Raw genomic sequence first — 72,089 nt, forward strand, 5'->3', positions numbered from 1 at the left:
AGTGCCCCGATGTCATTGATTTAAAAGTTTTAATAATTCATCAAGGCAGGGCGTGGTGGTGCACGCTTGTAATCCCTGCGCCTGGGAGGCGGAGACAGGAGAATTGCACTGGTTCGAAGCCAGCCGCACTGGCTTAAGAGACCCTATTTCCAAATAAAATTATAAAAATAGGTCTGGGAGTGTAGCCCAGAGGTAGAAGGGCTTCCGGGAACGCCAGTACCACCAAAAATAAATTAATAAATAAATTAATTAATTAATAATATATAAATAAAAATTATGCATGCTTTCAACCAACACACTATATCTCAAGCACTGATAAAAATAAAATCTATCATCTCTCATATTCACTAGAATACACTAAAAAAACTCTACTTTTAAAATTTGCCTTTTAATATTTTTGTGCTGTGATAGTTTGCTTCCAAAGAATTGGAGCAATTACCAAGAAACCATTGTATGTTTCAATGAAGCAAAATTTTATAGACATTTCAAGATGGGAATTTCTTTTCATAGTCAAAAGCATAATTACCATTTCATTAAACCACAATTCCTTTCCCTTTAGAAGCATTTTTTAGTTGGCAAACTGCTTTCATTCATGAATTTGGTGCCTTATCAAGATACCATGAGATATTTATGGCAATAATTATTATTTTTATAATTCATATAAACAAATTTGATCTTAGAAATTTCTTTTGTCAGCTTTCAGCAATGATACATGAATTACTTTTCTAATTTCTTATAACTGATTCACATCACTTAACATAAAGACATCACAACAGGCTACAAGATGACCTCTATTACTTCAGTCTTCTGATTTGCTGCAGTCTTTTTGTAGAAAGAGATAATACTTTTACAAGTAGACTCTGGCCACAATAATTCTACATAGCCAGTATGCAATTTCTCAACATATTTTAAATTCAAGCATTTATTTAATTCACAAGTCCACAGACCCTCTGAGAGTTTGAATGAACTAGGTATACATGGTGGTTTCCTGAGTCTCAGGTGGGCTCACTCAAGGGTGTGTTTATTGCCACCTTGAGTCTGCTGATCTTGGCCTGGCTCAGCTTGTGGTGGCTCTTTCTCCCTTGTATCTCATCTTCCTCTTAGAATCAGTGAGTTTTCAAATGTGCATTTTTCTCATGGTGAGAGCAAAAGTGAAATAAGAGCAAGTGTAAACATAGAAGATCTCTTGGTGCCTTGGCCTAGAATCGTTGCTGTAGAGCCCAGAGAAAGTACAGGCTGGCAGTGAAGACATGACCCTGCTCACCTTGTACAGTCACAGATGAATATTTTGTTATATATGTATGACTAGCTAATGGCAACATACATGTGCACATTAGGCTGGTGTGATGTATACCATTTTGCCTGAAACCGTATATAAGGGAAGGATTTGTAAAATAAAGTTTTTGTATTTTCTCTTCTTTTTTTTGGGGGGGGGGTGGTACTGGAATTCCTGGAAACCCTTCTACCTCCAGGCTACACTCCCGGACCTATTTTATATATCTTTTTAAATTTGGAAACAGGGTCTCTTAAGCCAGCGCAACTGGCTTCGAACCTGTGCCATCCTCCTGTCTCCGCCTCCCAAGCACCAGGATTACCACGCCCAGCTCTGTTTTTCCTCTTCCAATGGTGACTTCGTATACTTTCTTCTTGCAGGGTATCTCACTGCCAAAATCTCCCCTACAACTACATCTAGTCTCTGATGTGACCCCTGACAATTGGCAGAGTTGGCAGGATGGAATGCCCCCAGATCCCCTCTGCAAGAGCAGTCCTAGAAGGAAGAACCTAGATTGGAGAAGGTGTGGACCCTAGTCTTCCTGTGGTTCCTGGTAGTGAAACACCTCGTGCCATGGACCATGTAGAGTGCTGTGAATACATTCCAGCCCACCATCAGCAAGTAGAGAAAGCTTTAGCAGAGATGGATACAAAGGAACCGACTACAGTCCTTACAAGAGGACCTTCTTACAGCCTCATGGAACTACTGCGCTTTTTCTGAAGATGGGTATTGACTATCTTCTGTGTGACTAGAAGATTAATAGTCATCTGTTGCACACTTTATTGCTGTTGTGGTCTTTGGACCCAATTTAATGCTCTCTGGGTCAAATCAAACACTACAACCATGTAAGGGATGAGTTTGGGGCCCAGAGGAAGTACAGGCTGGTAGAGGGGACATGACCCCGCTCATCCCACTCAGCTGTAGATAACCCCACTCATCCTACAAAGCCACAGATGCACGTTTAGTCATGTAAGCATGACCAAGTAATATAGAACACATATGTATACATTACGCTCTCCTGACATAAGCCAGTTTGTACAGAGTCCTATATAAAAGATGGTCTATAAAATAAAGCTACTACTGTTCTCCTTTGGGTGATGACCCCACGTGCTTTCTTCTTACTAAGGATCTCACTGTCAAAACCTCCCTGGCAGCTAGCTACTTACACAGCTCCTGACAGGCACACAGTGACTTCCACTGCATTCAAGTGGCTGAAACAGGAGGATCACAGCTTAGAGGCTCAGTTCAGTAGTTTAATGAGGCCTTCAGTAACTTAGCAATTGTTTAAAAAACAAAAAGGGTGAGGGATAGAGCATGGGGGTAGAATATCCCTGGGTTCAAACTCCAGTGCCAACAACAACAACAAACAAATCAAATAGCCAAAGGATAAAGGAGGAGGCAGGAAATGAAAGCCTTGCTATAGTGTGAAGCCACTGTAAAGACCCAGGACAGAGGGTGAAAATTTTGTGTGTGTGAGTGGGGTGAAGAATGAGGGTAAATAATGTCCTCACCACAGTGTTTGTTTAGGTCTATGTATCACTCTCCTTACACACACACACACACACACACACACACACACACACACGTCTCAAAATAAAAACATTTTGAAGTGAAAATAATATCACCTGGACCTATCACGTTACAGAATTTGTAAGATCTTAGTGACACAGTTTTATGCCCATTTCTTTGGTCATGAGTAAAGGACACTAAGTGAGCTATGAAATGGACCTAGAGTTGAGAGTTCCTATGTCTCTCCTAATATTATAGCAGCATTTCTGTCATTCTGGAACCTGAAACATTAGTCCCTACATAAAGCTAGTTCTAATAAAGCAAAAGACTATTTTTCAAAGTATGAGTTTACATATTCTTTGTATCTAAACATGTTCAAATTAATCTAATTTTAGAGATACTGCTTTCTTTTTCATCTAAAATATTATTAAACCATGATATCACAAATTATTTGCAGCTCAGCTTCTTTAAGAGTTCTTTCTAAATTCTTGGACACAAATTAGAATAATAAATGTATCAGAAATTCTGTTTACTGCAATAATAAATTTAAAATCTTTATTACTTTTTATTTTGGAGTTATACATTATTTAAAATACCATTTTCAAGCTAAAAGTCTTTCTTGCATATTTTCTCTTTTTCTTAGTGTACTTAGAGGCCTTGTTGACTCATTTATTTATTGTATGTTAGATTTTGTCACATTCTCTGAGTCTGAAGAACTTTCTACCCCAAATGCAAAATAGCAGGTTCTAATATGAATATAAGGAGTTACATAGTTATGTATTTAATTATAAATGAAATGTGTGCATGCTTGTTAAAAACAATTAGCATCAGTAAAATTAATCTTAAATTGTGACATGTCAATTTAGTAAAAATTTAAAGGATTGACTGCCATCAGATTATAACCACAAAGAAATAAAGAACAGAGATCAATAGATGACATTTCAGCCAAGACTTATTCAGAAAGAAGTCTTGAATATATAGTAATATAGTAATATAATAATTCATTACTATAATATAGAATAAAATATCAAACAATACTAAAAGAATATTGGCAAGAAGACATCTTTGTAAAATTCTTACTTTATTAAATATACCTGTGAAAGAATTTCTTTCAGTTTTCTGTCTTTCTTTTTTTTTTTTTTTTTTTGGTACTGGGGGTGGAACCCAGGGGGCTTTTCTACCAGCATCCTATACTGCCAGACCTACTTTTATACTTTATTTGGAAACAAGGTCTCACTAAGTTGCTGAGAGCCTCACTAAGTAGCTGAGGCTGGCTTCAAACCTGTATGATCCTCCTGTCTCAGCCTCCCAAGTGCTGGGATTACAAGTGTGCACTACCACGCCTGGTTCAGTTTTCTGTATCATTCTCTCAAATTAAAGCAAAAATAATTTATGAGCTGTTTCTTTCTACTGAAATTTTACCCAAATGCAATTTAACATCTAGAGTTATTTTAACTGGAATAAAATAAAATGAATTATAGCCTTGTTTCTTTCATAATTACGCCAGAAGACTCTTACAAAACACAAGAATAATCTTCTAGTTGCAAAGATTCAGAAGTAGATGAGGTATATCAGAGTTTCCATCTTGGGAGTGTATGCTGTTTTTTCATAGATGATTCAGATGGAATTGGACATATGTAAAAAATCTATGAAGAGAAGATAATGTAATACAATTTTGTTTTCATAGACCTCCAGAACAAAAATTAAGTCTGAGTAAATCAGAGTAGTATAATGTATTGAATAAAGTTTACAGTTCTGAACTCCAATGGATAAATATGTATTTATATCAAGTCCAAAAATAAAGCTAGGATTTGGTGCCCAATTGACTTAATAAATATATCGATGCTTGCATTTTAATCTTCTCTGTTTGACTTTTATGAATGGCATTTGATTTAATGAGGTTTGATTAGTGAAGAAGCTCTGCGATGTGAAAAAGGTAAAACCAGCACTTGTTTATCGGATGACTCAGTCCCATTACGGAATGTGAAAACATGTTCAACTGCTTTACCTCCCTGAAGCTCCCACCAGCCTACTTTTGTAAGGATTACATGCAACATATGTTAATTGCCTCAGATAGTACCTAACAAATAGAAAATTCCAAGTAAATATTGACTTTCTCTTTCTTTTCTTCCACATTTTTCAAGGGACAAACTTACTCTGCAATATTGCATCTAATATAAGAAATTACTCAAATCTTAGCCTCTAAAGTATGGAGTTTGGTTTACTGAACAGCCAGTCATATCCTTGAATTTCATGGCCAAGTTGTTAAAACACATAGCCAGTCACAGAAAGTTAGGGACCATATGTTTTCTGTCATATGTGAAAGCAAGGGAGTTATCTGGATACAAGAGGAGCCTCAGAAAACAGAAGTAATTCCAGTGGAGCCAGGGAAGGTAGGGGTGTGAGGAACAGGGAAAATTAATGAAGGAATCACTTCCATTACATCATGTATATATATTTGAGAATACCAATGTCAATCTCAGTATCCTGTATGGGGAAGGAAGGAGTGAATAATAAGCTGGGGAAAACCCACCACATGCTTTGTGCATGTATGCCGCTAACACTATAAACTACATCATGATGTGAAACTATAGCGCACCAATAAACATAAAAATCTAAATAAAATAAAAATACTGACCACAAAATTATCCAAATATCTTACATAATAAGTAGTTGAAAGAACATAAAAAGCATGAAGTCATTTTAAACCAGATTAGGCAGAACACTAGCCAGATTCCTACTATGTCATATATTTGAAAACACTTTTGAGAAGTCATACACTTTGTAGAAGGCCAGTATGGTTATTGTAAATAGTACTATAAAATAGCTTCAGTGAGATGCCTCCTTTGAGTGCCCATACATTGCCTTCTTGTAATCACATAACAATAAATTCTACTTTAAAGGTCTTTGATTTCCAAGTCTTTGATTCATCTTGAATTGACTCTTGTGCAGGGTGAAAAGAGTGGGATTTATTTCCATTTTTCTGCATATGGCTAGCCAGTTTTGCCAACACCATTTGTTGAACAGGCTATCTTTTTTCCAGTATATGTTTTTGGCCTCTTTGTCAAAAATCAATTGGCTGTAAGTGTATGGATTTGTTTCTGAGTCTTCTATTCACTTCATTGGTCTATGTATCTGTTTTAGTGCCAGTATCATGCTGTTTTTATTACAATGGCTTTGTAGTATAAAGTCTAGTATTGTGATTCTTCCTGCATGGTATTTGTTTCTGAGAACTACTTTGGCTATTCTAGGTTTTTGTTGTTCCAAATGAATTTAAGGACTGGTTTTTCTATGTATGTGAGAAATGATCTTGGTAATTTAATTGTATTGCATTGAATCTGTAGATCACTTTTGGAATTATGGCCACTGTGATATTAATTCTGCCTATCCAATAGCATAGAAGATCTTCCCATCTTCTAAGATTCCACCTAACTCCAACTAGAATGGCAACCATTAAAAACAAACAACAACAAATTCTGGTGAGGATATTGAGAAGTGGGAACTCTAAAACATTGTTGGGATTGCAAATTAGTGCAACCACTTTGGAAAACAGTATGGAGGATCCTCAGAAGAATGAAAACACACTTACCATATGATCCAACAATACCACTTCTGGGTATCTACCCAAATAAAGCAAACCAAATTACCAAACTAATGCATGTGTATCTATGTTTATAGCTGCACAATTCACCATTACTTAATTATGGAACCAGCCAAGATGTTCGTCAACAGATGAATGGATTACAAAACTATGGGATATGTACACAATGGAATTTTACTTCACCATAAAGAAAAATACAATTATGTCATGTACAGGGAAATGGATGAACTGGAGGACATTAAGCTAAGTGAGATTGGTCATTCACAAAAAGAAATCAGATGTTCCCCCTACTATGCAATACTAAAAAGAAAACAGGTCATAGGACAAACTCTATATGAAGAAGGAGATTCTATAGATGAGCAAACATGACCTACCTGAGGGGATGGGAGGCAAAGGAAATTCTCTAATACACATGATCTACTTTAATAAACATATCAATATACTAAGCCAAACATGAGAAGGAGGTAGGAGGAGGGAATGGGACGGGAACTGAGTTAGGGCTAAATGTGTGATATGTGCATGTATGTCTCAACCATCTTGCATCCCATTAAGATGTATAAATACAATGCACCAATAAAAAATTAAAAAGAAGATTTTAGGAGATGAAAAGATTTTTATGTTCTTCGATATGCAGAATACCTATCATCAAAATGGCCATTCTTCCAAAAATTATCTACAGATTCAACACAATACCCATTAAATACCAACATTATTCCTCATATACAGAAATAAATTTATTCAGAACAACTAAAACTTGAATGGCAATCATAAAAACTGGTTGGAAGATATCAGAAGAATGGGAATGAACCTACCATATGATCCAGCAATACCCAAAAGAAATGGAAACCAAGTTATCAAACTAATATATGAGTGTCTATGTTCATTGCTGCACAATTCACAATTACCCAACTATGTAACTACCCAAGATATCCATCAACAGATGATTGAATTACAAAACTATGGAATATGTATACAATAGAATTTTACTCAACCATAAAGAAGAACAAAATTACATCATTTACAGGGAAATGGATGGATCTGGTGGGGGTTGGGAAAGGACTAAATGAGTGATGTGTACATATATGCCTCTACTGTCATTCACTCCATTAAGATGTATGATTACAATGTACAAAAAAAATTTTAAATATCAGAGGAAAGTTCATTTTAAAAGAAAAAATATATATACATATATATATAATAGAGGTTTATGTCTATATGAGTATTTATCATATACTAAATTACATATATACTCTTTCTTTTAATGTTATGAACTTCTCTTTAGTATTTGTGATATTAACATATCATGTAATCTTTTGATTATTGTTATTAGTTTATGTTTCTCTAAATTGTGCTTTGTTCATAAAGTGGTAGTATATAGAGTAATTTACAACATAAAGTGATGTTCAACAAATGTTTTCTAAACCTCACTGAAATTGCATTAATTCTTACTAACATGAAGCAGAAAAATATACTGATTCCTAGTGCTATAAAATCTGTCATTCAGCCGGGCGTGGTGGCGCACACTTGTAATCTCAGCATTTGGGAGGCTGAGACCAGAGGATCGCGGTTCGCAGACAGCCTCAGCTACTTAATGAGGCTCTCCGCAACTCAGTGAGACTCTGTTTCAAAATAAAGAATAAAAAATTGGGCAGGGGGTGTAGCTTGGAGGTCAAATGCCTCTGGGTTCCATCCCCAAACCCTCAAAAAAAAAATCTGTCATTCAAATCAATGAAAATTAGTATTCAAGTTAACTAATGGAATTGATTATTCAAACTTATCACTTCATACAAAGTACATTTAACTACTCAATTGGATTGTCATTACAGAAACGTGATTCAGTTTTAGTTTAAAAAAAAAGAGATGTTAGCCGGGCGTGGTGGAGCATGCTTTTATTCCCCAAGCTTGGGAGGCAGAGACAGGAGGATCACGCAGCTTCGAAGCCAGCTGTGCTGGCTTAAGATACCCTGTTTCCAAATAAAAAATATAAAAATAGGTCTGGGAGTGTAGCCCAGAGATTTCCAGGAACTCCAGTACCACCAAAAAAAAAAAAAAAAAGAAATGTTGTTTTCTTGATTGACCTTTCTAGTTATTTTGCTATAATTTAAGTAGAATGCAAAGGGCATGGTTTACCTTACTTTTTTATTCATTAGGCAAAAAACACCCAAAATACTGGTATATTTTATTATATAATGTTTCCTGTAGCTGTCACTGTGACACTGAGCTTCCTGTGTCTACCCAGGAGAATCATGATGATATCCTTCATATTATGAGGCAATGTTAACTTGAAAGTATCATGTTGAAACTTTTAAATGTGTAATGTGCAATTTACTTTTGTTTGCTTTAGAAATATTTTATAATAATCCTTTATCTCCAACTTAGACAATTAGTTGTTCTTGAAATATTATACCACTCAATTTCATATTTCACTATATGGTGAATGCTGATAAGTAGCTCTCATTTGTCATTGATATTCAACTTGACATGAATTATGTTTTGAGACATAATGCCCTGGGTAACAGTTGTCTTTGATAATGCTCAAATTCAGTATAGAATGCAAATTATATAAAGAATGAGAGCAAAGGTACAAAAGTGGAGACTGCTAAGAGAATACAAAAATAATATATTCAAATAAATCACATAAAATTGGGATACACCTGGAAATAAAATTATTAGAATTTCTAACTCAAATAGCCAAATCTTTTTCTTATTTTACTTAATAGTTAGCTAATAGTCTGTATTATTATTTACTTTCTTATAATATTGTACTCTTAATATCTTTAATGATATCTAACCCTCTAAACAGATTTTTACCCATATAAAAATAAAAAGTAAGGAAAAATAATCCCCCCCCAAAAAAATTGCAAAGGTATTATTTGGAAGCCTTATCCAATCCTATGAGAAGAGCAATCTTACACCACATGCTGTCAGTTGACTGTTATTAAGACCTCGCTAGTCTCACGCCTCAATTATTACAATAGACTTCTCTAATTTACTAACACTAGTCTCCCCCAAATCTGGCTCAGAAATGGATACCACACTATAAGAGGGATCTAAGGTCATACCAACTAATCTTTTCTGTGTAAAAATTTTTGATTTTTTTTTTTACTGCCAACAGAACCAAAGTGAAATTCCTTCCCATGTCATCTCAGGACCTTCAAATAAATCTCCAGTTAATCTTTCCAACATAATATCTGTCCCACCTTACTCTGAAATATGAATACCAAGGAACCTATACATTAAGTTTTCTTAGGCTTTCCAAAGCCTAGCAACCAGGGGTCTTCTTGATGTAATCTCAAATATATAAGTGCTTTAATGACAATCCACACAGAGGGCAGGAAAGAGGACTAGAAGGATAAATGGAGAGATCTAACCCTACAAAAGAAAGCAATGTGTGCTATACACAGCACTATCTTGAGACACATCCCAACAAATTACTGTGCCCTCTTACCCTTCCTCTTTGTACAGGTTCCGGATGAATTTAGAAATAAAGCAGACCTTTCAGTAAGGAAATCGAAGAATGAAACTTTTTTTTTCTTTCTGGGAGAGGTCAAACTGAGAGAGAGGACTTTAAGTCTGTTTTTCAATGAGATTTTTAAGTACTGTGTCTAAATTTGACTCACTCACCTAATCATAAAAATCTAAACTAGGATGAACTTATGCACTGGGTACACAAGCAGTATATTAAAATGTATGCTCTCTTCAGGCAAATCAGCCCCAGGAGAAAGACAGCATTGAGCAGTAACATCTATTTACTCTTCCCAAATTTACAAATTTACAAATCAGATGTAGTAAACTGATGACACACTAATAATAATATTCTCTGTGCATACGTGTGTGTGTGTGTTACTGGAGATAGAATTCAGCTGCATTCTACCACCAAATTACACCCCATATACTCCAGCCATTTCTTTATTATTTTTAATTTTGAAACAGGGTCTCATTAAGTTGCTGAGTCTGGCCTCAAACTTTTGATGCTCTTTGATTTCATCATCATCCCCAGCACTGGCAATATAGGAATGCACCACCATGTCTAGCTGAAAATTCTTAAAGAACCTGTATCATGATTAATTTTCTTCCTAATACTAGACCTTCAATTATCAAATGGAAGTGAATAAAGCTACTTGACTTCCAAAGATTTTAGAGTAGTTGAGATAGCAGTGAAATTGTAACCAACCCCATCTATAACACTGAAAAGTTGAGGATGCATCCTGTGCCACCATTATTTACTCTTCTGGCTCAATCTGCCTATGCGATATTATTGAAATTGGCACCTAAAACAAAAAACCAGAGTTTTTTTCTTTTTTTTTCTTTTTAATTGTTGCCTCTGTATTTGACTTTGCTGCCAAAGTTAGAACTCAAGAGTGAAACTCATCGCAATTTTACTTGGATCAGAATAGTCAACAGTGATGTCAAATATAGCCAGGATTTGGATTGATTTGCAATGTGAAATCAGACATTGTTTAGCTCCAGCCAGCCCACCCCAGCCATTCATTAGCTTCTCAACACCATGTCTGTATATTTAGCATGACTGCAACTTTTAGTTGCTCCACAAGGTAACATCTCATTTAAAAAAGGAGAGTTGTACTAGATGAAAATTCCTCCTTATGGAATCAAGAGCAGGAAAAATTATACATTAATTTTTTTTTTTTGCTGTACTGGGGATGGAATACAGGAGTATTCTACCTCTGAGCTATACTCCCCAGTCCTATTTTTATTCTTTATTTTGAAACAAAGTCTCATTGAGTTTCAAAGGGCCTCACTAAGTAGCTGAGACTGTCTGCAAACTCATATCCTCCTGACTCAGCCTCACAAATGCTGGGATTACAAATATGCACCACCACACCCAGCTTTGTATTGACCAGCTTTGTATTAACTTCTTTTTTTTTTTTTTTTTTTTTTTTTTTTTTTTTTTTTTTTTTTTTTTTTTTTATTTTTATTTTTTTTTATTTTTTTTTTATATTTTATCTTTATTTTTTTTAATTAATTTATTTTTTAAATTGGTGCATTGTAGTCATATATCAATCACATTGGAGTACAAGACTTGAGAGGATATACAAGCACACATCATCCAATTAGCCCTCCTCCAGCCCCCATCCCATTCCCTCCCCCTCCCTCCATCCCACACTTCTTTGGTGATTTACTTTGATACATTTGTTTATGTACCTCCTGCATTTTAAAGAGGCTCCGTCCTCCAGTATTACATACCCTCTGATTGGTCACATTAGTTGCTTCACTATAGGGCCCTTTCTATAGCTCAACCTCTTCCTGTTGCCCTTTTCCTCCTAGTTATTGCTGATTAAGAGAAGCATCTGATTTATATTTTCTGCGATATTTCTCTGTGCATGCTGCGTTGCAAGTACCAATCCCACTCTTGATGGTCCCAGTAGTGGCCTGGCTACTCAGTGGACTGATCCAGACCTCGCTGGCTCACGCAGCGGCCTTGCCTCATGGGAGGACCCAGTTCTGGTCTCGCTGGCCCCTGAACCGGTCAAACCCCTAAGCTGGCTTTGGTCCCGACCTTGGAGGCCACAGGAGTGAACTTGCCTCACGCCAGGCTCCGAAGCTGGCCATTGGCCCCTGCACCGGTCTAACCCCTTGGCAGGATTCCAATCCTGGCCTCGGAGGCCCCAACACTGGTAATGCCTCACGGCAGGCTCCGATGCCGGCCTCACTGGCCCCAGCACCGGCCTAACCCCTTGACAGGCTCTTATCCTGGCCTCAGAGGCCCCAGTACCGGCCTTGCCTCACGGCAGGCTCCGATGCCGGCCTCGCTGGCCCCAGCGCCGGCCTAACCCCTCGGCAGGCTCTTATCCTGGCCTCGGAGGCCCCAGTACCGGCCTTGCCTCACGGCAGGCTCCGATGCTGGCCTCGCTGGCCCCAGCACCGGCCTAACCCCTCGGCATGCTCCGATCCCGGCCTCGGAGGCCCCAGCACTGGTCATGCCTCACGGCAGGCTCCGCTGCCGGCCTCGTTGGCCCCAGCACTGGCCTAACCTCTCGGCAAGCTCTTATCCTGGCCTCGGAGGCCCCAGTACCGGCCTTGCCTCACAGTAGGCTCCGATGCCGGCCTTGCTGGCCCCAGCACCGGCCTAACCCCTCGGCAGGCTCTTATCCTGGCCTCGAGGCCCCAGTACCGGCCTTGCCTCACGGCAGGCTCCGATGCCGGCCTCGCTGGCCCCAGCACCGGCCTAACCCCTCAGCAGGCTCTTATCCTGGCCTCGGAGGCCCCAGTACCGGCCTTGCCTCACGGCAGGCTCCGATGCCGGCCTCACTGGCCCCAGCAGCGGCCTAACCCCTCGGCAGGCTCCGATCCCGGCCTCAGAGGCCCCAGTACCGGCCTTACCTCACGGCAGGCTCCGATGCCGGCCTCGCTGGCCCCAGCACCGGCCTAACCCCTCGGCAGGCTCTTGTCCTGGCCTCGGAGGCCCCAGTACCGGCCTTGCCTCACGGCAGGCTCCGATGCCGGCCTCGCTGGCCCCAGCAGCGGCCTAACCCCTCGGCAGGCTCCGATCCCGGCCTCGGAGGCCCCAGCCCTGGTCATGCCTCAAGGCAGGCTCCGATGCCGGCCTCGCTGGCCCCAGCACCGGCCTAACCCCTTGGCAGGCTCTTATCCTGGCCTCGGAGGCCCCAGTACCGGCCTTGCCTCACGGCAGGCTCCGATGCCGGCCTCGCTGGCCCCAGCACCGGCCTACCCCCTCGGCATGCTCCGATTCCGGCCTCGGAGGCCCCAGCACTGTGCATGCCTCACGGCAGGCTCCGCTGCCGGCCTTGTTGGCCCCAGCACCGGCCTAACCCCTCAGCAAGCTCTTATCCTGGCCTCGGAGGCCCCAGTACCGGCCTTGCCTCACGGCAGGCTCCGATGCCGGCCTCGCTGGCCAAAGAACCGGCCTAACCCCTCGGCATGCTCTTATCCTGGCCTAGAGGCCCCAGTACCGGCCTTTCCTCAAGGCAGGCTCCGATGCCGGTCTCACTGGCCCCAGCCCTGGCCTAACCCCTCGGCAGGCTCTTATCCTGGCCTCGGAGGCCCCAGTACCGGCCTTGCCTCACGGCGGGCTCCTATGCCGGTCTCGCTGGCCCCAGCACCGGCCTAACCCCTCGGCAGGCTCCGATCCCGGCCTCGGAGGCCCCAGCCCTGGTCATGCCTCAAGGCAGGCTCCGATGCCGGCCTCGCTGGCCCCAGCACCGGCCTAGCCCCTTGGCAGGCTCTTATCCTGGCCTCGGAGGCCCCAGTACCGGCCTTGCCTCACGGCAGGCTCCGATGCCGGCCTCGCTGGCCCCAGCACCGGCCTAACCCCTCGGCATGCTCCGATCCCGGCCTCGGAGGCCCCAGCACTGGTCATGCCTCACGGCAGGCTCCGCTGCCGGCCTCGTTGGCCCCAGCACCGGCCTAACCCCTCGGCAAGCTCTTATCCTGGCCTCGGAGGCCCCAGTACCGGCCTTGCCTCACAGCAGGCTCCGATGCCGGCCTCGCTGGCCCCAGCACCGGCCTAACCCCTCAGCAGGCTCTTATCCTGGCCTCGGAGGCCCCAGTACCGGCCTTGCCTCACGGCAGGCTCCGATGCCGGCCTCACTGGCCCCAGCAGCGGCCTAACCCCTCGGCAGGCTCCAATCCCGGCCTCAGAGGCCCCAGTACCGGCCTTGCCTCAAGGCAGGCTCCGATGCCGGCCTCGCTGGCCCCAGCACCGGCCTAACCCCTCGGCAGGCTCTTGTCCTGGCCTCGGAGGCCCCAGTACCGGCCTTGCCTCAAGGCAGGCTCCGATGCCGGCCTCGCTGGCCCCAGCAGCGGCCTAACCCCTCGGCATGCTCCGATCCTGGCCTCGGAGGCCCTAGCACTGGTCATGCCTCAAGGCAGGCTCCGATGCCGGCCTCGCTGGCCCCAGCACCGGCCTAACCCCTTGGCAGGCTCTTATCCTGGCCTCGGAGGCCCCAGTACCGGCCTTGCCTCACGGCAGGCTCCGATGCCGGCCTCGCTGGCCCCAGCACCGGCCTACCCCCTCGGCATGCTCCGATCCCGGCCTCGGAGGCCCCAGCACTGGGCATGCCTCACGGCAGGCTCCGCTGCCGGCCTCGTTGGCCCCAACACCGGCCTAACCCCTCAGCAAGCTCTTATCCTGGCCTCGGAGGCCCCAGTACCGGCCTTGCCTCACGGCAGGCTCCGATGCCGGCCTCGCTGGCCCCAGCACCGGCCTAACCCCTCGGCATGCTCTTATCCTGGCCTAGAGGCCCCAGTACCGGCCTTTCCTCAAGGCAGGCTCCGATGCCGGCCTCACTGGCCCCAGACCTGGCCTAACCCCTCGGCAGGCTCTTATCCTGGCCTCGGAGGCCCCAGTACCGGCCTTGCCTCACGGCGGGCTCCGATGCCGGTCTCGCTGGCCCCAGCACCGGCCTAACCCCTCGGCAGGCTCCGATCCCGGCCTCGGAGGCCCCAGCCCTGGTCATGCCTCAAGGCAGGCTCCGATGCCGGCCTCGCTGGCCCCAGCACCGGCCTAGCCCCTTGGCAGGCTCTTATCCTGGCCTCGGAGGCCCCAGTACCGGCCTTGCCTCACGGCAGGCTCCGATGCCGGCCTCGCTGGCCCCAGCACCGGCCTAACCCCTCGGCATGCTCCGATCCCGGCCTCGGAGGCCCCAGCACTGGTCATGCCTCACGGCAGGCTCCGCTGCCGGCCTCGTTGGCCCCAGCACCGGCCTAACCCCTAGGCAAGCTCTTATCCTGGCCTCGGAGGCCCCAGTACCGGCCTTGCCTCACTGCAGGCTCCGATGCCGGCCTCGCTGGCCCCAGCACCGGCCTAACCCCTCAGCAGGCTCTTATCCTGGCCTCGGAGGCCCCAGTACCGGCCTTGCCTCACGGCAGGCTCCGATGCCGGCCTCACTGGCCCCAGCAGCGGCCTAACCCCTCGGCAGGCTCCGATCCCGGCCTCAGAGGCCCCAGTACCGGCCTTGCCTCAAGGCAGGCTCCGATGCCGGCCTCGCTGGCCCCAGCACCGGCCTAACCCCTCGGCAGGCTCTTGTCCTGGCCTCGGAGGCCCCAGTACCGGCCTTGCCTCAAGGCAGGCTCCGATGCCGGCCTCGCTGGCCCCAGCACCGGCCTAACCCCTCGGCATGCTCCGATCCTGGCCTCGGAGGCCCCAGCACTGGTCATGCCTCAAGGCAGGCTCCGATGCCGGCCTCGCTGGCCCCAGCACCGGCCTAACCCCTCAGCAGGCTCTTATCCTGGCCTCGGAGGCCCCAGCACCGGCCTTGCCTCACGGCAGGCTCCGATGCCGGCCTCACTGGCCCCAGCAGCGGCCTAACCCCTCGGCAGGCTCCGATCCCAGCCTCGGAGGCCCCAGTACCGGCCTTGCCTCAAGGCAGGCTCCGATGCCGGCCTCGCTGGCCCCAGCAGCGGCCTAACCCCTCGGCAGGCTCCGATCCCGGCCTCGGAGGCCCCAGCACTGGTCATGCCTTAAGGCAGGCTCCGATGCCGGCCTTGCTGGCCCCAGCACCGGCCTAACCCCTCAGCAGGCTCTTGTCCTGGCCTCGGAGGCCCCAGTACCGGCCTTGCCTCAAGGCAGGCTCCGATGCCGGCCTCGCTGGCCCCAGCACCGGCCTAACCCCTCGGCATGCTCCGATCCTGGCCTCGGAGGCCCCAGCACTGGTCATGCCTCAAGGCAGGCTCCGATGCCGGCCTCGCTGGCCCCAGCACCGGCCTAACCCCTCAGCAGGCTCTTATCCTGGCCTCGGAGGCCCCAGCACCGGCCTAACCCCTCGGCAGGCTCTTATCCTGGCCTCGGAGGCCCCAGTACCGGCTTTGCTTCACGGCAGGCTCCGATGCCGGCCTCACTGACCCCAGCACCGGCCTAACCCCTCAGCAAGTTCCGGACCCGACCTCGGAGGCCCTAGCACAAGCCTTGCATCATGGCAGGCTCCAATGCCGGCCTCGCTGGCCCCAGCATCAGTCTAACCCCTCTGCAGGTTCCAATCCCCGCCACGGAGGCCTCAGTAGTGGCCTTGCCTCACAGCAAGCTCCGATGTCGGCCACTGGCCCCGGCGCCCGCCTAACCCCTCAGCAGGTTCCGATCACTGTCTCTGTGGTTAGTATTTCAAAGGATCCAGTTGTAATGTATCAGATCTCTGCCTCCCCCGAATATTGGCCACTGGCATTGCCACTGCCTCCACCGTTTCAAATCCTTCCCAGGCTCTTTTTCCACTCTGAATGTTGTCCAGTGTTCCTAAGCATGCGTGATGGTAGCATTCGACATTTGGTGTAATTTCTCCAAAAAAATAAAGTTGGTAAGATCCGGTTTCTGCTTCTCCTGAATACAAGTCTCTACCACCATCGCGAAGAACTCTTTCAACACCGCATTTCTCCTTGGTCTCCGCTAAACTCTCTCCTTATATGTGATGTCTGAGATTCTTAACAATATAGAGAAATAGCAGTCCTCTTTCACGGCGAATTTTTCCATAAGTTCCAGTGCATTTAGATAAGTTTTGTCTGCATCTCCAGTGTCCTGGCATCCATAACGGCTTTCTTACCACCTCTCCGATATTTTTCTTTATCTTTTTCTGTTCTGGGCCCGGTTTCTCCAGGGGTCTGGCGTGCTACTCGCAGTTCGGCCTGGGGCCCAGAGTCCCGCGACCCGGGCCCCATCTGGCATGCCCAGCCCGCGACCCCTGCCCAGAACCCAGCGTCTTACTGGGTCTGGTTTCTCCAGGGGTCTGGCGTGCTATGCGCAGTTAGGCAGGGGCCCAGAGTCCCGTGACCCGGGCCCCATTAGGCGTGCCCCGCCCGCGACCCCCGCCCAGAACCCAGCGTCTTACTGGGCCTGGTTTCTCCAGGGGTCTGGCGTGCTACGCGCAGTTCGGCTGGGGCCCAGAGTCCCGCGACCCGGGCCCCATTAGGCGTGCCCCGCCCGCGACCCCCGCCCAGAACCCAGCGTCTTACTGGGCCTGGTTTCTCCAGGGGTCTGGCGTGCTACGCGCAGTTCGGCCCGGGGCCCAGGGTCCCGCGACCCAGGCCCCAGCTTTTGTGCGCCGCGCGCGACCCCTGCCCAGAACCCAGCGTCTTACTGGGCCTGGTTTCTCCAGGGATCTGGCGTGCTACTCGCAGTTCTGCCTGGGGCCCAGAGTCCCGCGACCCGGGCCCCATCTGGCGTGCCCAGCCCGCGACCCCAGCCCAGAACCCAGCGTCTTACTTGGCCTGGTTTCTCCAGGGGTCTGGCTTGCTATGCGCAGTTCGGTCTGGGGCCCAGAGTCCCGCGACCCGGGCCCCATCTGGCGTGCCCAGCCCGCGACCCCCGCCCAGAACCCAGCGTCTTACTGGGTCTGGTTTCTCCAGGGGGTCTGGCGTGCTATGCGCAGTTCGGCAGGGGCCCAGAGTCCCGCGACCCGGGCCCCATCTGGCGTGCCCAGCCCGCGACCCCCGCCCAGAACCCAGCGTCTTACTGGGCCTGGTTTCTCCAGGGGTCTGGCGTGCTACGCGCAGTTCGGCTGGGGCCCAGAGTCCCGCGACCCGGGCCCCATTAGGCGTGCCCCGCCCGCGACCCCCGCCCAGAACCCAGCGTCTTACTGGGCCTGGTTTCTCCAGGGGTCTGGCGTGCTACGCGCAGTTCGGCCCGGGGCCCAGGGTCCCGCGACCCAGGCCTCAGCTTTTGTGCGCCGCGCGCGACCCCTGCCCAGAACCCAGCGTCTTACTGGGCCTGGTTTCTCCAGGGATCTGGCGTGCTACTCGCAGTTCTGCCTGGGGCCCAGAGTCCCGCGACCCGGGCCCCATCTGGCGTGCCCAGCCCGCGACCCCAGCCCAGAACCCAGCGTCTTACTTGGCCTGGTTTCTCCAGGGGTCTGGCGTGCTATGCGCAGTTCGGTCTGGGGCCCAGAGTCCCGCGACCCGGGCCCCATCTGGCGTGCCCAGCCCGCCGTATTAACTTCTAATGATGTGCTTATCTACATAAAAGCAGAGTAATGTTTTATGTTGTTATATTGGTTTATATTAAATATTTAGAAGAATATACTCCAATTTGTAAACATCAAACAGTTGTAAAGCTAATAATATATTTCAAGTTAATTTAGGCTCATCTGTATTTTTATTACATTTATATTAAAAATGTAGTATGAGGAGCCAGGCATGGTGGCACTTGCTTCTAATCTCAGTACTTGGGATGCTGAGACAGGAGGATTGCAGGTTCACAGTCAGCCTCAGCTACTTAGTGAGGCCCTTCACAACATAGTGAGACCCTGTTTCAAAATAAAGAATAAAAAATAGGGCCTGTGGTATAGCTCAGAAATAGAATGCCCCTAGGTTCAATCCCCAGTAACACAAAAAGGAAAGAAAGAAAGAAAGAAGAAAGAAAGAAAGAAAGAAAGAAAGAAAGAAAGAAAGAAAGAAAGATGGAATTTTTATTTTAAGAAAATACCAATATTCTAATTGTGATGGCATCTCAGAGGGAAGAATATAACTCTTCCATTTTGATCCCTTATACTATCAGATTATTAAAAATATGAATATCATTAGTAAAATTTGAAATAATTCAAAAATAGGTGTAGTGGGGTTTCTTGCCGGAAAATGAACCTCAAATTTTAAAATTAGAAACTGCTACATTCTAAGAAAATTATTGTGTGCATGTGTGTGTGTGTGTGTGTGTGTGTGTCCATGTGTGTGTGTTGGTCTTTTTGTTTAAGTACCAACCAAAAAAATGTTTTTCTGGAATGGAAATACTTGAGACAATTTCAGTCTAACCATAGGTAATGCTCTGTAATCGGTGGCAAATCTAATTATCTGCTGAGCATTTCCCTTACAAAAACGCTTTTTTACTAGCTACGGCTTGACTTCTCTATGCTTGCATATTAATGCATGTTCTTGTAATATTGTCTGTTTAAAGAGTCACTTGGGGTAGCTAAGGCACAGAGATGGGGAAAGCATCATAAAACACATTTAGATCTTCCTGTTCACTATAGGAGAGACGGGGCCAACCAACATGCCCAGCTTAACACAACACAACGTGGTCTGGAATGCCAATGGCCCTCACATGCTGTATCGAAAGAGAATGCATAACTCCAAGTTTTAGAATCAGACTATGTTCACTCTGTAGTTGGTGGAAATGCTGAAAAATAAAATGAGGTATTAGTATGTTAGTAAGGTTTCTTTGGAAAAACAAATATGTCAGTAGTATCTCAGCATATCTACATATATCAATAGCCATCATAAATATTACATTTCTATCATTCTGAACATTCAGTGGATTCAAGTTGAAAGTAAAAGCCTACATCTTCTGTTTCTGTGCAGAACTACAAATCCATCTCTCATAAGTTTCTGATTAGCAGCAAAAATGAAGAGCAGGGTCACTTCCCTTAAGGCTAGTTAGAGGTGACTTGTGTCATCCTCAGTGAAGGATGGCCATGCCCAGCCCAGTGGTACCAGAGCAGCCAACACCAGCAGAGCCCGCATGGTGGCTGCATGTCTGTAGGCTGAACCAGAATAATAAGGCAGACTTATTTCTAAGCATTCATGTGACAGCTATCTGTGGATCTCTTAGAAATAGCTAGAGGACATGTTGAGAGATGCTAATTCCTGTCATTCAAGTGCACAGGGATGGTGCCTTGGAAATGTGGATATTTAGAGCTACTTGTGATGGTATCATAAGCTGGTCAGACCAGAGAACATTTGCATTACATAAGCCGCATTGCTTATGCAGCACAAGCCACATGAACTTCTTTTCCATTTTTATAACCCAGAACAGAGAGATGAAAATTCTATTTTTTATGATTCCCTTTTTCCCTAAAGGTGTCTCTCTGGATTGGAAGAGGTTATTGAAATGGCTATTTAAGAAAAATAACTCCTTTATACTTTAAATGAATTAATTGAACGTGTATATAGCAAATTCCTGTTTTATAAAACATTCAAAGAATGAGATAAAAGAAGAAATTCTCAGTCAATTCAGTCTGAAAGTAGAATGATATTTCAATTTCTTGAAAATTTCATAAAGAATAAAACGAATGGATTTTTACCAGTTGTCACTGGTAAAAACAAAAAAACCCAAACATGTTACCACTAATCTTGCAAAGAAGTAAGATGTCTTTTTTTTTTTTTTAGGAGAAAACCACTTTTAATTGAAAAATAAAGCAATACATATCAAATAAGACTGTTTAACAACATAAACTTCAAATTGTTGAGAGAAAAAAAACTTTCCTAAGAGATGTGGTTAAATTTAGGTATCAGTATTAATACAGCTCTCTCCTCTATCCTGACTCAGCTATAAGCAATATCAAAAGACCTTTTTCCCATGAACTTAATTTCTGTGAACTAGATCTATTCCCCTATTCCCAACCCACTGACAAAAGACTTTAAACAATTCTTTCCATACTTGAGTTCCCAGAGAAAAGCAATACCAAATCCAATATTTTCCTTATGAAAGAGCGTATATGTAAGACACACAAGACTATTAATATTTAACTCATCCACAAAACTTCAAATCACAATTTAATCAAGATGATTTCTACTAGTTTTTAAGTTTGCAAATTTCAGAATGATTTAAATTCACATACAGAACATATTAAAATCTGGAAAAAACTACCAAAGTTATTGCTTTAAACTGGAAAAAAACCGTAATCAACAGTATCTTTTTAAAGAGCTCATTATAAGCTATTCTTAAAATTCCACTCATGTAACTGCAGAGAAAATGCTTAAGCACAGTAAACATCACTTTTTAGAATAACAGAACAAAGGTATTAAGATGTATGGCTTTTTGTGTGTGTGACTATTACTATCTATAAATAAAGCATTATTGTTTGAAAGAGTTTTTATAAAATGTCACTTCCAAAATTAACATTTTTATTAAATCAAGTTTAAAAAAATGTTCACTGTAGAAAAGTCAACAAGGGTTTTAAGAAAATCAAAATATACCTTTTTATACAATATATGTATATATTAGCAGCAAACTACTTTTGAGATTTCAGGATCTATTAGTTAAAGAAAGCATAAACACCGTGTATTAGTGTGGAATGTCAATGAATCCCCTCTTCCTTTTTTCTGTGATTTGGGCCTTCTACAAAATACTTTTTGATTTCCATGACTGGATACTAAGAACAAACATAGTTTTGACTAAATGTAGTGAAACAGTAGCCAGTGAAATCTATTTTCCCTACATCATAAAGATACATTATTTTTGAGATTAACAAATGAGCACCATATAAACAAGTAATTGTGTGTGTGTAAACTCAATTTCTGAGGTGTACTAGCAGCAAACTTTACCATTGGACATATTTTTTTAAAATCTGGTGACAAAAATTTTAATCAAATCAAACACTTCAACCTTATATTGCTCATCTATTTTTGAAATCCTCAATAGAAATTTTGTATAACCTGACAAATTGCATGCAAAGATATATATGTATATATGTGTGTTACACATATACATACAAAAGTATATAATACACATATATATCTTCATCTTTGAGTTTTTTTATTCTTCTCATTTAAGTATATCTGTACAATATAGCAAAACCAACTGAAAGTTTCTAATAAAAATTTCACATTAGGTAATGAGAAACACTGGCTATTGAAAATTCTAAGGACAAAGAACTATTATTCACCTTAGTATATTTCAGCTTACAAATTAGTCAAACAAACAAGACTGAAATTACCAACTGGCCACAAAAGAAATATCTCTCTTGATGCTTCCTTCTAAGAGAAAAAAAGGAAGTATCTTTACAATGAGCTTTTGTTTTTTAAAGAGTTAAAATTAATAAGGAAATCTCACTAGTCTTCAAAAATACTAAACATTATATAAATACAATTTTCTTATAGTTGAATTCTTCAGCTATAATCTATATTTAAAAAATTCCTTTGGATTCTTTCATTTAGCACTTCAAGTTTCCATTCTGCAACTCTGACGACTGGCTCAGATCTGTTAGGTCTACATCAATCACATCTTTAAGAATTTGCTACTGTGTGTTACTCGTGTACCAGAAAAAAAAAAAGAGAGAGAGAGAGAATAGGAAGAACTGCACCAAATTTCAAAAGCAACATAATGAAAAATTCAAGAATATGTAATATAAAAAGATAAAGTACAAACAGGGATTCCCTTTACACCAGTACAGCAATGAAATATGATCCTTTTAATATTTTTAATGTCTTAACTTTCATTTTTTAAGAGGATGAAGTTTAAGCGACCCACCTTTATTTTTCAATTACCTTAAAAACAATAGACTAAATTACTTTTATTAATATACACATCAAGTGATTGAAAGGTGACTCCATGTAATTTTCTCACTGAAGATGGCACTTGCAGGTATAAAGATGTTTACAGACTTCAGGTGTTTACTTGAAAAGATTCTTCAACAGCAGTTTGATATTGGGTTTCCTCATCTAGTTCAAGATTCACAAATTCTCCATAATCAAACTGATGTCTCTGATTTAGATGACTAACAAAATTTCTAGTAATCTGGCTAGGATCTCCCCAAGGAAGAGACACACAAATAGGACATGTCACAGGAACTATCTGAAATAGGTGGTTACTGTTACAATGATCCAGTAAACGCTGTCTGGTAAAATTTGACTCTTGACATAAGGGACACTTAAAGGTGGGATGCCCAGAAGAACTTGTATTCTCTTGGTAACTTTCTGTGTTATCAGATGTGGATGTTTCGCTCCTATTACTGTTCCCTACTGAATCTTGAGAAATCTGAAAGTTTGGAATGATAGAAGAAACACCATATTCATCTTGATACTTCTTACAAGTTTTGTAATGATGTCTCATGCGATAGAATTTAATCTGTTTTGCACAGCATCTACAGCTACCAGAAAACTTCCTCATGATATTTTCGAGATCTAAGGCCCGTTCAGGACATGCTCTTTCTCTTCTAGTCACATTTCCACGACAGAGTGGACAATGTATTCCGCTTTCTCTCATTGCAGTCAGGAAGCATTTTCTACAGAAAACGTGCTGACAGGCCGCGGTCCGCACGGGCGTCTTGAGCACCTCCTGGCACACGGGGCAGTAGAAGTCGTCTTCGGTGTAGGACGTGGCTGCGGAGAGTTCCTCGGCCATGGCGGGGGCCGGGGGCGCGCGGCGGCCGCCCGGGGCCCGGCTGCCTGCGGCGTAAGATGTCTTAATACTGTGTATTTTATTATTCTGTTGTGTCATAACATCACCCAAATATCACAGACTTTGTTGAATGGGCATATTTGCAAAGGATAGAGAGGAGAAATTGAGTAAAAATAAAATGAATCAAGAATACATTCCATAGACAGTGTGTTGGATTGAATGGCTAAAAGAAATAATAGAACATGTTATAGCTAAGACCAAGTCACCAAGATGGGGATGGTATTGCCATGCATGTTTTTCTCTCAATTAAAAATACCTGTTTAATAGAAATATGAAGGTAGATGTGAAATGTGAGTTGGACCTCAAATCCACACCTTATTTATCAACCTATGCTCAGAGAAAAGGCCTGAGTTAATTGATGATGATGGTGATGATGAGATAATGATGATCATGATCATGATGATGATAGAGAAGAGGGAAAAAAGGAGGAGGAGGAGAATGAGAAGAAGAAAGTATGGTATTTAAAGCTATCTTCTTTATGCTGGAAGAAATATGTTCAAAATAAATAACAAATTAAGGCTTTTAATGATTTTAAGTACCTCAAAAGTGCACATTAAGACAGGAGGTTGGAAAGAAATAAGCTAAATAATAATAGGAAAAAGATGCAGAGCAGGTAGAAAGCAGGGAAAAAGGAGAAGAGTAAGAGAAAAGGAAACATGCAAAAGAGAAAAACATAGAAAAGAGGATGAGAAGACCAGAGTTAGCAGTTCTTGGTACCACTCCCTCCTGCGGGCAGTAATTACCTCATCTGTGTGGGAGGGCCTGGAGCCAAATGTCTTCAGATCCATTTCAACTCAGAACTCCTCAGAAATTTATTTAGAAGTGAGATTCCAATGGTGAATTCTGAACATTGATTTATCAAAGCTGTATAAGATATAGCATTGCATGATATTTATCATCACCTCATAAATCCTTCCCCCACTGGGCTCTCTGGGATTTCACCTCCATTAAAAACTCATGGTGCACAGAAGTCAATTCAGGGTGGATCAAAGACTGGGAAATCTGACCGGAGATCTTGCAGCATCTTGAAGAGGGCATAGGTCCAACACTTCAACACAGAGGCACAGGTAAATACTTTATCAACAAGACCTCAAAAGCATAAGAAACTAATAGGTGAATCAATACATGGATTGCATTAAACTGAAGAGCTTCTGTACAGCAAAGAAAACTATCAAGAAACTCAACAGAGAACCAACAGAATGGGAGAAAAAATTTACCAACTATTCCTTTAATAGAGGACTAATATCTAGAATACAGGAAGAACTCAAGAAACTCACAGCTAAGAAAACAAATAACCCAATCAAAATATGGACAAGTGAACTAAATAGACACTTCACAAGAGAAGAAATTCAAAGGGCCATTAAATGTATTACAAATGCTCACATCGCTAGGCATGGTGGCATAGGCTTGTAATCCCTGCTTTTAGGAGGCTGAGACAGAAGGATCGTGCAGGTTCAAAGCCAGCCTCAGCTACTTAGTGAGGCTCTCAGCAACTTAGCAAGACCCTGTTTCCAAATAAAATACAAAATAGGTTTGGGATTGTAGCCCAGAGGTAGAAGGCCTCTGGATTCCATCCCCAGTATAATCCCCCACCCTGCAAAAAAAAAAAAAATGCTCAACATCATTAGCAATCAGAGAAATGTAAATCAAAACTACCCTGATATTTTACCTAACTCTAACTGGAATGACAATCATTAAAAATATAAATAACAACAAATACTGGCAAGGATGTAGAGAGGTGGGTACTGTAATACATTTTGTTTGGGTTGCAAGTTAGTGCAATCACTTTGGAAAACATTATGCAGAATCCTCAGAAGAATGGCAGCAAACATGTCATATGATCCAGCAATACCACTTCTGTGTATCTACCCAAAAGAACGGAAACCAAAATATTAAACTAATGTATGAATAGCTAAGTTCACAGCTGCACAATTCACAACTGCCAAACTATGGAGCCAGCCAAGATGTTCCTCAACAGATGAATGAATTACAAAAATATGGGATATGTAAATAGTGGAATTTTACTCAGCCATAAAAAAATAACAAAGTTATGTCATTTACAGGCAAAGGAATGGAACATTATGCTAAGCGAGATTAGTCAGTCACAAAAAGTAAAAAAAATCAGATGTTCTCCCTAATATGTGGAATCCAGGGAGAAAAGGAGTCATGAGAGAAACTCTAGATGAAGAAGAAACCATAGATGAGCAAATAAGGTGATCTAACTGAAGGTATTGGAAGGAGGTAAGAGGGAAATTCCTTAATGCACATGAAATACATTCCCAAACATATCAAAGTCAATTGGTAAGCCAAACATGAGAAGGAGGGAGGAGGGAGGGATTAGAGTAGGAACTGGGGAAGAGCTAAATGAGTGATGTGTTACATGTACACTTCTACCATCTTGTACTGGATTAAGATGTATGACTATAATGCACCAATACAAAAATTAAAAAGAAACTTACGGTAACCAGATGTGGTGGTGCATGTTTCTAAGAAATAGAATCAGGCTGGAGATGTAGCTAAAAAGTAGAATTTCCCTGAGTTCTATCCTCTCTCTCCCCAAAAAATTTATGGACCCACAACCTTGGGTATTCTCAGATGCCCTATCTACTCCATTAACTAAAAACAAACAACCCTACCTTGAGATCACACTTCCTTGGAATCTTCTTCAGGACTGGTCATTGATCTCCTTCTGAAAACCTTTGTCAGAAAGTTTTGATCCCCAATTCCATACCCTAACCAGTAATTTTATACCTTGGACAAATTCCTGTTGTGTCTTTGATTTTGTTTTTAACTTTACATTGCTGTCCACAGATCCAGTTTCTGCAAACGTCTGCCTTCTCATCTCCCTACAGCCTTGCTTCCTCAATCAACTTCACCAACTGCTTTGGTCTTTCAAACTTTTCACAGGTCTTATCATCCCTGTACATAGAAAACTCTATTTTTTACCATTAATCCCATTGGTTCTTCTCACTCTCCCTATTTCTCGACTGAAAGTTTTAAACAAGTTGAGGACATTATCTCTACATATTTTCAATACTTAATCATCTACTATCTGATGTTTGCATCCATGTGAGCAGAACTCCTCACTCGCCTGATGACTATCATGTTCAAATAGCCTGGATAGAGCTTAGATTTAGCCCTTCTATAGCATTTGGTGTTATTGGAGCTTGTATGGTCCTTAACATCTTTGCTTTCCTGGATTTTCCCTCTCATACTCCATCTCAATTTCTTTTGCTTGATCACTTGATCTAATATAGGTCTGTAATGTCCCCTGAGGTTTCGTTATTCATCTCTTCTCCCAATACTGTCTTCTCTGTCTTTAGACACATATATCCATTCTTGAACATTTAAGTTCCATTTGTAACTGCACCACAAAATGTTTTCTCACATATTAAACACCTACTATCCAGATTCCTCATGATGATTGAACATTAGGACATCGATTATCTAATACCATGATTGGCACATAGGTTAATCCCAATAAATTTAATCTTTACTTCTAAAAATCATTAATTTTTTATTCATTGATGATTACAAAACATAGCTCCACCTCAGATTCCTGTAATGAATGTTAGCTTAAATAAGTGAATATGTTGGATTTGAAGATCCTTCAAGTCATGCCCAGAATTAAAATCTTACTTTCTCTCATCTTCTCACTTCCTTTCTGCCTCTACAAAATAGTTCTGCTGTTTTTGTTTTTTTTTCATATTTCCAAATTTGGTTCAGATTAACTTGTCTCCTAAATATGAATCATAAGCCATTCTAAATTTTTTTCTCTTCTAGATCACACATGCTCTATTTCCCTCCATTCTCTGTACTCAATCGCTCACCATTACCAGTATATTCTACCTACTCAACATCTTGGATTCACTTTCTTTTCTCCACTTACCCTATGCTAGTTCAAGCCCACATTGGCTCCTTTCTTATCTGTCTTTTCATTTGCTTTCTGATATTCACTAACTGGCTCAGAATCAACAACCATCAATGATAGGCAATTCTTCAACAAAATATAGTATATCTCTGCCATTTACAGTGTTACAGTATAGATCTAGAATGCTCACCAAAGTCTCCTAGTGAAAGAATGATCCTCAATGCAGCAAGGTTTAGAGATGGGTTTTTAGATAATGATTGGATCACAAGGGCATTGACATGGATAGCTGAATGGATTAGTGGGAGGTTTGCACCTAGTTGGAGGATATAAGTGACTAAGGAGCCTGGAAGAGTTTATCTTCTCTCAACCCCTTCTTTTTCCTTCTGCTCCACAGCTTCCATAAGCCAATTAGCTTTCCTCTGCCACACTCTTCTGCAACGGTGTTCTGCCTCACCATAGGCCCAAAGAACTGGAGCTGACTGACTATGCAGTGAATCCTCTGAAACCAGGAGCCAAATAAATCTTTCCTCCTCTAAGTTGTTATTTCTGGCATTTTAGTCACTGTGACGTAAAGATAACTAACTAATACAGAATATCTCATTTTAAAATACTCATAAGGACACAGAGTTCTTTCCCTGCCCCTGCCTACATCCAGTCTCATCCTTTGCCAATCTCCATGCCAACTCACATCCAGCAATATCATTAATATTTTTACATATATGCTGTGCCATATTGTATAAATATTTTATTTCTTCTCTGGACCATGGTGACACTTCTCATCAACCAAAACCTCTATCTTTAGCGTCTCAAATCATTAATCCTTTCTTTTACAGTGCCTAATTTCATTATGTCAGAAAAGATTAGCAGTGTTAGAGTCAAATATCACAAAAGGGTAAGACTCAACTCTAAGTTTGGTCTTTTTAAACTATGAAGTCTTGAGTAAGTTACTTAGCTTCTCATTCTCTCACTTTCCAAAACTTCAAAATGGGTACTATACAAAGCTAAAGAAGTTTCCAATCTTATACCTCCTGTTGTAATGAGACCAAATGATTATGAATACCTATAAAGAGTAAAAGGTGGCCGGGTGTGGTGGCACACGCTTGTAATCCCGGCGTTTGGGAGGCAGAGACGGGAGGATCATGCAGGTTCGAAGCCAGCCTTGCTGGCTTAAGAGACCTTGTTTCCAAATAAAAATATAAAATAGGTCTGGGAGTGTAGCCCGAAGGTAGAAGGGTTTCCAGGAACCCCAGTACCAACAACAACAACAAAAAGAGTAAAAGGTGAATAAACTGTAATTATTATGTATATGTAAAAATATGGGTGCTGTTAGTAAACTATTGTCATTTTTATTATATTGGTCTGTGTTCCCTAAGAGTTTATAAGGTACTTAAGGAAAGAGAATGCGTACTATTCTGAATATCTGCATCTCCAAAACATAATGGTCTACCCAGCATTTAGTCATTCCTCAATAAGTATTTGTCAAATAAATATATAAAATAATAAACATGTACTATTGTCATTGGTATATTAGGGGAAGTAAAGAGATGTTCTTCTAAACTTTCCATTACTATGACCTGTGTACCTGAAAAGACAACTTAGAGGAGGAAAGGTGTATTTTGGCTGACAGATTCAGAGGTTCAGTCCATGGTTGGCAGGCTCCAAGTAAAAGCATCATGGAGATAGAACTGTTCAGCTTATTACATAGAGAAATAAGAGAGAGAAAAACAAAAAGGGGCCATACCCTCCCCCCGAGACCTGCTTTCTAAAGCCAGACTCCGCCTCTGACTCCTACTGCACTGGGGAAAGTGCTTTCAGCACATGACCTTTTTAGAGGACATTACAGATTAAAACCATAATAGGAGGAACTGATACAAGAGGCCAATTACGCCATCAGTCATGAAGGCATCCTCAAAGGGTCTCAAAGGGTCTATTCACCCAACTTACTCAGTTCTGGAATCTCTTAGATGATATAGCTGAAAGTGATCCTGGGATATACAAAAACTTCATTCAATAGGAGATGAGAGAGGGGAAACAGTTCTGTGCTGGACCAGAACCACATCTCTGTCTACACACCAGGATCTTGAAACCAGAAGAAAATATACTTTTTATCAACTTAGGTCAGTGGAAAAGAATCCCTGCTCCCAAATCAACTACTCATACTGCACCTCTAAGTGTTGGCAGACCAGAAGATATCTCTGAGACATCAAATACTTCTATGGTCATAGATGTTGCCTACAATCCTGATATTCTCCAGGCAGCAGAAAAAGACCAATTGAAAAAAGGTAGGTTAATAAAAAAGGCCATGAAATGCATTGAAGAGAAACTCCAATTCACTGTCTCATACTCTTACTATATTACCAAATTTAGAAAAAAAATAAGTATTCAAAGAGTGAAACAAAACCTGATGGAAACCCAAGCTGACTTCAGAGAGGTAAGAGAGAAGATGACAAAGGAACATAACCTTGGACAGATAAAAAGCAGCACTGCAATCAATCCAGCTCACCTTCCTCAGCCGTAACTGCCAAAACATCACGTTGCAGAAAAAAACAGGATGCTTGATATAAGAGATTTCTAGTACTGAAATCCATGTGGAGAGGAAGATACCAGCTTATGAATTAAAAATTGTGAAGGATCAGAATGAGAAACCTCTGAAAAGTAAATTGCAAGTTGAATTACCTGGTATTAATTCAGTCTTTTTGTGACCTTAGTGTTTCTGAGGATGATTTGCTGATCAAGGTCTCTGAGAAGTACCAATTACACCTGAACCTTCCAGAATCTGTTAATACTGACATGACTACAGCAAAATTTATCAAATAGAAATCTACTTGAATCATTACAATGCCACTGATGTAAAACAAGAGCATCATATCTTGATTTTTAGTACTACAAGGCATGTGTATTATAAGACCTGCATTATGGGTAAAGAGGTAGTATTATCTTAAACATTAATTACCTATATTTTTTAGTCATGAAGATATTTCAATTTATTATTTTTATGTGGGGGTTGCTGGGGATTAAACTCAGAGATCATTCTATCTTTCTTCATATAAACAAATATAATTTTTAAAAACAGAAACTCAGCAGACTCCCCCATCACAGGGGATCCTTTTTTGAAGGACTTTGATCTTCAACTGCACAAATAGCTCATTTGTGAATTCAATTTTGAATACTAAAGAATAACTTTTTGAAGATCAAGGTATGGGGATTAATGGAGATAACATTCATAAGTCTGAGACCAAATATACAAAGCTAGAGAAGTTTCCGCTGTTGTATTCCCTGAATCTTCTCATTTTTAGAACTCCTATCTCCATCCACATATCAAGCTTGTTTCCATGACAAATTATATTCTCTCTTATTTTAGTTCTAGTGCTTTATTATTAGACCCCTTGGTCAGGATTTTTCTCTTTCTTCATAATCTGGGCACTATGGTCATCTGGTTACCTGACCTGCTTCTGTGGCCAGTTGTCAATGAGCTATTGCTGGATAAAATTCTAACTTTATGCACTTACTGATTATTATTTTGGGGTGGCTTTTTTTCTTTTGCACTACTGTGGATGGAATCTAGGGGCACTCTACTTATGAACTACACTCCCAGCACTATTTTTTATTTTTTATTTTTAAACAGAGTCTCACTGAGTTGCAAAGGGCCTCACTGAATAGCTGAGGCTGTCCGCAGATTGCAATCCCCAATCCTCATGTCTCAGCCTCCCAAATGCTGAAATTACAAGTGTCCAAACATTCCCGTCTCTTGGTGACTTTTATATGTACCTGCATCAAAATACTGTTTTTAGATTATAGAACTATAAGCTATTATATCAGATAAACAACAAAAATAATAAGAACTAATATTAATTAAGGGACATTCCAGATTCACTACTAGATGCCTAATTAATCACTGTTCTAGGAAATTAACACACTGCTTTAATGCTTACCACATGGAGAATCATTTTAGCCCCCACTATCATGTAAGGACAGACTCATTAAGATTGAATAACTTTTCACAAAATAGTACTTATTAAAATAAATGAATAAATATCATTATGTGTCACAAAACTGCATTGTTTTTTTTAATTTTTTAAAAATTAATCATGTACCCAAGAACATTTCAAATAATTATGCATGGTTATGATATACAACCTTCATGCTAGAATAAAGTTGAATAAAAGATGATTGGTGGAGTTGAGCTAATCACTAACCAAAAAGATAGTAAAAATACTTCCTAGTCTTCATGAAGGGCTAGGGGTAAAAAAGTTCAGATTTGGCTCCCTAGTAAAATAACTAGAGAGTTATTATTTACATTGTCTATGTGCCTCTAAAATTGAGTAGTGTCAAGCCAACTTAATGGAAAGCTGAGCATAATACATATATTTCATGTGGACTAACAAGAGGTGGTGAGAACAATATCATTTTACTCTCTAATGAGGAACAAATATCACTTTAGCACTTGGATTATTGCCTAGCCTAGGAGACATGTATCAAACACTAAAGAACATTGATTAGACAGAAATACAGCTGGTCATTGAGCTGAGAATTATGAAAATTGTCTCATTCCTTACAGTGCGCACTGAATAGAATTTAGAATGTTAATGACCTATGATTGCTTAAATATAATTACATCTCTCAAATTTTCAAAGGATGAAGAATACAAATCTAGAAGTTGATGCTCTTTGTGAAAACATTTGGTGGTGGAAGGGGTTTATTCTACAGTAAATCCTGCCATTCTAGGAAACAGACTATATTATCTGACTCTAGTGAAATGGGTAATGCAGAAAGATATTTCCCCAATGATACCAACTCTTTAAAATCCCCATTGGCTTTTCGTGTTTATCATTTTCACAAGTTGCAACACACACATACATCTATCTATCTATATAGATTAGATATAGATATAGATATAGATATAGATATAGATATAGATGTAGATATAGATAGATATAGATAGATAGATAGATAGATAGATAGATAGATAGATAGATAGATAGATGTATGTGTATCCTATGTTCTTACCTCACATAGTAGGAGATCAGGAAATATGCATTAACCTAATGAGTAATCAGGCTGATTCCAATTATAACATCTTATGCTTCTAATCAATAGGGTCAGAATCTTCTCTGGGCAACCATGGGGCCTAATTTGTTGGAGGCTGTGATGACAACTATACTAATTAGTACATCCCAATGCCACAAACAATGTTACCAGGAAAGGGGTTGTGTTTTTCTGATAGAAATACTTGTCAAATGAAGTATGCAGGAATGATATACACTGCCTTTAGTTCATCTTGGGAACCATATCATCTTAAATTCTACTCACAGAGTGGTGCTCAATGTCTTCTTGCAGCACACATCCAGACCTCGTAGTTAAGACCAAAGTGTCTTTGTGGTTCTGAAGGAGTACTAGATTTCCAGTAATAAGATCTGGCTTAAGATCCCTCTCTTCTACTTATATGTTAAACAACTCTAAAAGAAAAACTGTACTAACACTTTAATTCCTCAGCTTTTAGGAATCTGATGACATCTACCCACCTTACAATACTTCTGTGAGTCCTAACGATAATGCCACCAAAACATGTAGTGTATACAAACCCACTAGCTCCAATTGAATTTGAACAATTTTATTCATCATTAAGACAATTCATCTTTAGAAAACTTCAGCTTTTATTTTTAAGGTTAGTGTGAAAAATGTTACAGGGTGATTACTTTTTTCAAAGAAAATATTGCAGAATTTATTATTAATGGTAGTTATCAAAATATTAAAACTATTAACAAATTTAACTGAAAAAGACTATTTAATCAATTAGCATGATGTCATGTTAATCTTTGCAAATATTTTAAATGAGAATAGCATAAATATACTATTTTTGTATTTCATACTACTTTAAAAATAGTAAATTTAAAAAAAAACAAATCACTAGAGCTATATTATTATGTGAAACTATAATGCACCAATAGAAACATTAAAATAAAAAATATAAACAAATGATGCTTGTAATCTCAGCATTTGGGAGGCTGTGACAGGAGGATCTTGGTTCTCAGCCAGCCTCGGGTACTTAGTGATGTCCTTGCAACTCAGTGAGACTCTGATTCAAAATAAAAATTAAGAAAGAGGGCTGGGAGTGTAACTCAAAGGTAGAATGCACCTGGGTTCTATCCCCAGTAACACAAAATAAAGCAAATGAAACAGTGAGTGTACATCATGTACATTAGGAAATTCCCCTCTCTTTCCCTCCCATCCTTCTCAGTTAGGTCACCTTATTTGCTCATCTATGGTTTCTCCTTTGTCTAGAGTTCCTTCTAGGATCCATTTTCTTCCTAGCATTCACATATTAGGGAAAGCATCCATCTGTTTTTGGTGTTTTGGGTTTTTTTTTTTTTACTTTTTATAACTGACTAACATATCAAAGTCAATCATTAAGTCAAAAGTGAAAAGGAGGGGACAAAAAATGGGGAGGTAATTAGGGAAGGGCTAAGTGAGTGATGTGTGCATGTATGCCTCTACCATCCTTGTACCCCATTAAGGTGTATGACTACCTGGGCGTGGTGGCATACGCTTGTAATCCCAGCATTTGGGAGGCTGAAACAGGAGGATCACAATTCGAGGACAGCTTCAGCTACTTAGTGAGGCCCTTTGCAACTCAGTGAGATCCAATTTCAAAATACATAATAAAATATAGGGCTGGGAGTGTAGCTCAGAGGTAGAATGCCCCTAGGTTCCATCCCTAGTACTGCCAAAAAAAAAATGTATGACTATAATACACCAATAAAATTTTTAAAAAAAGAAAAAAAAATGAAACAGTGAACACTAATGGTTCACAGTTGAAAGTTGAATTCTGAGAATCAATATGATCTCAAAATAGCAGCAATCTGCCATTTCTACGGTCTGGCCTAACATCTATCGTGAACAATGACGGAAAGTACTAGGACCAGCATACACTGATGGTTTATCATGTGCCAGAACTCTTACAACACTATGAATTCATTTTCTACAAATATTCACACTTTGCAGACAAAAGAGCTGAGGCCTAGAGAGGTTGAGTAACCTGTGCAAGCCTCACTTATTAAGCTTTATGGCTAGAATAAGACCCTAGGCAGTGGGATTCCCAAATTAGCACTAAGAAAAGAAAGATCAATTATCTGAATGACCAAATGATTGAAGGCATCACTTCTAAATGAGAACTCATGTATCTTATTTCAATAGTTCTGTATATCTGAAAAACCTCTTAATGAAAATACTCTGTTGCTGAATATTCAGGCATTAATTACAAAGGTAACACCGGGTGTGGTGGCACACACTTGTAATCCCCGTGCTTGGGAGGTGGAGACAGGAGGCTTTTACAGGTTTGAAGCCAACCTCACTGGCTTAGGAGACCCTGTTTCCAAATAAAAAAATATATAAAAAATAGGTCTGGGAGGTAGAAAAAATAGCCTGGTGGTAGAAGGGTTTCCAGGAACCCCAGTACCACCAAAAAATAAATAAAAACTTACAAAGGTAACAAATGCCAAGTCCAATAAAACTGCTGTTCATTTTTGTACTACTATTTTTGTATATGTGAACAAACAGTATGTGATGGCCACCTTTTACTCAGGTCAAACAAGAAGCCAAGTATAAAACTAGCAGTAAGACCTAATGTGAGGAGAAAGGCCTCCATTAGCCCAGGCTAGCCCTGTTGACAGAAATAGGTGCTAAGCATCTGCTAGAGCTAATCCCTGTACCCCCATGGGTATATAAACTTATTATCAGTCACACCAACACTTCACAGTTGTTTGATTATCCCTTCTTGGAATATCATTTTAAGTTATAATTGCTTAATTAGATTACTGGAATTCTTTTCTCATTCTTTCTTGCAGTGAAATATCTCCATCAGCTCTTGACCTCGTTGTCAATCTTCTCATTTATATTCTAGTGGTCGTTTGGAGGCTAAGAGTCAATCCAGAAAGTCTGAATTAAACAAACTCACAGTTAGCTAATAATTTTAGTTTTGTGTGTTAACCATTGCCTAAAACTTTCTGCTCAGCCTGTGGAAGGTATCAAAATGCATCTAAAATATAACAATGTTTAATTTGGTACATACCTCAGGATTTCAAGAGGACATAAAATGGTTTTTGTAAACAAAAATCAGAAGCAATATTGCTTTATTTTTCTGTTTGTTTCATGATTATAAAATCAAGGAGATGAAACAACTTCACCAAGGCCACATAGTTAGTGAAAAGAGACTACCAGGGCCTGAAAATAGGTCTGACCTGAATCCCTCCAGAACCTTACTACCCAAAATATGATATGGAGCTCGTTAGAGGTGAAGAAGACCAGGCCCTTTACCGGTTATACTGAATGGAAATCTACATTTTACAAGAAACTTGGGTGGCTTCCATCACACTAAAGATTGAGAAGCATTGCTCTGTAGCACCTTGGCAATTTTCTTGATTATCCACCAGCAAAATAATTCAACCTTTGGTAGATGGATTAATCTAGAACTTTAAAGAAATTTAGAAAAACTGAGAACTGAGAAAAATGTGTTTGTATTTATATTGAGTAATATCAAATACAGCTTTTGAATATTAGGCAATTTTCTTTAGAAATAATGATTTTGCTTGCAATTACAAATATAAATTGTTATCTCTATGTGCATCTGTTTGAAACACATATACTAAAAAAGGATATATCTCGGATTTTTACTGGCCTGTTTTTCTCCATCCCTGGAACTCTAGGGAGGACAGCAGTATGTCTCAGGCCCTCTGTGCACATCACTACCTACTAGAAGCACACCAGCGCCACCTGCTGAAGCTGCCGTTGGAAAGCTAGAAAAGGGCCTTACACTTTGTTTTCTTCTCTCAGTAGTTTCATTATTTTTTTCACTGTTTAGTACCCATGTTTTTTCCCAATCCCTAGTTTGTCTCCAGTTCTGTGATCAGCATGTGTGCATGATTCCCCAATAGAATCGCTAATCCTTAGACAACCACCACACCTGGAAAGATTTTAAGACCAGTTTCAACATATATGAAATTGTTTATAGTTATTGTACTGTTGGCATAGATTTATAACTGCCGAGGCTACTGCATCAATTTATCATTTCAAAAGTAAAATGGGTCATAGGAGGAACTCTAGAAGAAGAAGAAAGAGACACTACAGATGAGCAAATAAGGCAACCTAACAGAGGGCATGGGAGGGGGGAAGAGAGAAATTCTCTAATGTTCTTGATGGACATTAACAAACATAACAAAGTCAATCACTAAGCCAAACATGAGAAGGAGGGAAGGGGAGGGATGGGGGTGGGAATTGGGTAAGGGCTAATTGGATGATGTGTGCATGTATGCCTCCACCATCTTGTACTCCATTAAAATGTATGACTACATCACACCAATAAAAAGTTTTTAAAAAGTAAAAATCAGCTGGGTGTGATGGTGCACGCTTGTAATCCCAGCATTTGGGAGACTGAGACAGGAGGATTGCGGTTCTCCAGCAGCCTCAGCTACTTAGTGAGACCCTTTTTAGTGAGATCCTATTTCAAAATAAAGAATAAAAAAATAGAACTGAGGGTGTAGATCAGAGGTAGAATGCCCCTGGGTTCCATCCTGAGAAACACACACACACACACACACACACACACACACACACACACACACACACAAAGGTAAAAATCATTGTTCCAGGTGCAGCCTAGTGGCCAATGAGGAAGATTTCATAGCTGTGTTCAAAAAGCAGGTATTTCAAACTCACTGTAAGTTCTTTCCTTCTCTTTGGGTATTTGTATGAAAAAAAAGTTATTTTTATTTTCTGCCTAAAACATTATTATCACTATACATAAATACTATTTTGTCTCATAAAGGCAAATTGTCTTTGACTCTTAATTCATCTCCTTGATCCTAATTAATTTATACCCCCCAAAATTTCTGTTCTCTTCCTTACATTATTAAAAACAATAAACTGGATGTAGTTTCACACACCAGCCCTAGTAACTCAGAAAACCCTGTTTTAAATTTTTTTAAAAGCCGGGCATGGTGGCCCACACGTGTAATCCCCGTGCTTAGGAGGCTGAGACAGGAGGATCATATAGATTCAAAGCCAGCCTCAGCTACTTAGTGAGGCTCTCGGAAACTTAGTGAGACCCTGTTTCCAAATGAAATATAAAATAGGTCTGGGAGTATAGCCCGGAGGTAGAAAGCCTCTGGGTTCCATCCCCAGTACCTTGAAGATCTCAAAAGTTCCTCTCAAAACCCTCAAAATGTCTACTACTTAGCAATGATAATTGTCCTCTTGGAAATTCTTGGGGTTTTTTTTTGTTTGTTTGTTCCTGATGATGATGACTAACTATGGCATCTTTAAAAGATATCCCACCAAAGGACGGCAATTGCCTACTTCAAATACTTTATCACTCGAATATTGTATGACATCCTACTGAAAGAACATTGAAAATATTCTTTATGTCAGAAGTACATTGAAGAAAATTCCTGTATCTCACCTTGTAACATCCTTAGCCTTTATTAAAAAAAAGACATTATTTCAACACTAATAAAATTAAAGGGAATAAACTGAAAGGAAAAAAATGTAAAATTCCTAAAAACTGCACCTTCAAATCTTAAGTACCAATCAGATGTGTTAATCAATGGCTAAACATAAAGCTCTTAAAAGAAAGAAGAGTGAAGGGAAATTGACTTATAAGAGTTAATCAGATAAGAATTTGCATAAAATCACTTACATTTTATTCTTCATATTGGGTTTGGTAAAAAGGTAAAAAAAATAGTAAACAAAAAAGGTACAGATCCACGGTTGGATTAATTTTTAGAAAACTTATTTTGATTGTTTTGCATTTGCAAGGAAGATTGCATCATTCAGAGTCAAACAGGCAAGAAAGACTTTATTCTGAGTGTTGCAAAAGCAGAGAGAAATGGAAAACTTTCCTGAAAGAAAAGTTAGGATGGATATTAAACCCTGGAGTCCCTAGTGGAGAAAGTATTGGAGATTGGGGGAAAGCTGGTCGATATGATTAGGTCACCTGTGTTTGTTAATTGGTAGGCGCTTATCTAAGTTAAGCTTCTATCCACCCACAGAGATGTACAGACAGAAAGGTGCTAATTATTATGTTTCAAAGCTATGGCTCTCAGGTCCTTAATAAAGCCATTCCTGGGGGGGAAAAAAACTAAAAAAGGGTCTGATAAATTTACATCTCTGAAAGGCAAGAAAATAATTTACAAGGTTTCTAAAGTAAATACTCTAAGAAACATGAAGTCAAAACTAGCTCAGAGGTAGAATGCCCCAATGCCAACTTCTTTCTTTCCTTCTTTCTTTCTTTCTTTCTTCCTTTCTTTCTTTCTTTCTTTTTTTCTTTCTTTCTTTCTTTCTTTTTTTTTTTTGTGGTACTGGAGTTCCTGGAAGCCCTCTACCTCTGGGCTACACTCCTAGACCTATTTTTTTTATATTTTTATTTGGAAACAGGGTCTCTTAAGCCAGCGCAGTTGGGCTGGCTTCGAACCTGCACGATCCTCCTGTCTCTGCCTCCCAAGCACAGGGATTACAAGCGTGTGCCATGACGCCCGGCCTCAATGCCAATTTCAATATGATCCACATAAAAATAAAAAAAAACTATAGTGAGGAAGAAACCTGCCTAAAGTTTGGTCAAGGGAAAGAGTTAAGGTCATCTTCATCAGCATTCAGTTATATCAGAAGTTTTTAATAAGTTTTTACTAAAATATTATTGTTTTCTGCATTCACATGATGTGACTCTGATGTTAATAATCTACAATTTTTCCCTGATTTATAGATTGTCTTCAAAAGTAATTTACAAAGAGGAATTCTTTACCTCTTATTATAAGGAATTCTTTACCTCTTATTATTAAGATAATTGAATAGCTTCTTGTTAGTGTTCTGGAGGGAAATATTTGTTTGAATATGTGAATTATTATAAGGTAAACAAATAGTGCCTATTTTCACAGTTTATTTATAGAGTTGATTCTATCATCAGTCACTGAGTAACTCTTAATTTTCTTCTCAAAATTCAGGGATCCCATTTTATTCCTCCAGTTTATAAAAATCTTCCTCAAAATCATGTTAGTTTAGTTAGGTATGTCCATAAATCATTTTGCTGAAATTACCACTGTACCATATAGTGGGCCCAGCAACAATATCAAGGGTTTCATTTTCTCCATATTCTTACAATACTTGCTATCTTTTGGTTTTGTTGTTCTCAGAGGTTCTTAGACTAGTCATCCAAGTGTGAAGCACATCTCACTGTAGTTTTGATCTGCTATTCCCTGATGGGTCCTGATGTTGATTTGAACACCTTTTCACATATCTGCTGGCCATTTGTATATCTTCACTGAGGAATTGTTTATTAAAGTCCCTTGCTCATTTTTAAATTTTATTTATTTTTATTTATTTTTAGTTTACTTTTATTGGTGCATTGTAATCTCACATCATAATGTAGTTCATAGTGATGGGGATATACACAGACAGCACTTGGGGAACTTTCCCCATGCTTCCTTTCACTTCCTTTCCTTCCTTATGCAAGGTTTTGAGACTGGCATTGCTATTCTCATATATGTACATAATGTCAGTAGAACTTTCTCTTTCATTAATTCTCTTTCAGGTTATTTTTTATTGCTATCAAGTTGTTGGAGTTCCTTATATATTTTGAATATTAAATTTTTAAGAGATAGGTAATTTTCAAATGTTTTCTCCCATTTTACAGGTTGTCTCTTTGTTTTGTTGATTGCTTCCTTTGCTGTGCAGATGCTTTCTGATGTGGTATTATTGATCTGCTATAACAAAAAATGATATTTTTGCTATCTTTCCCTGTGCTTCCAGAGTCATATCCAAAAAATTACTACCAAGACCAATGTCCATAAGCTTTCTTGTAAAATTTCCTATCAAGTTTCCTCTCAAAAGACAATTCCAGTAGGATCTGTCAATATTACTTCTGTAATAAAGTTAGCCCTCCACATGTATAGATCCAAAGATATTTAAAATATCTATGCTATATATGTACAGACTTTTTATTGTTATTATTCTCTGGACTAGTCAGGGAAACAGGATCTCACACACAAACACACAGGATTTTTATCAGATTGAATTTCCATGATCATGGGACAAGAAGTTCAACAATGTTGCCAACTGCAAGCTAGAAAGCCATGGAAGACAGTAACTGCTCAGTCCAAGAAGCCAGAAGTATTGGAATAAAAGAGACCCATGATGCTATGCCCATCCAAGACCAAAGACCTGGAATCCTCCTGGGATTCTCTCCTAGAGAACTGATAGTACATGTCAGTGTTCAAAGTATGAAGAGCCTGGCTTCTGCCATCTAAGGGTGACAGCGTCCACTTAGGAAGGGAGAACAAGAGAAAGAATAAGTTCCCCCTTTTTCCCATTATCCTTCTGTATGGCCCCTAGCTTATTGAATGGTGCTGTCCACATTTAGGGAAGGTTTTCCCTACTTGGTTCACTTACCTATATATCAATCTTCTCTGGAAAAACCCCTACAGACACACTCACAAGAAATGCTTTATTTCTAAGACATTGTTAGTAGGATTGCAAATTAGTGCAACCACTTTGGAAAACAGTATGGAGAATCCTCAGAAGAATGTGAATGAACCTACCATATGATCCAGCAATACCACTTCTGGGTATCTACCCAAAAGAAAAGAAGCCAAACTACCAAACTAATGCATGTGTATCTATGTTCATAGCTGCACAATTCACCATAGCAAACTATGGAACCAGCCAAGATGTCCATCAACAGATGAATGGATTACAAAACTGTGGGATATGTACACAATGGAATTTTACTCATCCATCAAAAAAAACTCAATTACATCATTTTCAGGGAAATGGATGGAACTGGAGGACATTATGCTAAGTGAGATTAGTCAGTCACAAAAAATAAAAAATCAGATGCTTTCCCTAATATGTGAGAGTTAGGGAGAAATGGGTCATAGGAGGAACTCTAGATGAAAAAGGAAATCCTATGGAGGAGAAAACAAGACAACCTAAAGGAGGGGGGAAGAGAAAAATCTCTAAAACACACAATGTACTTAAACATATCGAAGTCAACCACTAAGCTGAGCAAGGGAGGGAGGGACGGGGAGGGAATGGGGTGGAATTGGGTAGGGGTTAAATAAGTGATGTGTACAAATCTGTACACACAAGTTTTTTACCCCAATATGTTGTATGAATATAATGCACCAATAAAAATTTTAAAAAAGAAATGCTTTATTAATCCTCTAGGCATCCTTCATTTCAGTCCAGTTGACATCTATCAATTTCCCTAAAAAATACAGTATAGCAGATATCTACAGTGAATTTACATTGTATTGGATATTGAAAGCAATCTAGAGATGCTTTAAGTTAAATGGAGGGATGTAATTAGTTCATATTCAAATACTATATATCATTTCATATATGAGGCTTGGGTATGTATGGATTGTGGTTACCTCATGGAGTCTTAGAATTGATCATCTATAGATACCGATGAATTACTGAATATCTAAAAAATTAAAATCAGAATCTCAAAAAGATATCTTAAGATTCATATTCATTGTGTCATTATTGTCAATAGCCAATAGGTGATAACTTAAGTATCTGCCCATGTAAATGAAAAAAGAAACATGGCATATCCCATACAATGGGATATTATTCTATCTTATCAAAGCATTCCTCCATATGTGACAACATGTATGAACCTGGAGGACATTATGTTAAGTAAAATAAACCAGTCACAGGGAGATAGATATGAATCCATTTACATGAAGTATCTAAAATAGCCTCATAGAAGCAGAAAGTATAATGGCTATCACAAGTGACTGAAAAGAGGGCAAAAGAAAGGATTAATTTTCAATGGATATAAAGTTTCATTTTGCAAGAGGAGTAAGATCTGGAGATCTGTCACACAACATAATGCCTATCATTAGCAATAATATATTGTGCATTTCAAAGTTATTAAGTGGTAGATCTTTGTACAAATAAGTAAACAAAAGCAAAAGAACAAAAGGAAGCTTGGAAATAAGTTATATATTACCTTGGATGTAGTTATGGTTTTATGCATACATGCACATGTCCAAACTTGACAAATTGTATATATTAAATATCTACCTATTTGTATAATAATTTTCCTCAATAAAGCACTAAAAAGAGAGAGATGGAAAATATATAAAAAACAGAATCAAAAAGGAGATAGCATTTTTCTGTCAAAGAACATTGCTTAGTTCTAATTTTCATTCAAGACAATGTATCAGATATCTTTTAGATAAAGTGATTTTGTATGCAAATTACAAAATAAAAGCATTGTCATAATAGCATTGCAAACAGTCATGACACCTCAATGGAACACAGCAATCAATGTTATTTAATTATTGTGCTTTGCGGGTTCAGTCGACCTATGATGGATTCACTGGAAAAACTCAACATTTCTCCACAACCTGGTCCTGGGATGTGTAGGTAAACCCAGGCACATCCTCCTCAGAAGGACGGCAGAAGCAAGGGAGAAAGAACAATAGAAATACTCTCTTGAGAACCAAGCAGACCTTTACTTCTACCTAACACTAACCAAAGACAGTCACATGATGAGCCCAGAGGGATCAGAGTAAGAGTGCATTATAAGATACAGGTTAGAGAGCTCAGACACAAGGAAAAGCAAATACTTAGGGGTATCAGGTCAATCTGCCATGGATTTAGTTATTAAATATTAATTGAAAACTTGACATCTCTAATATTACTTCTTTTTCTCAAGGAATGCACAATCTAAGAAATCTGTTTCAGCCGGGCATGGTGGCGCACGCTTGTAATCCCCGCACTTTGGAGGTAGAAACAGGAGGATTGCGCAGGTTTGAAGCCAGCTGCGCTGGCTTAAGAGACCCTGTTTCCAAATATTAAAAAGTATAAAATAAAATAGGTATGGGAGTGTAGCCCGGAGGTAGAAGGGCTTCCAGGAACCCCAGTACCACCAAAAAAAAAAAGAAAGAAAGAAGAAAGAAAGAAAGAAGGAAAGAAAGAAAGAAAGAAAGAAAGAAAGAAAGAAAGAAAGAAAGAAAGAAAGAAAGAAAGAAATTAAATAAGTCTGTTGGAGCAAGTCCAAAGGTTTCTAAATAAAATATTCACAATGAGTATTAAAAAAAAAACAGATACTACTTATTGAGAGGAAATAGAGAGAAAAGCATCTGATATAGGAAAGATCATACAAAGAAACTGTAAATGAGCAGCAACAGAATATATTCAGAAAAAAATACAATTTAAATGGAATAATGAATTCATGAAAATTAATTATTTCAAATGCTTTTGAGAAAAGAAGACAGATTCGGTATCCTTTTCTAAATCCTTTTTCTGGTCCAACTTCTTAAATATTAGTATGCTTTAGGATTTAGTCTTTTTCTCCTCTCTACTTTGTTGACCTGACTTCCACGTCCAGGTTTAAGCAAATGACTCACAAAGCTGAGTCTTCAGTCATAACCACTCTCCTTCCATTCAGAACTTCTAGTTCCAACCGGTTTCTAATTATCTCTAGCTGAATGATCTAGAAATACTCAAAGATGATATTTCTTTTTTAAGTTTTTCCTACTCCAGCACTTTTGACTTTCATACTTCATATCTCAGTCATCAGCACTACTTGGTCCCTTAGCTAAAAACCTATATTTCCAAACTTCCTTCTTTCTAACTCAACTATATTTAATCACTCATCAAGTCACATAAAAACTCTACCTCATCAATATTCTAACTACCTCCATTATGTCTCCTCTCCAGATCACTACCTTAGCTAAGACCATCAACATTTCTTCTCTGCAATGTTACAGTTTTCTCCAAACTCGCTTCCTACCTCCAATCCTTCCATCATTTTATTACTATACAAGTCTATCAAAATAGCCGGGCGTGGTGGTGAACGCTTGTAATCCCCGCTCTTGGGAGGTGGAGACAGGAGGATCACACAGGTTCAAAGCCAGCCGTGCTGCCTTAAGAGACCCAGTTTCCAAATAAAAATATAAAATAGGTCTGGGAGTGTAGCCTGGAGGTAGAAGATCTTTCAGGAACCCCAGTACCATCTATCAGAATGACCTAGATATATTTTCAATGGGATTGAAACCAGAATATTATAGTGACAAATTCGTATCTATCTTGAAAGCAACACAATTCACAATAGACAAGTTATGGAACCAGCCTAGGTTTCTGTCAGTAGATGAATAGATTATAAAATTATGGGATATACACATGATGAAATTCTACTTAGCCATAAACAAGCACAAAATTGTGTAATTTGCAGAAAGATGGAGAGAACTAGAGAATATTGCACTAAGTGAGATAAACCCATCACAAAAGTGAAGGTTCATATATTTTCCCACATATGTGGAAGCAAGGAAACAAACAGAATACAAAAGGGTCTCTGGACTAAATAGTAGAACCCCCAGTGGAGTGATGGGGGCGCTTAGGAGAGGCAAGTGGAGGGAGGGAGATGAGGAAGGGAACACTTCAATTTACCCTATGTACAGATATAAAATTAACAGTGCCAGTCTCAAGACTGTGTATAGGGAAGGGAGGGGAGTGAAATGGGGGTTAGGGGAAACTCGCCAAGTGCTGTGTGCATTTATCTCTTATCATGCTGAATTTCATTATGATACATGATTACAGTGCACAAATAAAAATTCTAAAAGTGAAATCATTTGCTCATATTCCTCTATTCAGAATTCTTAAATAATTTCTCATATTGTCAGAATCATTTTACTTGGACATGTGTTCATGCCCAAAATACATCCTGAATGTCTACTTTGTGTCAGGCTCTGTTATCATCAACACAGCAATGAATAAAACAGGTAAGGCCTTTGGTCTCATGGGACCAGAGTTTAGTGAGACAAAAAAAAAAAAAAATAAGAAAAACAGCAACCAATACCTAACATCATCTCTCTTAAGAGAATGACAGGCACCATAAAGAATGTAATGATTGGTAGGGAGGTGGCAATAGGATAAAGAGTAACCAGGTGTGCAGTGTCTATTTCAAACTCCAATTAGGAAAGTAATCATGTAAGACATGATGGCGACTTAAATTAAGGCTGAAAGCAGTGAAGAGATAATTGGAAATAGATTGAGATCCAAACTGTATTTTGAAGTTTTGAGATAGAAATGACAGATTCAAATTGTGGGTTTGGTGAGAGAGATGGAGTAAAGAGGAATCAAAGATAGTTTTTCGGGTATGGCTAAAACACCTGGGTGAAGGCTGGTGTCGTTGGTTTGAATGTGAACACTAGCCAAGTAGTGGTTGAGAATGGAGAAGTCAAAATTTGGGGGTTTCTTCCTAGCTTTTTGTCATATGTAGTTTGAATTGCCACAAACAAATAGGAAATAACTTTTTTATAGAAAAAATTAAATTAATTGATAAATTACCTATGAACATTTAGTATTCAATAAATTAAATAATGCATATATGTAAACTCTTAAAATTATATAGATGTGGGTTGATATGTTTGCATTTCCACATTCTTTTTGTTAGTCTGTAAGAGGGGGAATCACTGTTTTGGTCTATTATCATTAAAATGAACTTCATATTTTAACTAACAGTGTAGGATTTTTAGTTGAATCACTAATATTAAAGTCATTATAATAGTACATCTAATATTGAGAATGAGAAATATGATGTAGCAGTTTCTTTGAAGTTGAAAGTAGGTAATTTTTTCATTGATTCAAGCAATCATTCAACAACTATTTATTAAGTACTACTAAATACCTCCTTACACCCCAGGTACTGTTGATGTCTGTGTATTCTGATCTATGGGCTTTGCACACCAAAGCTAAAAGGAGGAAGGAAGAAGGAAGATCAAGAGGGAAGCAGTAAATTTACTTCTTCCACCCCCAAAATTGTGACTCTCAGCACTCTTCTCTTCCCACCCCTTCACTCCACATTCCAGGCTACACTTTGAAGAGCTTTTCTCTAAACACCCAGTTATGTACGCCTAGAGCTCTGCTTCCTCAAAAGCACAGTGAAGGAGAGATGTGGAGCTGTTGGGAAAGCCCAGCTTGGATGCAGCCCCATAGTCAGTGTGGCATTAGAGTGAATCACAGGGTTAGCAACAAGAGGGGCTCTGCTGTGCTCTGTCCATGGCTCTTCATATCCTGCACATGGAGTACGAGACCTCAGAGAACCAACTTAACCCATGGATCAGAAGAGTACTGGTTCAGAAAAGAGACTGCTTCAACATAGACTTCAAACTTGACACCAAATGGCCAGAGCCAGAATCCTGCATCAGTGATATACAAACTGAGACAGACATGATTCTCTCTCATGTCCTAAGGAAATCAATTTTCAGAATTTCTGTTTTCATAATTTTTCTCTATAAAAGTCGATCTAACTGGGAACATTTCTACATTCATAACACCCTTTTCCTTCTTTTCTTTTTTTTTTTTTTTGCAGTACTGAGGATGAAACCCAGAGACATTCTATACTCTAGCCCTATTTTTTATTATTCATTTTGAAACAGGGTCTCCCTAAGTTACAGAGGGCCTAATTAAGTAACTGAGGCTGGCCTCGAATTTGCTATCCTTCTGTCTCAGCCTCTCAAATTCTGGGATTACAAGCATAGGCCACCATGCCCAGCTCATCCTTTTTCATTTTAAGAAAAGCATAGATCTTACTGCTATGGTTTCCATGTGTTTTATTCCCTAAAAGTGTATGTTCCAGAAATGTACTTTCCAGTGTGAGGATATTGAGAGATGGTAAACCTTTATGATGTGAGGCCTATGGAAGGTGCACAGGCCATTGTATTTGGAGGGGGGTAACTTTCTTAGAAGGGATTAAGGTAGTTTTCATGGGACCCTGAGCTAGTTCAGCTGAAAGGGCTATTATAAAGTAGCAAAACTGGTTCCTCTTCCCTTCTTCTCTGCCTTCCTCTCTTACTATGTGATCCCTTGCATGCACAGGTGCCACCATCATGCCATCTGCCAGGCAGTGAAACAGCCAAGCATGCCAGGGGTCATTCACATGGGGTGGCCTCTTCTTGAACTTTCAGCAACCAAAACTATAAGCTATATAATCATCTTTCCCCTTTAACAAAATTCAACATCACTTTATGATTAAAAACTCTGTACAAATTAGAAACAGATATTCTTCAGCACAATAAAAGCTATATATGACAACCCCACAACTAATATCACACTCAGCAGTGAAAAGTTGATAGCTTTTCCTCTTTGATCAAGAACTAGACAAGGATGCCCAACCACATCACTTCTATTTAACACAGTACTAGAAGTTCTAGCCAGAGCAATCAGGCAAGAAAAAGAGTTATCAAAATCAGAAAGAAGTTAAACTATGTGTGTGTTTGCAGAACGTATGTTCTTATACTTGTAAAACATTACAAACTTTACAAGAAAATTACCAGAACTAATAAACTCAATAAAGTTGCAAAATAAATATATTAAATCAGTAGCATTTCTGTACACTAACAATGAACTTTTCAAAAAAAAAAGTCAAGAATCCCACTAAATAGTCACATAAGCCGTATTTTAGGTCATGACTGAAGTTCAGCTGTTTTGATACAGATAAACTAAACGTGAAGACATAGGGTAAGATTGCAGAAGTACTGGTGTCCATGCACACATAAAAATATGTCATATACATGAAAAGAAGGATTGTATGGGTGTTCTTGTGTTTGTATAATAAATTTTCAGTTGTCTTCTGAAAGTAAAGAAGCCATGTCACAGATGATACAAATACTAGATTGTTAAAAACAAGGCATGGTGTGCTTTCCCCCAACCCCAAGCATATTTACATTTTTCAATTTGATTTGTAATTATATATCTCCTAAATTCTAGTCAGCTCAAAGTTGGGGGGTTATCAGCATATGCTAGGTAGTAGGAAGGGGCTGAGATCTTAAACTTGATCATTGGTCATTTATAAAATAAAAAATTGAAATATAGTTCAGTTGTTGTCCAAAAATAAAGGCAATTTGATAAACCATGATGGCTCATAACTAGATCCTGGCTAATGTTAGCATCTAAAAGAGCTTCTTACCCATGGCAGATGTTAAATAGAATGCCCATTATGTCCAGGAGTTATGAAATGAATGGATTGTTTAATTAAAAATAAAATATCATGAAAATATTTAGAAATAAATTTAACTATCATTGATATTTAATGACTCTCAGAATTTTTACTCTGTAAGAATAAGACATATGATGCCCATTTCTCCATAAATATTCACCTAAACCCAACTTGAATTTAGTTGCAGTGCTTAGTCATGGGTTTTCCACCTCAAATGCTATAATAATATTAGATCCCAGAATGAGATGATCGACAGATTCCCCTATTTCTTCTCAAGCATATCAATAAATTTCCAAATGTTTTGTGTGTGTACTGATTTGTGTATGATTGGAAACTCTTCTGGTTTTCATTTTCTAAAATTAATAATTATAAAAGAGCAATAGTAAAGCTCAATGATACTGAGGAGAAATTTTTATATATATAAAAGGTCAATAGGCCTCTAGAATGAAAGACATGACATAGAATATTTTTTCTCCACAGCCTAAAAGGTGTTTCATAATCGAGAAACAGTATCAACTGGCATAGAAACAAAGAAAGGAATTGATAAATTTCCTGTGTTAAAATTGCTGAAGCTTTTGAAAATTCAAGGGATTAGACACCTTAGAATATAAGACAAAATGCCATTTCATAATTTGTAGAAAGAATTCAAATTTAGAGAAACTTTCAATAGACTTTTATTCCACCAGAAATACCAAGACTCATTACTGGAGCTCAGCAGTGGGATACACCTTACTAGAAAGATTATGCCTCCTTCCTTTCTGCTTCTTTCTACCCTTCCAGGCATGACAGTCTGCATCCAATGATTAACCAACACAGGGATGTGAAGATTGTCCCTTGCTTATAATTTTACAACTTTAATTCAAGCTCTAGAGCTCTGTGGGATCGGGCAGAAAGTAAATTTCTGTTGAGACGACATCCTTCCCACGCTGCTTCCCCTGTCCTCCTGTAGGTCCCTCGTTCCTTTCTCAATAAAACACAAGCACCTGAATCACCCTCTCAGGCCCTGTGGCTTACAAACCCCACATAGTTCAAAAGCAAGGCACTTTGTCCGTGTGCGGAAATACTATCCTCTTGTGTACTATTAGTAAGACAGGACTGGCTTCAGCAGCCACTTTTCACAGAAAAACATCCTATCAGAGTTTCCTCGTGGTCTTCGCGTTGTAGGACAATATCACAGCAGAAGCTTCTGATATCCAAGTTGTGTCATGTTCCCCTGGGGTCTCATAAGTTCATGTAATTTCTATAAACCATTGACTACAAGCATTTCTTCCCCTCAGCATCTGCTCCTCCATTATTCTCTGCTCTTCTTTTGTCCAAATGGTGCTTCACATCCCCATGTAGTCCTTTAATGTGGGCATGGAGCTCTTTCTGAGAATAATTCTTTAGAGAAAGGAGGAAAAAATGAAGATTTTTAATTGGCAGGAAGAAGCGTAAAGTGTCACACTCAAACACAGCTCTGTCTGAGGAAAAGAGTCATGACACAGACTCCAACTTAACCAGTGTGCTCTTCCACCAGGTGCCAATACAAGTATATTAAAAAATTGCCCTAGGTCCTGGACTCTTCCTCATGTGTCCCAAAGGCAGTTCTGGTAGCTGGCTTTCTTTTGATATAAACACAATGATGTGTGTGTATATTTGGTTTAAATATCAACATATACATGTACACACACACACACACACACACACACACACACATATATATATATATATATATATATATATTCATAGCATATATAGTTATATGTGCCCTATATAAATATACAGGTTCCTTTTGTAAAATCTTTTATATATAAATATCAAACTTCATTCCAATTTTAATTTACTTAAATCCACTCTCTGGTGAAGTAAGAAAAGTTATTTCTTTGAGCTTTATAAGTAGATATCATGTGGAACACAATTTGAATATTTTCTGCATTATTTTGAAAGTTTAAAGTTAGATAACAAATCTAGTTCCTTGCATTTGCTTCTGACATCAATAATATCATTACTTTGTTAGCTCTGATATCTACTAGACTTTTATTACAAAATTCAATTTCTTAATGCAACAAAAGGAATCCAAAAGAAAGCACTTTAGGGGAATTACTGCGGTTTCTGGTGATTACAGTCACTCGGTTTGTCTGTCACGAGTTCATCCCTAAGGATTTTTTAAGAAGCCAAAATGTGTATTGTGACATAGAAGCCAGGTTCTCTAATATCTTCCTTCATAGCAGAATTGACTAAAAGCATTTGTTTTCCTACACAGAGATTTCAAAGCAATAACTTAGCATAGTAAGGAAAGTTGGCATAATATCATTTTCAGAAAAGTCAAACACTCACATTGATGAAGCTGTTGACAGAAATATAAGTGAATTATGCCTTGGCAAAGCATAAAGCCATTAAAGGAAAAATATCCTCCAAGTCATCCCTCAGGACCAGCAGATTTTATACTTGACAGCTTTTCATTGCTTAATGGAGTTTCAATGGGAATGATAGTAGCACAGTTTGCATTAGGAAATTCTTTATTTAATATGTTGAATCATGGCTCCTACAAAGAGTAAGTTCTAGAAAGAGGAGAAGAATAAGAGCCGTGGAGGCTTGCCTAGAAAGGAGGAATTAAATTATATTTTAAGCCTTATACTAACACTTTTAACTGATATCTTAGGGAGAAACACTTCCATAAATGAGTGATAGACTGGAGAGTTTACTGGTTTTTTTTCAACCCTAAGTTCTCTGTGGTTTTTACAGTTTTATAATAGAGAGTGCTAAATCTGTTAACTAAGAAATTACTAAATCAAATATTACTTAATTTGTTATCATAAACAGGACAAGTTACTGTCTGCTTTATATGCAAGGTGATTATTTGTTATTTTATATAATATTATTGACTTTAAAAGGATGGGAATCATTAAAACTAAAATAATATCAATTATTATGTGCCTTGTTTTGGGAGTATGCTGTTCACAATTAATTTTTCCAACAGTCATAAGAGGCAGCTAGAGCTCTTTTTCCTTGAAAGCAGAAATGAACTTTCTAAAAAACTATAATAACTCTAAAAGCTGTTGTTTTGTGGCTCAGAGTTAATATGGTGAATATTTATTACCTTGTGATTTCATTTTAAAATACATAATTGGGCTTATTCCAAACACCTTTTGGCCAGAAAAGTGGTTCAGAAAATTGCTGTGTTCCTGACTGAATTCAAGCAAGAAGATAAACCATTGTTTATGGTACACACACACACACACACACACACACACACACTCATAAACTTTTAGGTGTATAGTGAAGTATAGTTTTACTTAAGAATGTGTAAGTGTGTTTACTGAGGAATTTAAGTACTTTGTAAAGGTCACCTGGATGAAGAGGCAGCCACAAGCTCTAAGTCCATTAAGACGCATTGGGCTTCTAGCATTACATACCGTCATGCACAGATCAACCTACTAGAACATCACTGCCTTTCTATAGCCATACACTATCAAGGAATAAGAGTGGAGTGAATCCTTGAGCAAAAGATATGAGACCATTTTTGTTGAGTTGACATTATGAGCCTTCTATTGGAGAAAGAGTAAAAAAAAGAAAAATCATTTTATCTGGAAATTTTAAATTGAACATTTAGGAGAGTCTAAAAAGATTTAATATATTGCCGGGTGTGGTGGCGCATGCTTGTAATCCCCGCGCTTAGGAGGCTGAGACAGGAGGATCACACAGGTTCGAAGCCAGCCTCAGCTACTTAGTGAGGCTCTCAGCAACTTAGTGAGACCCTGTTTCCAAATAAAATATACAAAAGGTCTGGAAGTATAGCCTGGAGGTAGAAAGTCTCTGGATTCTATCCCCAGGACCACCACCAAAAAAAAAAAAAAAGAAAAGATTTAATATTAGCATAAAGTAAACTGAAAAATAAAAAGAGGGGATCTTTTGTTAGGCTCCTTCTTGAACTTTATTTTGCAAGAGAATAGGTAATATTCCAAAGTCTACACAATTGGCAAATAATATAGCTGGGGCTCAAGCCAAAACAGCCTAAAATCAGAGCTTACCCTACAGGCCTGCATGTGAAATATTTGTCTGTCTCTAAGCTAACCAGAGAATATTAGAAGAAATGATGCTTTAATAATTTTTCTACAACAGGATTGGTGAGCTAGTCCATGAGCAAATCGCAGCTCTCTATTTTGAAAATGCCTATTTTGGAATTTTTGTTAGACATAGTCATATTCATTCATTTACATTTTGTCTATGGGTGTGTAAACACTACCATTTTAGGTTACAATAGTTGTCACAAAGACTGTATGGCCCACAAAACCTAAAATATTTACGATGTTAACCTTTACAGAAAAGAAAAAATTGCAGGCCCTTGTTCTAGAAGAATCCAATTCAAGTTTCTTTTTTGGATAATTATTCTTTTCGTTTTCCTCTTTTAATTCCATAATAAGAAATAATCAGAAATAACATATCCACATCCATTCACTGCATCCTATAATTCAAATCATGGGATTATTTTTCCTTATTTTGTTATTTTCTCCTCATCACTGCCATTCAAGCCAATTTGCTTATCTCATTCCTTTTCCTTTAATCATTTTTAAAATTTGTCCATATTTATTTTCTCAGCTTTTCCTCTATTTTCATGTTTGCAAGTAATACTATAACCTCAACTTTGACTCTAAAATTATATTAGAATCTATTTCACATCTTATATTAATATATGCCAATAGGAAGTCACTTTCTTCGTGTCCTGTGCTGATCCTGCATCAGTCTGCTTTTAGATCCATCCCTTCTCCTCTACTTTGCTCTCTGTCACAGGAAATCTGGTCCCCACAGGCTGCATTTTACAGACTCCTCAGGAGATGGCATCCAGATGGAAACAAGGAGAAGCCCCAGAAAGATGGGGAGGTAGGGAGAAGCCAGAGCATTTCTCTCCCTCCTTGAGCTTCTGTGGTCCATCCTTATTACCTTATTAGGGTGGGAAGACAGGGCCACAGCCCTTGTGCTCTAACAACACCCTCTTCCCACTGCTAGAGGTGGCCTGGATCTTTCATTATGCCTAATTTCTGACCATCTCACTACGCCACTAAGCTTTGTAGCTCTTCTATCTCTTGTGGAATCATTCCGCTGCATTAAAATCTTGGGTTCTTAAAGTGACTTTCTTTACCTTGGTGTGATATTAACTGATACAGTTCTATTTTGTATGATATTTAGGGTAAGTTCTACCCTCTTAACATGACTTTACCAAAAAGAGGCTTGCAATTGTTGGTTGTCCAAATCCTTGACATTCCACATGTCTCCAAAACTACATCACAAGAAGAATAATTCTTTAAATTGAATTTTCCAGTCTCACACAGAGTAAAAGATGTCCTACTTACTCTAAACTATGTTCATATGCTAGTTGCCAAATTCAATTATAAATAAATTAATAATAAATAAGCAAATAAACTCAGATGCATGTGGTGGCTCATGCCTTTAATCCCAGTACTTGGGAAGCTGAAACAGAAGGATTTCAAGTTCAAGAATAGCCTCAGCAACTTAGCAAGATCCTCAAACACTTATTGCCCTGCTTTTGTACAAAAAATAAGAAGGGACTAGGGGTGTAAATCAGAGATAGGACACAACCTTACCTTCAATCTCCAAATGCCACATGCACACACACAAAAGGAACCTAAGCCCATGGTTATTTTGTCTTTGGTTGTTTTTTTTGTTGTTGTTGTTTAGTTTTTTCATTTTTGTGTGTAGTACTGGGATGGAGCCCAGGGGCATTCTACCTCCGAGCTACACCCCCAGCCCTATTTTTTTACTCTTTATTTTGAAATAGGGTCTCATGAGTTGCAGAGGACCTTACTAAGTAGTTGAGGCTGGCCAGGAACCTTGATCCTCCTGTTTCAGCCTCCCGAATGCTGGGATTATAAGTGTGCACCACCATGCCTGGTTCCAAACCCATGTTTAAAGCGTGACACCTTTCAATCTAACAGAAAATATTTAAAAACTTTAGTCCTAAGGTGTAAAAAATATCAGAAATTTTGAAATTAATTCTGATGTATGAAAATTAAAGAGAAAAACCTCTCTGCCATTTCCTCGTGGTAAAACTTAATCCTCAGTAAGAACTCAGCATGAAGACAGTATAAATACCTCCCACAGGATTCCTGCTTTTCCTAAGGATAGAAGCCAAGCATGACCTGTAATGTAAAACTAGAGTGATAACGAATGATGTTCAACAGACTTTTCAAGTCGAAACACCAGCATGCTCTATTCTGTGTAAAACATAGTTCAATATTTATATCAAGTTTCATTTATGACACAGTTTTATACATGTGGTATGAAGTATAATATCTTTCATTTTAAACACTTTAAAACTTTAATATAAAATACATTACAGGATACAGAATTTTCCTCAAGAAATAATTTCATGAATATATGGTGCCTGTTTTTAATATTAGAAAAAGCAATGGGCATTAGAAAATGCTTTGAAATTCTTGTTCATTGCTGAAAGTTGCCAAAAGAACTGCAGGAAAGGCCATTGGCTTGAAAGACCATTTACCAGAAACAAGTAATCAGATTGTCACAGGTTACACGCCTGTCATTCTATGAAAATAAAACTCCTGCTGTCAATTATAGACCATTAACTCCCTTGAAACACTGAATTCTAAAACAAAAAGCAAATTGTAGGTTCAGCTGTGAAAACAAAGAATATTCCTCAGGAGATAAAAGGAAATATATGAAGAGCACATGCACATTTTACTAACTTTTTTCAGGTGTGATTGCAAAATCACACTCTATACGGAATGCTCATGAAAGCCCTTAGACTTGAAGGCTTTCCACATGTTTGCACCCCCATCACACACACAAACACACACACACACACACACACACACACACACACACACACACGCTCTAAGTCTACACATTATCTCTGAAGAGGATGACCTAGCCAGTAGGGTGCAATCCTTATAGCATTTCTATTTTTTAAAAATTACATATATAATAATTGTACATACATGTGGGGTACAGTGTGATCATTTGATACATGTATATGATGTATAATACATGTATATGATGTCTAATAATCAAATAAGGGTAATACGCCTCTCTTCTTTAAACATTTATTTTTTGTGTTGGGAAACTGAATTCTTCTATTTTTATAAAGTATATAATAAATTGTTATAAACTATAGGCAGCTACTGTGCTAGACCTTATTCCTCCCATCTAAGTGTATTTTGACACCCATTATCCAAGACCAATCTATACACCCTCCTCCCCACCCTAACTAGCCTCTAGTGACCTCTATCCTAGTCTACTTCCATCGGATCAATGTTTTTAACTTCTACATAAGAGCAAGAACACATGATACCTCTTATTTTTGCAAAAGGCACAGGTGTGGTTTAGAATCTCACTTTCTGTACCACTTAAATGCAGAAAGATGTTTTCTAATAAATATTTAACTTTTCTTTTGCATTGCTGGGCATCAAGCCAGGCATTTTTTTAAATCATGTGTTTTTACTGACAAAGCAAAAGGAAGCAGAGAAAAAAGAGGAATCAAGGAGCAGAGGTAGATAGTATTCGCTCTTACATGATATAGGGTTTTATTTTGTTTTGTAGTGGGCTATTTAAATTTGTAGCCAGGCGCGGTGGCCCACGCTTGTAATCCCAGCATTTGAGAGGCTGAGACCTGGAGGATCACGGTTCGCGGACAGCCTCAGCTACTTAGTGAGGCCCTCTGCAACTCAGTGAGACCCGGTTTCAAAATAAAGAATAAAAAATAGGGCAAGGGGTGTAGCTCGGAGGTCAAATGCCCCTGGGTTCCATCCCCAGACCCGAAAATAAATAAATAAATTTGCTCTTTTTTATTTGGTTTACATTTGGTACGGAGGATGGAACTCAGAAACATTTGACCTCTGAGCTACACCAGGAGCTCTTTTTATTTTTCATTTTGTGCAGGGTCTCATTAAGTTGTTGAGAGTCTTGCTAAATTGCTGAGACAAGCCTGGAAGCAGTGATCCTCCTGTCTCAGCCTCCCAAGCACTAGAATTACAGGCATGCACTACCATACCTGACTGAATTTGCTGTTAAAAAAAAAAAAATAGCTGGGCATGGTGGCTTACACCTCTAATCTCAGTACTTGGGATGCTGTGATAGGAGGATCACAGGCTAGCCTCAGCCACTTAGCACGAAGGCCCTTAGCAAATTAATGAGGTCCTGATTCAAAATAAAAAGTGAAAATAGAACTAGGAGTATAGTTCTGAGGGAGAGTGCCCCTGGATTCAATCCCCAGTACACACCCCCCAAAAAGTAGGTGTCATTGGAAGATAAAATAAACCTTTCTTGTTTCAGGAAAATGAAAATAAATTATCCAAACACTTGTAATGAAACTGACCCATTCCTTACCCCCTTAGCATTAGAAATTTCATGATCTCTGCTGGTTTGACCAGATGAACGATTTAAATGACTCTGGTGCCAGCACCTCTGACAAGTGAGAATTTGAAGGGAAAGAGCAGTAGGGGTGCCTGCCAGGAGACACCTTGCAGCTGCAGCAATAGAGGCCAAAGCCGGAAAAGCCAAAAGGAACATTGTGCATCTCGATATCTCTTTCTTTGGGCATAGAATCTAGGAAGGTGACTTTGCTATATCCTGGAACGCCAGTGCTGCACAGACCGAGGAGTGATATTAGCTGGCCTCGTGGCAGCTAGAATCAAAGGCAACAATAGCGACTGGACTGAAGAACTCCAGAATATTTTTTTAGGCTGAAAAAATAAATTTTCATGGGTCTTATTTTTGGATTAATCGTTCTTGAATGAGAAACCTCAGTACTTTGATACTTTCTGATAATTAAATAGGTAAGAATAGTGCTGACTCTAGTACAATGTGAAAATGCAAAGGAACATTACTATATCCTCTTGGCTACTGTGGAATATTGTATGCCTTATTGGCATTAGTGAATTTTTATCTATTTTTTAATCTATTTTTATTGATGCATTGTAGTCAACATCTCAATGGAATACAAGACTTGTGAGGATATACAAGCACATATCACCCAATTAACCTTTATCCAGTCCCCACTCCATTCCCTTCTCCTCCCTCAATCCCATGCTTGATTTAGTGATTGACTTTGATATATTTGTTAAGTACATCACGTGCTTTAAAGAGATTCCATCTTCCTCCCTCCCATCCCCTCTGATAGGTCCCCTTAATTGCTCTTCCATAGGACCCTTTCTTCAACTAGATTTCCTCCTATTACCCATTTCTTCCTATTTTTGCATATCAGGGAAGACATCTGTTTTTTTATTTTTTGTGATATTTCCCTGTGGATGCCACATTTCAGGCTCCAGTCCCACTCTTGAAGGCCCTGGCACCAGCCTCACCCCATGACAGGCTCCAATCCTTGTCGGTCGCAGTGACGACTTGTCGCACGCAGTGACGACTCTTACACGATCTTCCTCAAGCAGTTTTATTACCCCAGGTTCTTGTACAGTTACCATTCCTCTTTAATGCTCTCTCAACGCCCTCTCAGGTAAAAACAACATCAGTCTTCTATCCTCTCCCTCATCACTCCACCAACCCTCCTTCTGGCACTCTATATCTCTGCTGCAGCACACACCGGTCACAATGGTGGCTTTGTGAACATGTCCGTCCCAGCTCGGAGCCCGGAGCAGTCCGCCAAGGAACTGCTCTTCCTGTCCACCAACCCTCTTAGCTCCTTCTCCTTCTTCCCGCTAGGGCATGCGCGCTTTTTAACCTTCTCCTGGGCGGGCAGGTGGTAGCACGAGGCGTTGCGTCACTAATTATCCGTAAGGCGCCTGATAGGGCTCACTGCGCAGGCTCAGGGCACCGCCAGCCTCGTGAGCCTCGTGACTTGGCTGCAAGCCCAGGCGCCATCTTGAGTCCACGCTGGCAACAAGCCTGGGTGCCACCTCGGTCCTGCCGAGTGGGCCCCGACAAATCCTGGCCTCACTGGTCCCAGCACCAGCCTCGCTGCTCAGCAGGCTCCAATCCCAACTTCACTGGCCCCAAAACTGGCCTCACCACATGGCAGCCTTTGATCCTGGTCTCGCAGGCCTTTGCACCAGTCTCACCACCCAGCATTCTTCTATCCTGGCCTCGGAGGCCCTGGCACTGACCTCGCTGCAAGGCAGGCTCGGATCCCTGCCTCAGAGGCCCCAGAAAAGGCCCTGCCGCCTGGCAGGCTTCGATATCCCAGCCTTTAAGGCCCTGGCAATTGCCCCACCTCACAGCAGTTTCCAATCCAGGTCCTCAGAGGCCCCAACAACAGCCTTGCCTCATGGCAGGCTCCGATCCTGACCTTACTGGCCCCAGCAAAGGCCTCGCCAAATGGCAGGCTCTGATCCCAGCCTTGCAGACCCTGGCATCGGCTTCGCTGTACAGCAAGCTCTGGTCTCTGTCACTGTGAGCAGTTGTTAAGAGTTCCCCAGCTCATGCAGCTGAAGTGGTCTTTTCTCTAATCTCTTCTGGAATGTTCTTCTAAAAATCACTTTTCTTGCATGGTGGCGCCTCGTTGTCATCTTGCTTCGAATTCCGCCATTATCCACTCTCTCTCCTGTATTCTAGATAGGAAGTCATGGCTGTAAATGTCTCCTTAAATTGTCCCAATCAGATATTAAACCAAAATCTAGTATCCAGGGCTTCTCAGAGGAATGCATGACCTATTCGGCGGCCGCGGTTATCACTGTGCTTCAATCAATTCTAGGTGGTTTTTTTTCCAGCTTTCACCTCCATGGTAAATTAAGTAGGTCTTTCTATCTTTCATATCCTTTGTCCTGTCAAATTTCATAGTGACTCAAGAAGAACCGTAAACATTCATTATCACCCAAGCAGCTCTTCCCAAATTACCCTACTTTCTCCTCTATATTATGTATTTCAGATCTAGTTTTATTTCTTCTACAAAACTTTACATACATGTTTCAGGTTCATAACCAAATGTCACATAACATCATGGAAAAAATCAGGTACTGTTATCATGACTGCAACGTTTGCAATAATGCTTTAATTAACTTGATTCTTTGCAATCTGTTCAAAGTATGATCTTGTTGCCACGCCTTCTTCCCAGTCTAAAACTGAGCAAGTCTTGCTTTAGCAGGAATGCTGCACGGCAGACATTCCCTGGAACAGGCATGCGGCATCTCCTTCTGGGGAATAGTATTAGGCATGGGGATTGGGGGATTTTTTGGAATTGGCCTTGTTACCAAAAAGATACCTGAGACTTATGTTATTAATGGCTTCAAATTGTTTAAAATAATTCAAGATTTACTCCCTGAAACTCTAACATTATGTATGAGTTACACGTAAATTTCCAAATTACCAATCTAACAAGAATTCTATAAAGACTCAGACAATAACAAGCAGAACAAGCCTTAGCAGGAACCGATCCTCCTCAGGCCTTTTCCAAACAAATATTAACAATAAACCTAAAACAGAGCCAAGACAAGTTGTTTCTACCGTTATGAATTCTAAAAGGCCAGCATGTTTAATCAGAGGTAGGCTATGGTAGAGTGGCTACTGACCCCCCAGTAACCCTACCCCCTTTTGGTTGTACAATGGGTGCGTGGACAGCAGCAGAATAGATGGGTACCAGGCACAGCCTTGGGACATGGGAAAGTATGAAATGTCCCTCTCCTTAGTAGTGCCTATTGATTAAAAAACAATGATGTATATTAATCAGAGAGTATAATGCTTAGCATAGGATATTATTTTGATATTACATTAGTAGTTAATAATAAACTTCTGATCTTTTCCATGATTATAAACAATCTCTTATAAACAAGAGAAAATATTCCCTTAAAAAAGAAACTGGCTGTTTGTCACCTTGCCTTGATGTATTAGTTTTTTGTATACTTACTGATGTATTAATTCTAGAAAAAATTGTAAGAGATAGAATGTAGCCAAAAAAAGAAAGTATGATATGCTTGCCAAAACCAAAAGTAGAGAGAGCAAAAATGTAAACTAAAGAGAGCAGCTTCACTCTCCATTGCGTCTGTGTGCTGTTTCTCCGCCGAACTTTACCAACTCCTCACTCCACCACTCGTGGACCCCTGACTCTTGCTAGGGCTGGACCCCAGCACCTTGTCATACACATAGCTGGGCAATTCTGAGGGAACAATTAAGGGTAAAAGACAGAAAAGTATATATATAAAACATAAATGTACATTTTCAGCTGAGTCTTATATAAATTTTCAGTTTTAAATTTTATATAACTAGTATAGGTAATGATTATAATATTTGGAGTCAATTCAGAATTCTTAACCCCTAATTTTTGGCAAGTCATTTGCAAGTATTTTCTCTGAGTCTGGAAGAAATTATAATCTAATTCCATTTAATTACTTTAAAAACTCTTAAGAAATAAATTGAAATTTAGTAAACTGCATGAATTTAAAATTTACAGTTTGATAAATTATGACCTCAAAGTTAAAAACATGAACCATCAAAGCCAATTTTACAATCATGATATTAAATCTTCCTCAAAAGTTTCATCATGCCCTATTTTAATCCCTGTCATATCCTCTTTCCATTCTCCATTCTTTTTTTCTTTCTTTCTTTTGTGTGTGTGTGTGTCTGTGTGTTAATGGGAATCGAAACCTGGGACATTCTGTCTCTTCTATCTCCAAGTTACATCCCCAGTCCTATTTATGTTTTGCTTACAGATGATCTGAGGAACATGCCTGTACACAAATAACTATAATTTTTTCTGTAAAATTTAAAAACCTAAGTAAAAAGAGAGACATGCTATGTTTATGGAATAAAAGTCTCAATATTATAAAAATGTAAATTATCTCTCAATTTGCCTAAAGATTCAACACAATTACAACCACAACCCTAACAAGGTCTTTGGTAGAATTTACTATCTCAAATTTACAAAGGAAATCCATAGGAGACCAAAAGAATCAAGTATATCTTTGAACATCGATGCTAAAGAGTTTGTTCTGATTTTTAATTGTTTTACTGGTCTATTGTAATCATACATCTTAGTGGAGTTCAGTATGGTAGAGGCATTTAGCCCTTCCTCAGTTCCCACTCCTTTCTTTCCCCTATCCCTCTTTCTCGTGTTTGGCTTAACGACCGACTTTGATGTTTGTGAATGTACATCATGTACATTCTCATCATGTACAACTTCATTTCCTTTGTTTGTAGAATGGAAATATAGTACCTATCACATGAGGATGGTTTGGTGGAGATTCAGTGAGAGATATTTGCAGAATCCATTGTTCACAGAAATCATTGTTCATCTATTATGGTCACAACAATGATAAACTATAACCATCTAAGGAGGTGGCTGGAGCTTGTATTGCAGGGCATCCTTTAAGTGAAAAAGAGGACAATTCTCAGATCTACATGCTCTCATATGATTTACATTTCTAGAAAAGTAATGGATTACTTTGTAAAGATATAATAAAATGTGATTTTTATCTGAAAGAGTACTGTGAATAGCCAAGCACACCCTGACACCTAAACTTCAGTCTTTAAATGCACAACCAGCAGAACAAACAAGAACTGAGGTGGTGACACAAGGGAGGGAAATGTCTTGAAAAAATGCCTGCTATTCTGTCACAGAGATGCAGAGTCTCTCTAGTTAGAATGAATTAGTAGGGGTAGGGCTCCCATAAAATGGACTGAAGAAGCCTGACTCTAATCAACAAGAAATAATGATAAACGAGTGTTCCGAGTTGGGGTGATGTGATTAATAGAACCCATAGTAGTCCAAGGGGCCTTTTATCTGGCTTAATATTATCCTGGATGAATTCAAGAGAAAGTTTTTTTAAGCACATCAATTTAAATGAATAAAAAGCTGTGGAGGTGACAGATGTTTTAAACCCAAGAGAAGTTAAGCAGGAGATAACATTGCTTCTTCATGCTTTACAGGGCTGGGTACAAAGCGATCCCACATTCTATCATTCAGCCCTCTTGTGGACATAATGAATTAAGTGGAACAAGGACTAACCTCCATTATGTGGGAAAATTCAGGAATCGTGGGTCACTTGTCTAAAATCAAATAGCTAGTAAATTTCAAAGCTGCGTGTAGTACAGTGAATATTTGTCATATTTTTGACTGCTCAGCATCTATTATCTGTTCTGAAAATAATACCCTAACATTGTTGGGGAAAATACCACTTCCCCTTCTCTTCTTTTAAGTGGTTTTATTGTGGCTAATATCACTCATAGTTTCCACAGCATGTTTCAGAACTCCTGTTCAATTTATCGGGAAAACGACCTATTTTGGTACTGGGACTGTGTAAATTGTTTACATGGAAACACAGATTTATATAAGGTCACCACATGATATGGAAAATGTCTGCCCTATAAGCATTTTAAACTATAGAGTAGTATCCAGAAAAGAGTGAAAGAAAGATAAAGATAGACACATAGAGATCTAAGGTTATTATTTGACCCTTGACTGTAGCATAAAGCTGAGCCTCAAATCAAACCTAGTCTTGAAATTTGCAAGTTATATAAGCCAATGAATTTCTTCTGTATTTTGTTAATCTAGTCTCTTCTATTTTTCTTCTGTCACTTTCATCTGATCTAACGCAAATAAGAATTCAGATCTTTGGACCAGTTTTCAGCACTTCTCACTACAGAAGAATTCTTTGGGTAATAATAACTAAAAATGGTAACAACTCAGATTTACATATGCCAGGTATTCTTTCAAGTGCTTAACATATGATTCTCCTAGTCCTTAGAACAACCATATGAATTTATCCCCTTATTATCTACATTTTACTGATGAATAAACTGAGGTACAGGGTGATTAGTTAGCTTTACCCCACCTGTATTCCTAGTCAGAAGAAGAAATATGATTTGAATCCACTACGACAGCCCACAAGCCATCCCCATTTGTTGTAAAGCTATACTTATTACTTTGATAAACTTTCAGTTATTTAATGAGATATATAATACCAATGGCTTGTTACATGTCAGTTTCTAGCCAACAATTATCAGATGATAGGTGAGAAGAAAGAACCACCTTGATGCAGTATAAATCTCAAGTCTATTTCTGCTGAAGGGAACCCCAGCTGGGGTGAGAGATTTCTCCTCACTACTCTTTGTTTCTCCAGTGTGTATTCTAACTCACCAATAAGAAGTAAGAGAGGAGAACTTTGATAAAGCTGGGAATCCATTTGGAGCAGGTGTACTAACATCTCAAGGTTGGTTTCTTGTGCTCTACCCCTGACTCCCTTCCTATTGCCTGCCAAGTTATGCCTTGGTTTACTTAGTTAATCTGAAATCAGGAGTGATAGCTTCAAATCACTACTTCAAAATAAAATGTTACCTATTATCAAATCTGCTCACATATATTATTTTATTTGATTCCCCCCAACAGATCTGTGAAGTATTCCAGGCAATAACGTCCCCATCGATAAAGATGAGAAATTGAGACACATACTATGTCTTCTCCAGGGTCCCATGACTATTGGTAAAATGATGAAACAAGACTACAAACCAGGTCTTTGTTTATTCAGAATTTCTTCTACTATACCATCTTATTTTTCTTTGGTGAATTTCATGTGCTTCTTCAATCTGGTCTATAAAATATAACATAGCTATCTCTTTAAATATGTTCCCCTCTAAGTTCACAAACCCATTCACTGGTATTCTTAGTGATATATTTAACATTTTGCCTTCAGATATGTCCATCGCAAGTATAGTGGCCTTCTTCACCATGAACCTCCATCTCTACTTTTTTACATACAGCTCTGAGAGCAGACTTCAACATCTCAAAGCCTAGATCCTTTATGGATTTTTAACTGAATAATGCCATGACCAATCTTCTTTTCATGCTGGATATAATTGGAATAGCTCTCCATCTTCCCTGAAACCTTCAGTGACTCACACCTACCCTTCTCAAACTTTCCAGCTCAACCCTGCAAACAGTCACCTGGTCAACGATAGTGAGAACTCTTAGCCTCTGCTCCTCATGTTTTTCCTACTGGGGATTAAACCACTCTACCTCTAAGCTACACCTCCAGCTGAATTTATCATTTGAAACAGGGTCTCATTAAGTTGTGAAGGGCCTCACTAAGTTGCTAGGGCTGGCCATGAACCTACAATCCTCCTGTCAAAGCCTCTCCCAAGTACTGGGATTACAGGTGTGCACCACCACACACAGTTTAGCACACAGTTCTTAACAGCTGATGGTCTTCTTCTTTTTAATATACCATGAAAATTAAAATATTCATACATATACCAAGTTTCAACTACATACTCAATACAAAGAATAAAGAAACTGAGAACAAAATATCCAGGACTCATCATATTATACCTTGGTCTTATAGTCAACATAAAATGGTTTTGTTTTATTTTGTTTTTTATTCCAAAGGAGTTTAATCACCAGGTAAGCAGATCCTGCAATTCCAATGTTATGTGACTGGCTTCTTCTTAGACTTTTTTTTTTTTTTTTTTTTTTTTGTGTGTGTGTGTGTGTGGTACTGGGATTCCTGGAAACCCTTTTACCTCCAGGCTACACTCCCAGACCTATTTTTATACTTTTTATTTGGAAATAGGGTCTCTTAAACCAGCGCTGCGGCTGGCTTCGAACCTGTGTGATCCTCCTGTCTCTGCCTCCCAAGCGCGGGGAATAAAAGTGTGTGCCACCATGCCCGGCACTTCTTCTTAGTTTTTTTCCCCATCATCAATTCCTCCTGTATCCCACATTCCTTGAGTAAAATTTAAATTTTTGTCTTCTCTACTCTGTCTCACTAAAGAGAAGAATGTATTTCACCACTCTACCCACCCTAGTGTAGAATCTGTGAGCTTATGAGGCATTGAATACCAAGATTTCCAAAAGGAGATAAAAATGAACGACTGAAAGTGCATTTGTCTCTAGAGTCATGGTGACAGGGAACAGCTTTTATCCCAGAGGAGAGAAGTTTCCTATGTATTATCCTGTCATCAAAGTGTCCTAACACTAAGATCAGATGATTTTAGAAATAATAGCAAATCAAAGAAAGAAATACCTGCAGTATTTTTGGAATAAATGACTCAAATTACAGAGTCTAATGACTTCTATTTTACTATAGTCACTGAATTTTACATTTTTAGAATCAATCTTAATTAATGTTTGACAGCAAAATAAAGGCTTGTTTGTATCTCAAAGCCTAGTAAAAGATCTTATAGGTGGGTAGGAGAGATGTAGATGAAAATAAATATAGAGAAAATCTGAAGCAAAGTAATAATGATAAAAATGTGTTTACTATGTGATAAGTATGTGTATTATCTCATTTAACTTAACTGATCAGAAATTTTAGCTAGAAATAGAAAATTAAAAACAAAATTTTCAAGTCCTTTCTATTTACTGATGAGCAACATGAACTATTATTACTATTATGCCAACTTTATTATTTTAAAAATATTTACATTGTAAATGGGTAAACATTTAAATAGTTACCAAATCTGTGAAACTATTATAAATCTTATTGTATATATAGCTATTAAAACATAAATTATTGCTGGGCATGTTGGCACATGCTTGTAATCCCCGTGCTCGGGAGGCAGAGACAGGAGGATGGCTCAGGTTGGAAGCCAGCCTCTCTGGCTTATGAGACCCTGTTTCCAAATAAAAATATAAAATAGGTCTGGGAGTGTATCCCAGAGGTAGAAGGGCTTCCAGAAACCCCAATACCACCAAAAAACGAAACAAAACAAAAAACATAAATTACACCTGGGCACTGTAGTACATACCACTAATTCTAGTACTTGAGAGGATGAGACCAAAGGATCACAGAACGAAGGCCAGCCTCAGCAATTCAGTGATAACCTTAACGTAGCAAGATTTTGTTTCAAATGAAAAAGGTTGGGGTATAGCTGGGAGGTAGGATACCCTTGAATTCAGTCCCTAGTACCATGAGAAAAAAACTGTATTTCCTTAATTTTCATTTGAATATTTAGAAACGTTAAATAATATGAACCGAGGCACTTATAATGTTCAAAATCCAAAAGAATAAGACACATTTTTTTCTGTTTTTCTGGCAAAAAATATTTAAGTACAATACTCCTTTCTTTTCTGGTTAATTATTCTCAGTGACATTTTGAGATCACAATCAGCATATAATTATTCTTCCTCTAAAACCCCTGAAATTAAAGTTGAGCTCACAAAAGAATATTTAAACCTAAGAACTTTTGAATAATTACCTCTAAGTGAGTCAGCTAGAACTAACTTTATTTTATTAAGGTTTTCATATTTAAATTTTTTCTTCTTCGAGGTGAATGAGAGGTCTCTAATATTGGGAAAAAATAACTGTAGCATAGCACAGAGAAAATCTGTTGCTTCAACAATGAAATTGAATTTCCCGGAATGTTGAGAACTAAAGGAAACTGAAATGCAGCTTCTTTCCAGCTTTATAAAATCATAGAGATTTTTCCACCTCCACCTCCCAAATTCTTAACTGACAAATTTCAATCTATTTTTCAAATTCCAGTTTGAATTTTACTTTCTTAGGCAAAACTTTCAGACCTCCCAAGCTAGCATTTGTCTCCCAGAGATGTTTAAATTTAACCATACAACTTTATCACTTACAATTATATTTTAATTATGTAATTTTCATTTGTATTTCTTAAAAATGTAAGGTCTAACCCTGAAACTAAGAATAATATTTACCTGGCTCCTTGATATATTCCCAACAATGACCGCTATAGTGTTCAAAATATATGTACCACAAATTTTTCATAGAAAAACAAAAAATAACTCAGAAATCTTGTGAGAAAAAGTCGAAGATTACCATTTATAAAGCAATAGTACCAAATACTTTCTTTCCAATAAAAATGGCATCAAATTTATTTAGTCCAAAGATATTATATTGCACATCTGCCATGATATAGTCATCTGCCATATGCTAGGTGACGTGTTCAATGATGGTGGAGACAGGACCTCTATCCTCTAGGCATTTGCAAGTCCGTGGAAAAACACACAATAAGAAACAATGACAGCAAGAATGACTACTGGCCATTCTCCTCAGACCTGGGCTTTTGGTGAAAATGAGACTGAATTGATGTCTATTCTCAATGCCTATCTCATATTCTAAAATGGAGCAGTGTCAAGCATTCTGTGGCCATCTGTAATGCACTTAACTCAGGCTTCATAGAGTAGGATGAGACTTTGTGAAGGGTATGAGGAAAATCTCTGCTGACACCTGATACAGGTATGATTTAAGACAGTGGAGTAGGAAAAAAGGGAAAGGGAGGAAATTCAAGGAGAAGGCATTTTGCAGGAAGTTTCAGGACAAGAGAACTCACTATTGGAATAAGACACAGGTGGAGAAAGAGTAGGGTAGGAAGGGTTAGGATAGTGGTAAGTGATAAGACTGGCTAGAGAGATAGGAATTCAGTTGTGAAAGGTTGGGTAGGGGTTGCCAGACTTTGACTTATAGCCAGGGAAAAATTGGTAGTTATCCAAGGAAAGTGATGTGATCCAATTTATAATGTTTTAGAAAAATCACTCACTATAGAATGAACAAGAGGATTTTTGCAGAAATATAGCACAAGATGATAGTGGCCAGGACAAAAGTAGTGGCAGCATTTGTGGAAGAGAAGGTTGATGTTGAGTCCAGACTCCAACGCCTTTTAACCATATACAACCTGGGCAGGTGCTTGAGCCCACTGAGTCAAACCCTACACACTACAGCTGTACCGCAAGCTGAATCCTTTTATTCATAATGACATTTTATGTTAGCTAATTTTATAGCTACTATTTATTGAATTGTGTGAGGCATTGGACTAAATTCAATACATGCATCATCTTATTAACAACCCTAAAAGATAGGTACTTTCCTCTCATTTAGATAAGAATGCTCTCTTTCTGAGTTACTTAGCAAAAGTCACATTGTAAAGCCAGGCAGTTTCGTCCCACTGTCCATGTCCTTCTAAACCAGTTCTTGATGTTTCTGTGAGACTAAAACAAGGCATATATTATAAATGCCTGCCTTGGAATCTTTCAACCACTGCAGACAATTAATATGTGGATAACTATTATAGTTTGAGTGTGGGGCTTAATTCTTCATAGCATGTCTTGAAATTCTTGGGAGGATGTCTAGTATCACACCCCAGCCTCTCTGTTAACAGCAACGTTCATTACTATGTAAACTCAGAAAGTCATTCGACCCACATCAGATACCAGGAATTTGCAAGTCTGTTGTAGGTAGAGGTGAGATGAATGGATAGAGCCACCAGAATCTCTGTTCTCAGTTCATCTCATTATAACCCCAGCTACATTTTTATCAGGAGCAGGCCCTAAGGCAAGGATTCAAACACAAGCACTAGTTTATTTAGGATGAATTTCTGGAAAAGCCCATGATGAAAAGGGAGCCAAAAAAGTGCATTCTCAAGCAAATTACCTCTAGAAAGCAAGGCTTTCGCTTCACTGGGGAATCAGACAATAATGAGAATTCTCTACCCAGAGGCAATGAAACCAGAATCTAGTCTTTAACTTATGTGCCACTTGTTGTAAGCCACTTTGAGGTTATTAATTCTCTAAAATTTTCAGCTTGCAAACAAACAATAAAGCCCTCAGACTGAGATTCAAAGGTGTTTACAGTTAACATTCTATGTGCAGAGGCCAGGGCAGTGTCTGACATGATAGATGTGATAAAAATGACAATTGTATATATTAGAAACTGATACCTGTTCTGACATGGTAAGAACAAATAAAAGCAAAAATAAAAGGCTTAACTCTCCCTGTTAAAATTAAGTGAAAAGTCAAAAGTAAAATGGATTGGAGATGTAGCTCCGTGGTAGTGCCCTAGCCTAACATGTGTGTAGCCCCAGCTCCATTCCAACATTTCCAACACTGAAAAGAAGAAAAAAAAGAAAGAAGAAAGAAAAAGAAAGAAAGAGAGAAAGAAAGAAAGAAAGAAAGAAAGAAAGAAAGAAAGAAAGAAAGAAGAAGGAAAGAAGGAGGGAGGAAGGCAGACTATCCTGCTTTTTCTTTTCTTAGAACATCAGCTATAGAAAATTTGTATTTTCTCTTATCACCCCAAGATTACCAAGTTGTGATAAACTATGTATGCCCTAGGCCTCTTGCTATGAGAGCTGCCAAGCCCTCATCCCTAAAGACTACTGTTTATTTTGGAATCATGTGTGTAATGAGCTGTATCTGCTTGGCTATATAAAGGGGTGAGATTCCTTTCCACCTTTGCAATCTCCCAGTTCATTGCCCATGATGCACATCGCATCCTGGTTTAGTGCTTATTTATTAATAAAATGGTTTTCTTCCTCTGCTGCCTTCATGGAGAGAATTTTGGGGCTGGGGAATCAGTTTTCCTTTAATTTTATTTTCTCAACAGTATATAACATATTTGTAAAACACTTTAAAAATGTCAAACAATGTTTCCTCTTATCTCTGTCTCCTTATGTATAATATTGTCCATGAAGAAACTTGGCAGTATGTAATATAAAATTGTATTCTTCACAAACACCCACACACACTCTGAGTTTTACCATCAGTGGCTGCAGTGCATTTCCTGAGACACTGGGAATCTTAAGAGATCAGGTAAGAACCAATATGCCAACAAGCAAAACTGCTTATCAGTGTGAGCTCCAGGATGCCAAGGACCTACACAGCTCCTTCACAGGGGAAGGATAGTGAGCTGCAAATGTTCATGCATACTCAGGGTACTGTAAAGAATATTTTAAAGGGTAGAAAGATTTTTTACAACCCAAAGCGTCCCAAATCCCAAAAAATAGCTAGATAAAACAAAGATAAAGAATAATGACTTAAATAGTAATACAGAAGTTGTCTTAGTATTAAAATCTCTTCCAAATCTCTATTTTATTGAGCAATAGTGAGGTAAAATGGGTGTAATCAACATTGAAAGCATATGACTTATCATTCAGTCACAGCTAGAGGTGAATAATTAAATATATTTTTAAAGTAATAGGCAAAATAATTATCTGTATAGGTTCATAAGCCATAATTTTAAAAATCTAAATATATAAATCATAGTGTTCTAGGAAGTTCTTGGGGTTTGGAAATATCTTTCATAGACCTCTGGTTTCACTTACCTCATCTCTCAAATTAGGGGCATTTCCCATCAAGCGAATTTCAAGAGTTTCGTAATTAATTCACCTTTCATTCATTTGTTGAACAAATATTTATTGATCTTTGGTAGGCGCAAAGCCTGAAGCTTAATTCTGGGGATTCGGTATTGAAAAGAAAGAGACCTACACTCAATTAGTTAAATAATTAGGAAATGATTAAAAGTAAACAAGCCATCCTTATACAGTGTCATAAAGAACTTCAATATGGGGTAATTATGGATCCAACTGAACAAATATTTATTAAGCAATTTCTATGTACCAAGCAATATGTTAGATACTGATGAGAATACTAAATACACTGGCATAATTTCTGCTCTCTTAAGCAAGATGCAGTCTACTGACAATATTGTAGCCTTGTTTATTCATGATTAAAAGTATGTCCTAGGGTACAGGCAGACACCTACAGATTTAGCTTATAGGGAGTCCCAGGTAACACCAACTTCTCTTCAAACAGTGAAAATAATGAAAGGTTTCCTCATATAGTATGCATAGCATGATGGATTTCTCTGCAATAATTGTTATTAATGCCTTTTAAGGCTATTAAAAGATTTTTATATCATGACTGAACATAAATTTAGTCTTCTAGCAAGACCATAATTCTAAAGAACCCCTGCTATTCATAGCCTGTAACTTTTAACCAACTTTGAAAGGTGCAAGATGTTTGCTTGTTTTACTATACTTTAGAGCACTAAATAACAGATATAGTTCAATCCCAGGTAGCAGAACTTTTTGCCACAAATCTTAGATGGAAAGATCTCTATCTCTTTCCCCTGGTTTTAAATGTGATTGATCCAGAATATAGTTTGCACACTAGCTTGCCCATCATGGAACCTCACAATGAGTGAGACAACAGTCTCAAAGTAGAGCTGACCTGTAAAATAAGAAAAAAATGACATGTAGCAAGGTTATAGTTTGAAGTCATAGCTGTATCAAACTGCATCTGAAACCATATTCATCAAGTATATGAACCAAGAAATTTTTATTCCATTAAGTTGATTTCATGCTATTAACTGATGCATGGACTGCACACAAAATATAAAGAGGCTTTCGAGTATGGTAGAAAGATTTACAACCCAGCAATAGATCTTGACTTGTCCTACTCAAAGTATTTGTAAATAACTTAACCTCTATGTTTTAATGTAATATATCAACAGCCAATGATCAATATATATGTTCAATAACAAATCTATAAAAGCTTCTCAAGCAATATATGTCCCGTAGAAGGTATAAGTGTAGGTATAAGTATCAATAAGTGATAAACATTTTATTTTTGCTTATACATCAGAGGTAATGAACTGTCCTGAAAGGTTCTTTATTTGGAAACAGGGTCTCACTGAGTTGCAAAGTTACTAAGTAGTAGCTGAGACTGTCCTTGAAACACGATCCTCCTGTCTCAGCCTCCCAAATGCTGGGATTACAAGCATGTGCCACCGGCTCAAACCCATATATTCTAATGCCTACCAATTGTGTAACTTTGAGATAATCATCCCACCTCATTAATTTAGAACATGGGTACCAATAATGTCTCTTCTTCCAAACCTCTGATTCTTTAATTCATATAACCCAAGAGTTATATGTAAATTCTTGTCCATTTTTATTTTATATACTTTTATTGGTGCAGTGTAGTCTCACATCATCATGTAATTCAGAGTGATAGGGACATATATGCATATAGAATTTAATAAGCCCCCTGCCCTTCACTCCCTCCCCACACACCTTACATGATATTGATATTGGCATTAAAAATTTCACATATGTATATAATAT

The 72,089-nt window shown here is 39.2% G+C and overlaps 1 protein-coding gene and 1 pseudogene across 2 annotated transcripts; one reads left to right on the forward strand and one right to left on the reverse strand.

Moving 5' to 3' along the window:
- Positions 1 to 22,665: 22,665 nt before the first annotated feature.
- LOC308264124 (E3 ubiquitin-protein ligase RNF138) lies at positions 22,666 to 23,403 on the reverse strand (the record flags this gene model as incomplete). Its single annotated transcript, XM_080697251.1, has 2 exons — positions 22,666 to 22,737; positions 22,846 to 23,403. The coding sequence occupies 2 exons, from the start codon at positions 23,401 to 23,403 to the stop codon at positions 22,666 to 22,668; spliced, it is 630 nt and encodes a 209-aa protein (XP_080553377.1).
- LOC308264125 (PIH1 domain-containing protein 2-like) lies at positions 23,402 to 30,148 on the forward strand (annotated as a pseudogene). Its single transcript has 2 exons — positions 23,402 to 23,454; positions 29,246 to 30,148. The product of its transcript is annotated as a PIH1 domain-containing protein 2-like (transcript).
- Positions 30,149 to 72,089: the final 41,941 nt, after the last annotated feature.

The sequence above is a fragment of the Muscardinus avellanarius genome (genome assembly GCF_963383645.1).
Source record: "Muscardinus avellanarius genome assembly, chromosome: 6".
NCBI lineage: Eukaryota > Metazoa > Chordata > Mammalia > Rodentia > Gliridae > Muscardinus > Muscardinus avellanarius.